The 60,820-nt window shown below is 43.1% G+C and overlaps 1 long non-coding RNA gene across 2 annotated transcripts; it reads right to left on the reverse strand.

Annotated features, from left to right (window-relative positions):
* Nucleotides 1–18,256: 18,256 nt before the first annotated feature.
* Nucleotides 18,257–49,678, reverse strand: LOC134361760 (uncharacterized). Of its 2 annotated transcripts, XR_010021475.1 has the most exons (4): nt 49,474–49,678; nt 42,208–42,518; nt 31,577–31,735; nt 18,257–20,727 (listed from the first exon to the last, which is right to left on the reverse strand). It is a non-coding gene; the product is annotated as an uncharacterized LOC134361760 (long non-coding RNA). The 2 variants fall into 2 exon arrangements; XR_010021476.1 differs by lacking the exon at nt 31,577–31,735.
* Nucleotides 49,679–60,820: the final 11,142 nt, after the last annotated feature.

Genomic DNA, 60,820 nt, shown 5'->3' on the forward strand with positions numbered 1-60,820 from the left:
GGCTGATTGTGGGACACAGTCCATTGGTCACTTTAGGAGCCTAATTTGCCTCTGGCCCCTGAGGGGTGTGAGACTGCTGTTACCTCCTAGAGTGGGGGGCCCAGGAAGCAAGCAGGGTACATGGCAGGGGCCAGAGTCTACAGCGGAGCGTAGAGTTTCTACAAGTTTCTCTAGTGGAAAAGGGAAAGCTTAACAATTAGAGAATGCTCAGGGTTCCCCGCAACATCATGAGGCAAGAGGGCCCAACTCCATTTTCCTCACACGGGGGAATACAGCAAACCTTGCTTATAGCCTTCCGCCCTCTGCCAGTAAGGCCAGGAGCAGGGGTCGGAGCAGACGTGGAGGGGCCCCGGGGTGTTCCACGGAAGGCGAGGACGCCAGGGTCTCGGGAGTGGTGGGTCTGCGTGGGCAGCCGATGCTGGAGCATGAGGAGTGCGGGAGGCTGAAGAGCGCTTCTGGGGCTGAGCGATCACAGGAACCTGGACAGAGCCAACCAGTGCATGGCGGGCGGGGCGGGCCGTGGGACAGGGACACGGGCAGGGTACGAAGGCCGCGCCGTGTCAGGTGTCCGAGGACCGGCTGCAGGAGGAGGATGGAGGGGCTGCGCGGGGTGCAGTGGGAGGGCGGCTCCTTTCCTTTTGACTGGGACTGGTTGGGTTTGCAGATATTTAAGGACCAGTGAGAAAGCCCAGTGCTTGGAGGAAAGTGGCTCCTCTCTGGAAGGAGAGGACAGTGGAGGGTAAAGGAGGCCGACAGATGGGGTAGGAGGAAGATGGGCTATATCCATCTGGAGGCTTCTATTTTGTCTGTAGAGTGGGATGCCCACTCGTCTGCTGGAAGGGAGGGGAGGAGTGGGCACCTGAGACCGAGGGGACCAGAGAGACAGAAAGGGCCTAAGCAGTGGGCTGCGCTGCGCAGTCCTTCTCAAGCGCGTATGCACATTTCTTCTCTCGTCTATGGCTGGGTCTTGCCAGAAGGGTACAACTAAAGGAAAAAATGAGCCAGGGAGTTAGTTCTGTGCATGCCTGGCTGTTTCGAGAGGAAGTAAGGAAAGTCCAGTGCTGGGGTGGGGGAAGCCACGGCCACAGGGCCAGGAGGCTGGGGGCTCCTCGGGGCACTGGGGCCCAGAGGTCAAGCTCAGAGAGTGCTGCTGGTGACTTAGTGATGTGCAGTACTCTGGAACAACTGCTATTTCCCAGGCTCTGTAATAGAGTAAAAGAAGAACAGCCCAGGTAAAAGTTTAATAATGCTAAGGACACATCAATGGGGGACAGATTTACCATGAAGCCAGGAAACCCAAGCCTCAGGGCCCCTCCCTTGCAGGTCCTGGGAGGGGCTCTAGCAGTTTTTGCATTTATTTTGCATTTATGTACAACTGCAGGGTGCAAAACTAGGATCCACCCATGGGCCCCTGCCAAAAGCCTTGGAAGAGGACATGCAAGAGAGGAACCCCCACGTGAGCCTCCTGAGCATCACAGTGTCACCAGCCCTTCATGTCCTCCAACTACAATGAAAGCAAGGAATTGGTCTAGTGGCAAGAATGTGGCTTTTGGATTCAGTTAGAACAGGTGAGAGTTCTGCCATCTGCCTCTTACTGGTTAGACAACTACTACCTGATACTAGTGTATAACACTCTGTCTTGCTAGCAGACTCAGTCTAGAGTCTTGCTCTCCTTGAAAGGTTTGAAGAAGCCAGATACAATGAGTTGACCATCCACAAGGAAATAAATTCTTCCAACAACATGAGTGCGTCTGGAAGCAGATCCTCCATCTGAGAACTCAGCCCTGGTCAAGACCTTGAATGCAGTTTTACTGAGGACCCAATGAGGCTGTGTCCAGACATCTGCTCCACAGAAATAATAAATGTGTGTTGTTTTAAGCCACTAAGTGTGTGGCAATTTGCTATGCAGCATAAAAACCCAATATAACATAATGTAGACATAAGGATAATAGTATTTACTTTGCTGGGTTGATGTGAGGTGCTTCTATGGTTTGAATGAATATGTCCCTCCAAAATGCACATGCTGGAACCTAATACCCAGTGTGACAGTATTAAGAGGTGGAGCCTTTGGAGAAGTGATTAAGTCATGATGGCCCCACCCTCATAAACGAGTTAGCTCTCATAAAAGAGGTTGAAGGGAACACCCTTTTGTCCTGTTGCCCTTCTGCCACGTGAAGACACAGTTGCTGGCACCATCTTGAAGCCTTCATCAGACACCTGCCAGCACCTTGATCTTGGACTTTCATTCTCCAGCCCCTGTGAGAAATAAATTCCTATTCATTATGAATGACTCAGTCTCAGGTATTTTGTGATAGCAGCAGGAAGGGATGAAGACAGTGGCCAACACAACTCCAGGTACCCAGGGGATCCCTCCACCTCTGTCCTTCCAGAGGTTCTTACAGTCTTGGTAAGAAGTGGCTCATTCTAACTCAGGGATCACAGAAGCAATGGAGTAGTATTTCATCTAGATCTCGAATAATTAGTGGGATGCTGATTGATGCAAAATGAGGGAGAAAGGACCTCCACATGAAAGGGCTAGCAAAGCAAAGGTGAAGAGTCATAAAACTGAGGCACACGGTTGGTAACCACAGGACAGACTGTGTGGCCAGAGAGTAGGTGTCATTGGTAAGTGTCATGAGAAAACTGACGAGGTAATTTGGGACTAGGTCAAATAGACTTTTAAACATTAAGCTAAGGAAACTATAACATTTTAATCATCTGCACATTTCTTTTTCTGAATTGAGTTTGAAACGATGGGATTTACTCATGTTTAAATATCAATTTAGCAGTTACAGAGAACATTTTCATAAAAGCTTGTATCTGACACTTTTTACTCAGGTAAAAATTATATTTAAATGACAGCAAGAAATCAAAAGAAAAACTTTCTTACATGTCCATTTATCCATTGTGAGACTGTGTATGTATATCTGTGTGTGTGTGGTGTGTATTGTGTATATGGTGTGGGGGGGTGTTTGTGTGCGGTGTGCATATGAGTGGTGTCTGTTTGTGTCTATGTGTGGGGGTGTGAGGGTGGCATTTGAGTATGCATATGGTGTGTGTGTGTGTGTGTTTGCATGGGTGTATATGTATGTGGTGTGTGTCAGTGTGTGTGGTGTGTTCGGTGTCTGTGTCTGGATGTCTGTGTGTGGGGCATGTGTGTTGGTATTTGTGTATGTGTATGTGGTGTGTGTGTGTGTGGCGAACGTGTGTGGTGTTTGTGGTGTGTGTGCATGTACACGTGTGTGTGTGTGTGTGTGTGTGTGTGTGTGCGCGCGCGTGTGTGTATGCACTAGCTGTGGGAAGATGTCCTCACATCTCCCACTGCAGGGAGTGTGACTGAGCAAGTGGCCAGCTGCTGCTCTCTGAAACCCACTGCTGTGTTTGCACCAAGAACTGACTTTTCGAGATATGCTGCCTGCCCCTGAGCTAGCGCAGTGGGATCCTAAGGCAGGACCTTCTGGGGAGTCTGATGATTCAGCGATAGCCTTGTGGAACTTTCCTGAGTACTGCACAGCAGTCTGGAGGCTTCCATCTAAGCTTCCTCCCTCCCTCCCTCTTCCATCCTCACTTGTGGTCAGACTTGCCCTGTGATCTGATGGCTTTCCTCTCTTCCCAGTTCCCTCTGTGTTGCCTCTCATAGGCTTTTCCCATAATAAATTTTTTGCACTATTAATCCTGTCTTGGCATCTCCTTCTTGGAGGACTCAGAATAACACAAGAGGGGGCAGGAATGGTTTGAGAAAACAGGCACCGAGCTGAAGATTGGAACTGGCCGTCCACCTCCCAGCAGGTGAAGAGGCTGTCATCCTGGTTGGTAGCCGAGCACGGAGTCCCTGGCATATGGCAGAGGCTCAACTGCTTGGGATTTCGCCAGCAGTGAACTGGAAGATGGCCTGGTGAAGGGAAACGGTACAGCAAGTGCCATGGTGCAGGCATTTACAGAATGTGGTGGGAAGGTGCCCACATGACAGCAGAGACACCACAAAGCTGTTTTGATGCCCAGCAGAGGAAGAATGAGACTGTGGCCTGACATAGGGCTCTGTGTCCCCTGCAGAGGAACAACAGACACAGCCAGATGCAGGCTGGAGACCTGTTAGTCATGGAGCTGCAAAGAAGCTAAATGTTCAGCAAAGGCAGGTCGGTTATGCAAAGGTCAGGACCCTTTTGGGGAAAACCTGGGATCCTAAATAAGGGACAGGGACATATGGATGTTTTCCCCCTGAGGATTTTGACTGTATAGTCCCCCTGGACCCTGTGGGCTGTGGAGGTAGCCTGCCCCTCCCTAGTAAGGTCTAGTACTTCTTCCAAAAGGGCAGATGCTGCAGAGACCACCCCCCCCAAAAAATAAGGCAACAGGTGCCCCCTGGGGAGCCACCCCTCTGCCCCTCCTGGCTTCAGGGATGTGCATTAGCAGAGACTTTCCATGTCAGAAAGGAATAGGGAGGAATGGAGAATGACAGTGGAGCTGCCCTGTGCTGGACAGTACTGAGAGCAGAACTTAAATACCCACTCTATGACATTCTTGCTCCTGGAGGTGAAACTTTGAGCCAGTCAAAGCAGCTTGCTTACAAAACCAATGGCCTGCTCACCAGGACCCGCTCCAAGACAGTTGCCACCTCACGCTCACCTCCTTAAAACTACGACATCTTCACTTTGCCCAGTCTCATCCCGTTTCTTGCCTTGCAAGACCTTAAAATCATGCCATCCAGGCCATGACACCCTCCAAGTGCCCCTTCCTAAATGTCTTCATTTTGAGACACTTCTAAGACTCTAACAGTGTAGTACTCTCCCTCACTGCTGCAGGTCTAATATTCTTAGCTTTGCTTGATCAACAGGCTTTTCTGGTGGTCTCTTTGGAAAGACAATCATCAACACAACATAGACATGGATAGTAGTAATACCAAATACATTTAACATGTCAGACTTCCTCACTATGTTGCTGACCTGGTTTTTCACTTTATTCACTTATGATGTGTCTAACCTGAGTCATTTCCAACCATCCCCTTTCTCAACAGAGAAAAATGTAAAAAATGTTTAAGAAACAAGTATCAGGACCATGTGCCTTGTGGTGCCAGCATGTGGCGCAGCAAGTAGGCCTCACTACTGCCACCTGATTCCATCCCCAGCCCCGCCGAGTGCACGCTGATCAGAGAGTCGTCCAGCCAGAGAGGCCCATGATCCTCGGAGACTACCCACCCTGCAGTGCCAGTGTGCAACCCAGCAGGTAGGCCTTGCCACCACCGCCCAACTCCATCCCCAGCCCGGCCGGGTGTGTGCTGACCAGAGAGGCACCTCCCCTGAGAGGCCCAAGATCTGAGGTAACCACACACCTGAGGCACTAGTGGGCAACTGAGCAGACACTGAGGCAGCCATATGAAATTGGCAGCCCCAGCAGCATCCTAGCCAGACAATAGTGTCAAACCAGTGAACCGTGAAATCCCCTGCCACAATGACTAAACATCAAAGGAAAGATACCAGAAATATGAAAAATCAAGGAAGTACACCACCAAAGGGTAATAACTCTCAAGCTCTAGATCCTATAGAACAAGAAGCCCTTGATATGTCTGACAAGGAATTTCAAGTGATAATTCTAAGGAAACTAAATGAGATACAAGAAAACTCACCTAGACAACACGATGAAATGAGGAAAAGTATACAGGACCTGAAAGAAGAAATGTACAAGGAAATCAATGCCCTAAAAAAGAATGTAGCAGAGCTTGCTGAGCTGAAGAATTCATTCAACCAAATAAAAAACACAACAGAGAGTTTAACCAGCAGGCTTGGAGAAGCAGAAGAGAGAACTTCTGACCTTGAAGATGGGCTGTTTGAAATAACACAGGCAGACAAAAAAAAAAAAAAAAAGAAAGAAAAAAGAATTTAAAACATTGAAGAAAATCTAAGAGATATCAGACAGCCTTACGTGCTCAAATATCTGAATCGTGGATATTCCAGAAGGGGAGGAAAAAGGAGATTGCGTTGAAAACATATTCAACAAAATAGTGGCAGAAAACTTCCCAGGTATAGGAAAAGACACAGATCTTCAGATTCAGGAAGCTCAAAGATCTCCAGACATATTCCACCCAAAAAGGTCTTCTCCAAGACATGTTATAGTCAAATTGGCAAACTTCAAAGACAAAGAGAGAATCTTAAAAGCTGCAAGAGAGAAGCGTCAAATCACCTATAAGGGAGCCCCATTCAGACTAACATCAGACTTTTCATCACAAACCCTAAAAGCCAGAAAGGAATGGGATTATATATTCAAAATACTAAAAGACAGAGATTGCCAGCCAAGAATACTCTATCCTGCAAGGCTATCCTTCTGAAATGAAGGGCAAATAGTATATTTCTCAGAAAAACAAAAACTGCAGGAGTTCACTACCACACGACCACCCTTACAGGAAATTTTCAAGGGAGTACTAGGTTTGGTACCTGAAAAATAACTACCACTGCCACAAAAATTCAAGAAAAATCAAAACTCACTAGTAAAATGAAAATGGCAACAATGAAGAGAAAAAAAAAAGTTTATCTACAACCCAAGGAACCAACAAATACAGAAGACAAACAGTAAATCAGAAAGGAACAAAAGACACTTAAGACATGCAAACAAAAATCAATAAAATGCTAGGAGTAAATCAACACTTTTCAATAACAACTCTTAATGTAAAAGGATTAAATTCTCCAATCAAAAGACACAGACTGGCTGACTGGATTAAAAAGGAGGACCCAACTATATGCTGCCTTCAAGAGACCCACCTCACCTATAAAGACACACATAGACTAAGAGTGAAAGCATGGAAAAAGATTTACCATGCAAACAGAAATGAAAAACGAGCTGGAGTAGCTATTCTTATATCTGACAAAATAGACTTTAAACTAAAAACCATAAAAAGAGATAATGAGGGCCACTACATAATGATAAAAGGATTGATCCATAAAGAAGACATAACAATCATAAATATATACACACCCAATGTTGGAGCAACCAGATTTATAAAACAAACTCTATTAGACCTAAAGAAGGAAATAGATACTAATACCATAATAGTAGGGGACCTGAACACCCCACTATCAACATTGGGCAGATCATCTAGGCAAAGAATCAGCAGAGAAACACAAGATCTAAACAACATACTAGAACAACTGGACTTGGCAGATATCTACAGAACATTCCATCCTACAACCTCAGAATATTCATTCTTCTCATCAGCACATGGATCATTCTCCAGGATAGATCACATGTTAGGTCACAAATCAGGTCTCAACAAATTCAAAAAAATTCGAATTATCCCATGTATTTTTTCAGACAACAATGGATTAAAATTAGAAATCACTAACAAACGAAATTCTGGAAACTATACAAACACATGGAAATTAAACAGCATTCTACTTAATGACATATGGGTCCAAGAAGAAATCAAACAGGAAATCAAAAAATTTCTTGAAACTAATGAAAAATATGATACATCATACCAAAACCTATGGGATACTGCAAAAGCAGTACTAAGGGGGAAATTTATCACATTAAAGGCTTACATCAGAAGAATGGAAGGATAGCAAGTGAACAACCTAATAATTCACCTTAAAGAACTAGAAAAACAAGAACAATTCAAACCCAAAATTAGCAGACAGAAAGAAATCATTAAGATCAGAGCAGAACTTAGTGAAATTGAAACCCCCCCAAAATACAAAAGATCAATGAATCAAAAAGTTGGTTTTTTGAAAAGATAAATAAAATTGACAAACCATTAGCATGGCTAACAAAAAAAAGGAGAGAGAAGATTCACGTAACAAAAATTAGAAATGAAAAAGGCAACATTACAACTGATACATCTGAAATACAAGGAAGCATTCGAGACTACTATAAACAACTATATGCCAACAAATTTGAAAATCTGGAGGAAATGGATAAATTTCTGGACACACACAAGCTACCAAAACTGAGCCAAGAAGATGTAGAAAATCTGAACAGACCAATAACAATGAAGGAGATTGAAGCTGTTATCAGAAGGCTCCCAACAAAGAAGAGCCCAGAACCAAATGGATTCACAGCAGAATTTTACCAAGCATGCAAAGAGAAATTGACACCAATTCTCTACAAACTATTCCAAAAGATTGAAACAGAGGCAATTCTCCCAAACTTATTCTATGAAGCAAATATCACCCTGATACCAAAACCAGATGAAGATACACCTAAAAAATAAAACTACAGGCCAATATCCTTGATGAATATAGATGCAAAAATCCTCAATAAAATACTAGCTAACAGAATACAGCAACACATATGCAAAATTATACACCACGATCAAGTGGGATTCATCCCAGGGATGCCAGGTTGTTTCAACATATGCAAATCAATAAATGTGACACACCATATCAATAAAATCAAACGCAGGGACCATATGATCATCTCTATAGATGCTGAAAAAGCATTTGATAAAATTCAACACTCACTCATGATAAAGACCCTCTATAAGTTAGGTATGGATGGAAAGTATTTTCAACATAATTAAAGCCAAATGTGATAAACCCACCGCCAATATCATCTTGAATGGGGAAAAGCTGAAAGCTTTTCCTTTAAGAACAGGAACTAGACAAGGATGCCCACCCTCACCACTCCTATTCAACATAGTGTTGGAAGTACTAGCCAGAGCAATCAGAGAAGAGAAGGAAATAAAGGGCATTCAGATTGGAAAAAGATGAAATCAAATTGTCCCTCTTTGCAGATGACATGATCCTATATATCAAACAGCCTAAAGCCTCTACCAAAAAACCTCCTAGAGTTGATAAATGATTTCAGCAAAGTAGCAGGATACAAAATCAACACACAAAAATCAGTAGCATTTCTTTTCTCCAATAGTGAACATGCAGAACGAGAAATCAAGAAAGCCTGCCCATTTACAATAGCCACCAAAAAAATAAAATACTTAGGAATTGAGTTAACCAAGGATGTGAAAAATCTCTGTAATGAGAACTACAAACCATTGCTGAGAGAAATTAAAGAGGACACAAGAAGATGAAAAGATATCCCATGCTCTTGGATTGGAATAATCAACATTGTGAAAATGTCCATACTACCCAAAGTGATATACAAATGCAATGCAATCCCCATCAAAATTCCAATGACATTTTTCTCAGAAATGGAAAGAACTCTCCAGACATTTATATAGAATAACAAAAGACCATGCATAGCCAAAGCAATTCTGAGCAAAGAAAAATAAAATAAAATAAAGCTGGAGGCATAACACTACCTAACTTTAAACTATACTACAAAGCTATAATAACCAAAACAGTATGGTACTGGCATAAAAACAGACACACTGGTCAATGGAATAGAATAGAGAATACAGCAGTCAACCCACACACCTACAGCCATCTGATCTTTGACAAAAGCACCAAGCCTATACACTGGGGAAGAGACTGCCTCTTCAGCAAATTGTGCTGGGATAACTGCATATCAATATGCAGGAGAATGAAACTAGACCCATACTTCTCACCATATTCCAAAATCAACTCAAAATGGATTAAAGAATTAAATATACACCCTGAAACAATAAAACTACTCAAAGAAAGCATAGGAGAAACACTTCAGGAAGTAGGACTTGGCACAGACTTCATGAATATGACCCCAAAAGCACGGGCAACCAAAGAAAAAAAACTAATGGGATTATATCAAACTAAAAAGCTTCTGCACAGCAAAAGAATCAATTAACAGAGTTAAAAGACAACCAACAGAGTGGGAGAAAATATTTGCAAAACATACAACTGACAAAGGATTAATATCCAGAATATAAAAGAACTCAAACAACTTTACAAGAAAAAAACAAACAACCCAATTAAAAAATGGGCAAAAGAGCTAAATAGGCATTTCTCAAAGGAAGATATATGAATGGCCAACAGACATATGAAAAAATGCTCAACATCACTCAGCATTCGGGAAATGCAAATCAAAACAACACTGAGATACCATCTCACCCCAGTTAGGATGGTTAATATCCAAAAGACTGTGAATGATAAATGCTGGTGAGGTTGCGGAGAAAAAGGAACTCTCTCATACATTGTTGGTGGGCCTGCAAAATGGTGCAGCCTCTATGGAAAATGGTATGGAGGTTCATCAAACAATTGCAGATAGATCTACCATATGACCCAGCGATCCCACTGCTGGGAATATACCCAGAGGAATGGAAATCATCAAGTCAAAGGTATACCTGTTCTCCGATGTTCATTGCAGCACTCTTTACAATAGCTAAGAGTTGGAATCAGCCCAAATGTCCATCATCAGATGAGTGGATCCAGAAAATGTGGTACATCTACACAATGGAATACTACTCAGCTATAAAAAAGAATGAAATACTGCCATTTGCAACGACACAGATGGACCTAGAGAGAATTATATTAAGTGAAACAAATCAGGTTCAGAAAGAGAATTATCACATGTGCTCACTTATTTGTGGGAGCTAAAAATAAATAAATAAATAAATAAATACACAAATAACCTGGGGGGGGGGGAGGGAAGAAGACAGAACAATTACAATTCCTTGAAGTTGATATGACAAGTGAACAGAAAGGACATTGTTGGGTGGGAGCGGGGAGAGGCAGGAGGGAGGGAGGTTTTGGTAATGGGCCACAATAATCAACCACATTGTATATTGACAAAATAAAATGAAACTAAAAAAAAAAAAAATCACATGAATGAAAAAAAAAAATTCAGTGGAAAAGCAAAAAAACAAAAAAAAAAAAAAGAAAGAAAGAAAGAAACAAGTATCAGTCTGAGAATGGAACCTAACTAGGAAACGTATAAATAAAGGCTCTTCACGTTCAGGTGGGGGAAATAGTCATTGCCTCATCTGAGGGAGGAAATAATGACTCTTCTCAGTGATTTTTATTCCTGTAGGAGTTCCTGGTTGACTCCACCCCGTTTATTTCATTTAAAATGCTGTATACTCTGTCTGCATTTATTCGATAGACTAAGATTTATCTCGGTCAGTTAATGGCTAACTTTTGGCTAGCCTTTCCAGGTTGTGAAACTGTTGCCAAATTTGTAATACATGTATGGGAGATAAGAAAAACAATGTCTAGCACTCCTGGACTATTTGGGCACTTAGAGGAAAGATCAAATTTTGATAGGAATGTCCTGTTAATGGATGAGACTTTGGCTCCATTAAGAAGTCTTCGTTGTCCACGTTGGCCATTTGGGAATCACTGTAATTACTCTGGCAAATGAGGCAAACCTATCAAAAGATTTATTTATTTGTTGTTGTTACTCATGTTCAGATTTTAAAATATTTTTATGGGTTTAAAAATATGTTCATAATATAATGCGAGTTAAAAGAAACAGACAAAACTTTTCACAAATACTGCATCTGTCTCAAATATAAATTTTGCATACATATATGCAAATTATGCACAATTCCACTCCCTGCACCACAGATACTCCCTTAAAATTGAGAGCAAATCAAGGGTTCACAAATCTGGCTTCTCCCTTACTGCTGGTTTCCATTATAATTTCCAGTCTTCTTGTCATTTCTAATAAGAAATGTGTCCTGAGCATTTGCCACCCACTGACTCCATTCCAGAGAGTTTGTAATTCAGTTATCTGGTCATAGCTCTCACTGCACTGAGATAGTAATTACAGTTCAAAAGAGCCAGTGATCGATGCAATGAGCAGCCCAGGTAGTAGTTGCTAACCCTTTGGCTTTGAATATTTGCCTCTTTCCTGCTGAGCCAAGACTTTCTGCCAAGTACTTTAATCCATAAATAAATGCTTAAATATATCCAGGGTGTTCCTATCTTAAAGCACTATTTTGATCATATCAAAATGTCCACTGACTACTTATAAAAGTCCAAAGTCCTTAAGCTGAAATTTTAGTTTTTCTAAAGTCAGATCCCTATTTATCCTTCCAGCCTTATCTTCTGCTGTTCTCTCCTGCAATCCATGAACTCCAGCCAAACTGCAGTAGTCAATACCCCTGCACCTGCTGGCATTTTTCTACCCTTCAGATGTTTGCTTATCTCTTTCAGTATTTCAGCACCATCCTCCCTGCCCTGAAAGGCTCAGTCCAGCGTAATGTTTAGGAAGAACCAACCCGAGGTGAGGTGAGAATAGGGAAGGGGGTGGTGGGTCCTGCAGTTCAGTTAGAGTGGGATGATTAACTTCAAATGTATCTCTCTTGAAGACCTCTTTCCCTACTTTCTTAGCCTCCTGGTTTCTTACTCTTTCTGTTAACAACTTTTTACTGTGATTTTAACGGTGGTCATGTGCACAACCTTTACAACTGTTTGGACGTGCTTAGGGAGAATGGCTGCCCCTCTGGCTTCCCTCGCTGGGAGCCCAGCTGCTGTGTTCAGCCTGCCCTCACCCCAGCCCCTGCCCCCCCTGCGTTCCCATGGGCTTCCTCTGTAACCAGGAATGTGGTACTGGGTCCTTCACACTTACGAATAGTCGTGGGTATTCGGGATCCCCTCTCATCTGTTCTTCGAGAGCTGGGATTCTGCCTTGGAAGCATCTCTACCCCATGTCTCCCAGCAGAGGGGCTTCCTTCGAATCAGTCAAAGGAAAGCAACAAAAGAGTAAAGCGTTTTTGCAATCTGAAGAATACATCTGTGATGAGAATCATTACTTGTGTGTGCATCACCTGCAGGATGCGTCTCACGCTGCTGCAGCAGAGCCACATAAACGGAGGATCAAATCGCTTTCCTGGCTCTTCACTCCCTCTCTCAATTTTCACCTGAGGCTGGAAGGAGGCAGTGTCCAGTCTGGGCCCTTTCTTCTACGAAGTGGTAGAAGTGGCCTGTAATTCATGCAGTAGGTTGTTTTGTCTGATAGTGCCAAATCATTGGTATGACTTGTTTGTTTTGTTTTGTTTTTTATTGAATTGGCTTAAGCAAGCAATAGTTCAGGTTTTTCAAAACAGCCTGAATCTGACCAAAGAAAAAAAAATCATAGAAAAACCAAGGAATGTCAGGTAACATATAAGGTTTTATCTCCAGCAGAAAGGCTTCCAAGATTTCAAGGCAACAGCACTGAAGTGGAAGCGGAGAAGTGTCAGCAACAACAAAGCCTTGTCCTCGTCTTAACCTTCAAGTTCTTGGACCTTTGTGAAAAGTCACTTGTTGTCTTTTCTTTGTATGCACAGTTGCTAGCAGGTCAGCTTCTCGTGACTCTTTTGCCCTCAAAGGATGCTTCAGTGGGCCACGTGATGATAATCAGGTCTTCCCAGAGAACAGGCCTTGACAACATTAAATGGTTTATTTGCTTCCTGCACCTGTTTTTGTTTCCTTCCAAAGCCCTGGAGAACCAAGGGCAGCCTTTCTGCTGCTCTGAGAAATTGCTCTGTCTAGATTGTTTGATCATACACCAGAATAGCTGCCAAATGGGAAATAATATGCCCAGATGTCCATCCAGGCAGCAAGAAGTTGGCCAGAACAGTACGTCCCCTGATTTAAAAGACCCCAAACCTCACATTAATCCTAACTGGTGTCCTCACTGCCACTGCTCAGAGCACAGAGTGTTGAGCAAACAGAAATCCTGCAGTTCACTGCTCTCATTTTTTCAGACTGAGATTCAGACCGTCTGAGACCCAGACAGGATATATGATGTTCTCGTCAATTAATAGCTTACTAGTGGCAGATCCAGTTCTAAAAGGAACCCGGGTAAACCCAGGTGTTCTACCTGCAAACTGTAACATAAAAAGGTGACCTCTATTCATTATAATACTCTGTGTATTTCAGAGCCTAGGATGAGGACATTTTATGTCAGAAACCATGACCCACTCCCCGCTGATTTCAATAGCGAACATGGAGAAGACTTGATCCAGCTAAATCTATTGTAGAAAAACACGTGGCATTTGCCAAATACAAGAAACAGGAGAATTTGAATACTCATTAAGTCAGACTCCAAATTTTTCACCCCAAGAAATAACTTGAAAATACTCACATTTCTCATAGTCATGTATCACAGAACTGTCTATTAAATTAACACCTTAAGTCTACTTGGCCATCTTTAAGGAGATTAATTATCTGAACAGGCACCCGTAATCAGTTGGATTTTCTTCCCCAAATGTATCTGTAAGCAGGCCATTTGGAGCTTAGTGTGCCTTTTGCCATAGGGAACATATAGACTGTAGAGGGAGATTTCTCAGCTGGCCGTCAAGGCCCATTTGACTACATGGTCATTAACTCTGGTCCTTACAGGCTGTCCTGAGTCCTCTGCGAACACCAGGAGGACAAGGCTGATTATTGGGGAATGGGCCAGACACACCTTGACAGCAGCTTCGTGGTACTCACGTCCTCGGAACTACATTCTCAACTGATCTGTGCATAAGTGTTTAAAATACACTTTATTTCATTTTTAGGTCTTGAAATGAGGGGTTGACATTTGCAGGAAGGCACACCATATGTGCCTTATCATGTCTGCTCAGTGGGGCAAACCCAGCCCCCCTGCACAGTGCCATCAACTTGGCGCCCTCCCGGGACACCTACGGACAGCATTCGGCCAGAGACCGCAAGCAGCAGGAGCAGCAACAGGAAGAGCCCACTTTTTGGCAGTGTCCCTAAATTCATCTCACCAAAAATTCTAGTTGGTTTGGCTCCAGTGTTGGCAGTGAATCTCACCAGGATGGGCACCATGTGTTCTTGCATTGCAGAAACCATCCCAGTTTCTAATATTTTACTTGTCTCTGTAATACATCAAAATGCCCCAGAAATTCCAATATTTTAGTGTACAAACTATGTTTATCAAACAACTTTTCACAGTAGGAAGCAACACAAAAATTCATTTTGAAAGACTGTGCCTCAAGTTTTGGTTGAAACTAATTCACTTCACCTCACATACCAACAAACGATAGGATGTAAGGTTTATTTCTGCTCCAGGAAACTCAGCCGGAGGGGCAGGGTATTGGTTCACCTCAGTCTGGGGGTCCATTTCAGAACGTGATCTCCCTGAGTCACTTAGTGGTTGGTGTCCTCGTTCTGCAGCAGAAGGGTTTTGGCCCCGCTCACAGCTAATCGGCATATTCCCGGGGTTTGTGGGAGGAACATGTGAAGCACGGGAACGTCACTCGCCTCGGAGCAGGTCTGTCAGAAGTGTGTGTCGCTCTCAGTCCCTGCCATTGGCTATGGCTAGATGTGTCCAGCATTTCAGGCTGGTCGTCCTGCCTCCAGCACTATTCTCAGTCCAGGAGGGGTAGGCAGTGGGGCTCCGAGGAGGATCTACAGTGCATAGTGAAAGTCAGTTTGCTCAGTCACTACCCCCCCAGGGTCATGTCCCAAGTGTCTGAGGCACTGTCATTATAAGGATTCGCCCTTAGGTTGAAAGCTTGAGCCCTGTGAAAAACTGAATGTCCCAGGGAGCTGCACATTTTACATTATGGACTATTAACTTCTCACTGTGTCCTGATGGAGATGGGCCAGGGCAGGTGAGTTTTCTAGAGAAGAGTGTAGAAGGATAGGTTTTTGTGGGAGTGCAGAGGGGAGGGAAGAACATCCAGGTGGAGACAATGTGGCCAAGAAATGCAAACAATTAAGGGGATTCACGTTTATGGAGGCCTTCTTCTATGCTAGGCACTACACAAAATGCTTCTGTATATTTTTGTCTGCTTTAATTCCCTCAGTGATCCTGGGGAGTAACTACAGGTGAGGAAAGCACCGGCCAAGGTGGATAAGTAACTTCCCCAGGATCGTACAGCTGGGACACACTGGGGCCATGGTCTGAACCCAAGTCTTCTTTTAAGACATGTAATGTGCCACCTCTAAACTGGCCTGGGCCTCTAAATCAATTCTGATAGCCTAACAACCCTATGACCAAACGTTATTGGTCCAGATGTTGAGATGACAGAGTTTAAAAAATTAGGATCCAGGAAAACAGTTTGTCACTTCCTCAAAAAATTAAACATAGAACTACCATATGATCCAGCAATTCCACTTCTAGGTATATACCTAAAAAATTGAAAGCAGGGACTCAGACAGATACTTGTACACCCATGTTCATAGCAGCATTATTCACAACAGCCAAAAAACAAAAACAACCCAAAAGCCCATTGACGGATGAATGGGTAAACAAAATGTGATTTCTACATACCATGGAATACTGTTCAGCCTAAAAAGAAATGAAATTCTGACACACACTACAACATGGATAAACCTTAAGGACATTATGCTAAATGAAATGAGCCAGATGCAAAAAGACAAATACTGTATGATTCCACGTATATGAGATACCTAGAATAATTGGATTCATAGAGACAGAATGTAGAGTGGTGGTTACCAGGGGCTGGGGGAGGAAGAAATGGGGAGCTGTTGTTTAATGGGTACAAACTTTCCATTTGGGATGATAAAAAAGTTCTGGAAATGGGTAGTGGTGATGGTTGCACAGCAAGCAGTGTAAATATACTTAATACCATCGAATTGTACACTTGAAAGTGGTCAAAGTGGTAAATTTCAAGTTTATATATGTTTTACAGCAATGAAAATTAGGATCCCGGCCTTCTGTTAATGAAGACAGTTGGTGCCACAGCTCCTCTCGGCATCATTGTGAACTCCAGGCACAGAGTTTTCAGACATAATCGTGGAACCATAAGCAACTCTTAGAGGCTCTGCCTAGCACACCAGTGCAGGTTGCTTGGCAGAGGGTTGCCCAGCCTATTTGGGCTGAACCCTTCCCAGAAGCCTAAAAACATACACATGACTGAGCTGTAGGGCATGTGCTCCCTCGCAAGTACCCTGAGCATTAGGTATTAATTAGGGAGGCATGAAATTACGGAAAGAAAAAAATCTGCAAAGATTCACCCATGAAGGGTAATTTATAATGTATAGAAGATAAGCTTTCTCTGCACGGGGCCCTGCAGGGCTGGGACACCACTGTCCTCTGATGGCCATTCCCTTCCCTGTATGTTTCCAGTCGTGGTGAGCCACAAAAGAGATTCTTGTAGGAGGTGAGGTGGGTGAGATGGAGCTGCAGCCATCCTGGAATTATTTAACCCATTTTAATTTGCCAAAAGATTCCAGAACCAAATGACTACTTCTTCCCACAATTGGAGCATATTACCCCTTTTCACCCCATGCACGTTCAAGAAATGAGCCATTTTCTAGCTCCTAACTGTCAAAACAAATTCCTACCAAACAGGGGGAAATAAGAGTCAATGGAAACAAAACTCATTCCAATTTTCATGCATCAAATATTAATTGAGCATCTATTATATGTCAGGCTCTATTTTAGCCAAGGGACTACAGCTGAGAACAAGCCAAACACAGTCCCTGCCTTCATGAAATGCTGCTCTCAGACAAGTAAACAAGATGTCACACAGAGAGAGGGCTTACAGAGCTGGGGAACATTTAGGAATTACAGGAAATTGCGGCCCAGTGTTGTAAAGGCTATGATGGGGAAAGTCTGGAAGGTGAGGGAGCAACTAGGATAGGATATCAGGATTCGATCAGAGAAGGGGATAGACAGAGAGACAGCAGGCAGGTAGGTGTGGGTAGGCGGGTGGGTGGCTGGGTGGATGGATGGATGGATACGTAGACAGGCAGGCAGATAGGTTTAGATAGATTTCTTACAGGGATTGGCCTTATGCAATTGTTGGGGCTGGGTAAGAAGCCTCTGAGATGCTGTACCTTCACGTCTGTGGCTGCAGCCTGAAGTCCACAGGGCAGGCAGTTGGGGAAGGAGAAAGGTGGCTGTGGAGTGGGCAGGTGAAGAACCAGCTGAAGCCCACCACAAACTGGACTGAACCCATGGGACAGACTGACGCCCATGTCTGTCTTATTGCCTCTGTCCTTGGTGTGAGTTCAGGTACAAGCCAGCGTCTTCTGGCCCTGGTGTTGGAGAAGCTGAAGGAGAATCCAGGGGAGGGTGGAGCACTGCGGGCCCAGCCCCGGCCTCATGCCAGCAAAGACAGCCAGCAGGTAAGGCCACACGCGTGGGCCCCAGGGTGGCTGCTACGCCACCTCCACCTGCCTCACCTCCCACAAGAACCCATTTCGTGGCTCATTGTGACCAGAAACATACAGAGAAGGAAATTCTGGGAAATGTTGGTCCCCCTTAGCCACGTTGACACATTCTAAAGCCCCCACAGATGATGAGCTAACTTGGACTTGAGAGTCAGAGGAGGTCTTCAGGGGAAAAGGACATCTTCGCAGAGGGTCGGAATCACTAAAAACAGATGCTGTCTGGGGAAGATTCCTTTTAAAAGAAAACGAGAATAAAAAGGGGAAAGATGTGTCCCCAAAGAATAAACTTGTTAAAAAAAACAAGAATACGACACTTTTATTTAGTAGCAATGTGAACTGAAACCAACACGCTGGCTGAGAAGCTACTTGCCAAGGTTGCACATGGTTTACAGCTTCCTCCCCGACCTCCATCTTTCCCACCTTCTCCAACCCTTCCCAACTCTCACTCTCCTCCTCACTTGCTGCTGAGATCCTGATCATACAGACAACTTAGCTTGTTTTTTAGACCCTACCCAGAAATAAAATCAGTCATGGATGAAAATCCCACAGTTTGGGGTCGCAGGTTAGCTCTCAAGTCTTCTCGGTTTGGCTTGCCAGAATGCCAGTGGTGTAAGAACCTCCCGACCCTCTTCTAAACCTGTACAAGGAGCAGGGAAATAAATACTATGTTTGCAATCCTGGGTCAGGGTTTGACTCAACAATCAAATACAATATGTCCTCAGATTCAATTTGTCTATTTACTGAGGGAAAACCAAACATGCTGGAAGGAAGGCAGGCTTCCTGTCTCCCCCAGCCCAGCACAACACCTTTTGAAAAGCAATCATTCTTAGGAAAGCCACCCCAACAAGGCTGCATCTCAGACTTACTCTTTGTAGCCTAACACTGGGACAACAGTAGTGGCCTAGGCATGGCAGGGAAGGAGGAAGGGAGGGGGCCACTGCTGAAGAAAAAGCAAGTGGTTCCAAACGTCATTGCAGAGTCCAGATGTCAGGGCCTCCCTCTCCATGGTGCAGCAGCAGATCCTCAGTTGCTCACTGTGTCAGGAGTGCCCAAGACCAACCTCAGATTCAATGACTCACTAGAGGGATTCCTAGAACTCAGAAAAGCTGTCATATACATGTTTGTTACAGTGAAAGAATACAGATTAAAATCAGAAAGGAGACAGGTGCACAGGGCAGAGCCCAGGGGAGCTCCAGTGGTGAGCTTCCTATTGTCTGCTCCCAGTGGATTAGTGCAGACTGTGCTGAACTCTCCCAGGAACTGTGTGTGACAGTAAGTACAAAGGATTGCCAGCCAGGGAAGCTCACCTAAGCCTTGGTATCCAGAGATTTCATTGAGGTCAGTCATGTAGATCATGCCCTCGTTACTGAACTTAGCTACTTGGATTCCAGCCTCTCCAGAGGTCAAACTGATACAGGGTGGCCTGAGGCCCCCCCCATAAATGACACTGTTAGCATAGACTGTCGAGTGTGGCCAAGGCTCCAGGGTAACAAAGGCACTCTTATTAGTCGGGATATTCCAAAGGCTCAGAGGTTATCTCCCAGGAACCAGTCAAATGCCAGACTTTCTCTGAAGTATACGGGGTTTGGACAACTCAAGCCTGCTGAGTCAGCTCTTCACTGCTCACCCACACTTGTTATTCCTTGGTTTTCCATTCTCTAGTTTCTAGTGTAGAGTCCGGAAGTGAAATCCCATGGTCTGGAGTGGGCAGCACAAGAGGTTTCCTGTGACTGACTAGCTGTGTGCCCTCAGGTTAAGGCCTGTAAGTTCTCATTGCCTTGGCTTTCTCTTTGTCAGGTGATGTTGGAAATGCCCACTCTGAATTTCCCGACAGGTATCATGAGAGTCAAACAGCACAGTGGTAACTACTGAGCATCACGTACTTGCTAAGTGTCAGGGCTAACAAGGTGTGGAAGCCAAGCGACCACCCCAGGGATTTCTGTCTTCCACAGCTATTCCCTTCCCCTGACGTTTACAAAAATGCTTACTATGTGCCACGCACCGTGTCTAGTGCTTGTGTGGATTCTCTCGTTCAATCCTTAAACAGTTCTCTGAGGAAGTACTATTATCATCCCCGTTTGAGAGGACTGAGGCTCAGTAAAGTCACCTATGGTCACACAGCTAGCTCAGTGACAGCTTTTAAACTACCAAGATAACCAGAGCTACGAAAGCAAAGCTGAGCTGATGCTCACTGGACAAGGCAAAGCTGCTTCAATCCCAGAGGTGTGTTCAGTGAGTCTCCCCAAGTTAAAAGAGAAAGGCTAGATCTAGGATAACAAGCAAAGGCTGTGCTCCAGTAAGGTGGGATTCTGCCAAGTATCATTTGGTTGAGGAGATGGCTGTAAAGTCTCCTTAGAGACTGGTCATTGCTCTGGTTTTTGCCACCAAATTGCTGTTGTCAGACAGGTACAGATGGGTTGCATAATTAAGGCTAGGAGGCTGAAGTCACACAGCAGACAAGTTTCAATGTACCTGAGGACTGGGAACATTCTGCAGCGGGCCTGTGGCTTCTGTGTCCAGGGCTGGAGTCTGGGCATCCCCATGTCTGACCTCTTTTCTCTGTGTCAACATCTCCCCACCAGCTACCAGCCCCTCCCCCTTGTGGCTAAGCAACCTTCAGGGAACTTGGACTGGTTTACAATGAGCATTTTGTTGGTTTCTAACAGCATCACTGTCTTCAAGGAAAACCTCGATTTTTAGCAGAGAGCTACAGAAGTAAACAGCACCATTTGGCAGTGATTTCTTCTATGGAGGTTCTCGCAGCAGCTTATCCTCCAGGATAAACCTGGAAGAGAAAACAATAGTTCATTTGCTACAAGTCATGGCAACACTCTGGTGAGAAAATCTGCGTAGGAGACTTCAGAAAAGATAGATGTCTCAAGGCAGCATCGAGAGGAAAGGTGGGAAACTTGACATTGAGGCAGCAGAGAGTGGAGCTGAAACTCGCAAGAACAGTGAGGGGAAGGATGCCCCGGAGAAGGCCAGCTCCTCTAAAGGGAGGATACCACACGGCTAGGAGCATCGGGAAGGTCTGAGGGATGCAGACTGGCACCCAGTGAAATAATCTGCTCGTGAGATGGGAGAGCGTGGAAGAGCCCCAAATGCCCAGGAAAAATAAGCATTGTTCAAAATGCAGTAAGCCACTCTGGGGCTTATCTGTAATGTTTTATAATTATTAATATTATTATTATTGAGGTTATTTAATCCCAGAAAAGATTGATGTGTTTTCAGAACATTACATTACATCCAAACATGGAAACTTAAACTATCTCCTCGCTGCACCACGCCCTCACCTCCACTCATAGAAACGTCCCAGAAGAGACCCTCTTTCCTAGTGCAAAAAAGGCTGAGGACTTGATTCTGTGCTATGTGAGTTTCTGACTAAAGCATGGCCTGTTTTTCCAGCCCCCACAATCTAGATCCTGGCCCTCTGGGAGCGTTTCTTTTTCTGTGGCAGCCTTGCTTCTCCTGCCAGCCAGGCAACGTCTCATCCAGTGATAAAAAACCCTGCAATACTGCAGTTCAAATTTGACGCAGACCACCTGGTGTTAGCACAGATGCCACAGGCCAAGGGCACAGTCCCTAGCAAGACTGCCCTCACCGCAGACAGCAGTTGCAAGTTTGGGGTCCCCAGACCAGCCACACTTCTGACCATCTGTCTACAAATTCAGGGTTCATAACACTCCTCCCATTTCAAAAATTCACAAGAATGACGCACAGAAATCAGGAAAGCGCTATACTTAGGATGACAGTTTTATTATAAAGGATCCAAATCAGAACCAGCCAAATGAAGGTGCACATGGTGAGGCCTGGGAGGGTCCTGCATGCAGAGCTCCCGTGCCCTCTCCCCATGAAACTAGAGCACATCACCTTCTCTAAGAAAATAATCTAAGTGATGCATTTTCAGAAATAATTCAGGCCCAGCCCAAAAGTTGTCTGACTGGTCCAGTCTATTCCTGGGAGGTCGCTGAATAGATAAAGTTGTCCTTGAGATGGTGATGAGTTATGAGCCCTTTATTGTCCTCTTCATTCCCTAGTGTTTCTCCTTTCACAGGGTTTCAGCTGGACTTTTTCATGGGCTTCTCCTGAGCCCTGAGACAAAGAAATTTCTTACAAGGGGGTAACAAATCAGGGTAATCTTAGATGTCATCCAGGAAGATTGTGCACCCCTTAGTACTCTTGACCAATGAGGAGGCAGGGGCAGGGACTTGCGCACTAGGGAATAAATCGCTTGCTACAGCCCTTTTCCGGGTGCCTGCCCTTCAGACACCCGAACCTTGCAAGGCCATAATTAAAGTCTTGCTTTGCTGTACCTCATGTCTCCATGTCCATCCTTTGGCCTTGGACAGGTGAGGGCATTTCTCATACCCTCCTCGCACATTGATGTGTTCATAAGTCCGGGGGGGCTTCAGAGTTTTTAACAGGGTTTCATGAGGTAGGTGTGATTGCTTGAATCACTGACAGCATCACTGAGCTCAATCTCCAGCTTCCTTCCCCAGAGGTTGGGAGGTCCTGATGAAATGACATGGCTCAAAGCCCCAACCCTCTAATCACATGGCTGGCTTTTCCACATGACTGGCCCCCATTCGAAGTCACCTGGTTAGCATAAGCTCAGTTGCAGTGCCAGGGCCCACCTTGAATAACAAAGACATTCCTATCACTCGGGAAATTCCAAGGGTTTAGAAGCTCTGTCCCAGGAACCTGGGACAAAAACAGACAAATTCTTTATTACTCAACACAATGACAACAACTGATATGTATTGAGAGTTTTCTACATGCTAAGCTCTGTGCTGAGCACATTATATATATTTCATTTGATTCTCAAAACAAACCTATGTGCTAGATACATTATCATCTCCATTGTACAGATGACTAAATGGAGAAGTGACTTGCTTGAATCAAGACAGCTGGTAGGTGGCGAAACAGGGATTTGAGCTCAAATCTCTGACAGGCGCTCCTTACCATGTCCCTCTAGAACCTACTATAAAAAGGGGAAACCAAGAGGGTAGCCATTTTTACAATAGAAGAACAATGTAGGGAAAAACAACCTAGGCTCTGCCCTTGAAAAAATTCAGTCTCTGGAGTCAGAAGAGCTGCTTTAAATCCCAGCCCTACCAATTACTAGTTGAGTGGTGTTGGAGGGAAAAAACAAACACACTAAACTCTGAAATGCAAAACCTTCATCAATTAAATGGAGACTCTACTAACACCGACCTTACAAGTCTGGTCTAAGGAATAAAGGAGATAATTATTTGATAGTGGGAAACACTGCACCAGCAGAAGACTTCCCGCCCCCACCTGTCTGTCCCTGGCCTTTCACCCTCAGCACTTATCCTTCCTCCACCGATCTACTACTAATTTTTTGTGCCCCACGTGATACCCTCCAGCCCTCTGATGGCCTTGGATCATACTACTATCCCCTTAGCTTGAATATTTTTACACTGTTCACCTGGACCTTGCTTCAGCTTCAGGAAGGACCAGCTACACAAAGCATTTATCAAGCACCTAATTGCACATTCCACTGCACTTGAATCATAGCTGAAGGGAGTCCAGGCCTGCGAGGGGCTGAGCAGCCGGGGTGGCAAGTGGGGAAGGCCTGGAGCACGGCCTCCGAAGAACCGAGTTCTGCTCCCAGTCCCAGCTCTTAGTCACTTTGTTGTCTTAGAAAAGATGCTTAACCTCCCTGAATCTTAGCCATCACCAATAATTCGTACCTGTCTTGCCAAGAGATCTGTACAAGAGAATGTGTGTGGAAGTTTTGGAGCCCAGCAATATGAACAGAGGACAATAAAGAGGAACTAATTATGCAAGACAGCGTTGAAGCAGACACAGGCCCCCACACACAGAGAGAGCTAGAAAAAGAGTGGAGCAAGCCCACAGCATAAGAGGCGTACGGAAAAATGGCACAAGGCACAGATAAAGAGATGTTTGAATCACAGAGCCAGGTTTACTTTGGAGGGCAGTTGGTGGGAGGCTGGAGAAGAGGCAAGAGACGTGTCCATCATTCACAAATGTGACTGGCAGCAGAAACGTATATACAGTTGTGGCCATATGGAAAAATCCAAATTTCTCCTTTTTAGGAGAAATGCCCGTAAGTGTGTGTTGCACATTACAACCATGTGATATCTTGGTGGTACTGATGCCTTCCATGACAGTGTCCAAGGAGTTCAGCGCTGATGATGGACATGGATGTGTGTGGCCGTAAGCAACTGGAAACTCCTCCACGTGAGGTAGGTGGAGAGAAATCCGACGCGCTGCCCCGGGAGTTCATTCTGATGAAGGCCACATGCCTCGCTTCAACAGCATAAAATCTCCAAATACTATTCAAAGAGATAAACGGTATGTCTTTCTACTTAAAAAAAAACATTGAGGGCTTTGGATGATATTTAAGTTGGTGCTAAAGGGTGAAGCAGAATGCCTCATTTAATGCCTTGGCTACTTTTGTCTGCTCATTTAACAGATGTTTATTCGGCATCTACTGTGTGTTGGGCACTGTTCTATGCCTTGGGATACCCCAGTGAGCTGACAAAACTCTCTGCCTCTGCCGAGCAGGTGGATCCTCATTGGGGGTGAGGCAGGGAGACAGACCGTATGCCATAAACCCAATCAATAAGGAAGTTATAGAAGAAACAAGAAAGTGATCAATGCTGCACAGAAAAGTAAAGAATAACTTGAATGGAATTAGAAGTGCACGGCGGGACCATTGTAATCTTCACTGCTGGGGTCATTCCCAGCACATTACATAACCTCACTGGGCCTCGCTCACTTTTTCATAAAAAGGAACTAATACCTGCCTGGTCGGGTCAGCCATGATGCACCGAGGCAGGGCTGTTGACATACTCAGAACAGCACCTGATTCAGAGTAACACCCACAGAGTCCTCACGGTGACTCTCATTCCCCGGGCTTCGTCCACTGGACTGCCCGTACATGTGGAAAGAGAGAGTAACTGTGCGATTTCTGGAACTCACACGCTCTCTCTTCCACCAGCACCACTGAGCCTAAACCTGTTCTAACAAGGAGTGAAGGACACGTTAATCCATGGTAATAGAAAAGGTTTTCAAAGCAGATACCCTTGAGACAGTAAACAGAGATTTCGGTCTCAGCTCTTTCCGTGGGGTGTCAGGTGTTGGGGGGCGTGGGTAAGGCTGGGAGGAGGAGGGGCAGGGAGGAAGTGAGGGGAGAAGGCAGGGGGACAGCAGGCCCGAGGCCAATGCAGACCGGGAGGGAAGAGGGAAGCAGGGGCCCAAAGCAGAGCTGGCTTCCTGGCTTCCTTTCCTAATGCCATGCCAGCTCGTGCTCGGACCAGCTTGAACAAAATACCTCACACGGGTCAAGTCCACCCACTCAACTTAGACTTCACGAACAGGACAGAACTGAGAGAACCTCAATGAGGGTCAAGGGCCTGCCTAGTCTCATGGACTACATGCAGAGGAGGAGAAACAGTGTGCACTGGAGATGGGAGCTACAGCCTGTGAGCAGAAATAATAAGGAATTGATTATTCTCACCCGGTCTGCATGATAGAAAACGATCGATTTATCAGTGGCCCCAACTACCTCTTGTCCAGGCCAGTTTATGTCTTACAAACCCCCACCTGTTGTGGGCTAGCATTGGCTGGAGTTCCAATAGGTACTTAGGCGCAACGCAGATGTGCTTTGTGTTGTTGTTGCTTTTTGCTAGCTGTTTACTTCTCACAAGTGCAACAGGGAACGAATCGATCAAGCGTGAGAACAGAAATATATTTCTATTTGTTTGTATGATAAATCATATAAATGCAGTCTAAAAAGACTATGCTTTTTATAGCTTGCCTTGGTAACTCCTGGGCCTGGGAAAAGGGATTGGATCTATCAGCTGCCCCATGAGAAGTTTCTCCTGATTGTGCAAGGTGCCAAGGAACTATTTGATGCAGACACTGACTCAAGGGTGGCATGCCTTGTCCTACCGATAGGTCACTGGTGAAGGTGGCACCTAAGTGGCAGCTCCATCTGGTTCCAGGAGCCTCATCAATTAGATCTTTAAGGCACTGAATGGCTCCCCACCTTTTCAAGTATGAGACACCATTGTAACATCAAAAAATGTCATAGGTCCCATTAACAGTACTTGTACAATTTATTTTTAAAATACTTATTGACATGAAACTACAATAAACTCGGTAGCATTTTCAAGTTAATCTTGTGTTTTATAAATGGCAACAGCGTGCTCATGCACTGTGTATGATCAGTCTACAGACAAGGCTTAGTGAGCATAGCAGTTTAATGAACCTTCCAGGGGTCTTCACACACAGAATTTGTTAAGAACACGTGGATTGCTTTAAAACACTATTGAAATGAACAAACCATTTGCCCACAGTTAAGTTAAACATAAACATATATGGAAAACTGAAATAATATTCATGTGTGGTTAGATTCTGGCCTTAACCTTGAACTGACCTTGAGCTTCCCTTTTTTTTGGCCTCCAACCTGAGCTGTCTCCTGCTATCTCCCACTGCTCGGCACATAAATGGATATAACTTCTGATGTGCTCATCGCAGTGTTCAGAGCACAGGTTTCTGCCCCAACTGAACAGAACAATGGTATTTCATTTTTCTTGCCCTGTCCCTGTGCCTACTAGTCTAAGCCCCTACACCCAGGACTTGCAGGGGGTGCCCCTCCCCTGAGGTCCCCGTTCAGAGAGTGCCCTCTGAGGACAGTCCCCTGTGGCAGGAGGGAGTGGTTTGTAAACTTCATGCTGTAGACTTCATGCTGCCTGGAAGATTCTCCTCCACTCTTCAACAGCATTTCCCTTGAGGCTTGTTTCCTGCTCTCACTGCAAATACCTGAAGCCTGAAGAAACGCCGGTCCTTGCTTATGAGCCCAACCCTGCCACAAAGCCAGGGTGTGGTTACCTAACGTGTGCCTCACTCCTGTGAAGGCAGATCTGAAAGGTGACCGTGGAGAGAAAGGGTCCTCACCGAGGGGAAGGGACAGGCCGGCAGGGAGAGCATGGCAGAGGTTCGGGCTGCTGTCAGTGTCTGTAGTGTTTCTGAGATGCCAGCCAAGGAAAATGAGAATTCTGATTAAAAGGGAGCTAGAAACTCTGGAGAACCATTTCAATACCAAACTGAGAGAGAAGCTGAGATAGAAGACAGGACACTCCAGACACTGTCGAGGGGTTTCGGCCAAGGAAACAGAGCAGCAGAGGAGTTTAGGATTTCTCCCTTCAGAGCTGCAAGTGCTAGAGGAAGAAGGAGATCTGGAGGCATCTGCCGACCAGAAAAAAGGCGCCCACCCTTGCTCCCTCTGAGCCCTGAGCTTGAGCTGTTGGCTCTGAGGCTCGAGGACGGAGCGGGAGGGAGTCCAGATCCAGGGGAACTGCTAGTGACAGGGCACGGGGAGGAGACTCCTGACCCATTTCACTTACTATAATAAATGTTTGGCCTAAGCAGCCTAATTAAAAGTGGAAAGAAGTTAAAAGTGGCAGCCGCTAGCTCTATGTACACATGCCAGCTCTGTCACTTACTGGCTGTCTGACCCAGGCCGGCACAAGCCTCCTGACGTCTCAACTCCTCGTCTATTAAGTGGTGGTCACGGTAGTGGCTTACAATGAATTCAGGATAAAGTTTAGAGTGATTTGGGGCTGCAGTTTAACAGGCTTGATTCCAAATGCAGCACAAAGTAGGTCTTCATTAAATATGAGCTCAGTGAATTACTGTCAATAATAAATTCTTCAGAAGAGGTAGCTGGAAGAAAGTGCTCATGACTGATACATTGTGTGCAGGGCGAGTTTTGCTAGGGCACGCCCATCCTTTGAGAGTGGTGATGGTGCTGAGTGCTAAACAGGGAGTATTTCAGGGGAGGAATGAATGCCTACTTCCGCAGAAGTGCAGAAGTGGCCCCGGCATCAGCGTACCTGAACTCTCCTCCCGATCCTGCTGTGAACTTGCTTCGTGGCACTAAACAAGCATACTGCAGACTCACTGGTCTTTTTGTTTATAAACTGAAGAAGTTGGGTCAGATTATATTTAAGGTTCATTTCTACCCAGACAGTGAATGATTCTGTAATGGTCTCTGGTACTTCTACAAGAAAACCCACCTGTACAGCAGGTCAAAAGTGCTTTTAAGGAAAAATTAGATATGTCTACCAATATATATGCCTAATTTTCACCAGGATGAAAACAATCCTCCTCCTCCTCGCTGCTGCTGTCACCTCCCGTTCACTGTGTGCTAGACTCTGCACAGAGCGTGACATATACCAATTTTATGCCATCCTCTCAACAATTCTTAGCATTTCACAAGACTCATTCAAAAAGGAGGAGATTTATGTTCCTAAATAAAGAATGGGATAATTATGGACTATGTGACTTAAAGCCACCATCTATTAGTAGTCTCCTACTTGCCAGTACTTTATATATATTTTTTTCTAATCCTCACAACAACCCTCAAAGTAGGTAGTACAGGTCCCTGATAGACACCTACTACAGCAGAGTCTGGGGCAAGTAGGTAGGAAACTAAGAATGAGGGGACGAAAGCAAGGGAAAGAAATAACATGTGTAGACAGAAGTTCACAATATTGAGCGGCCGTGTACCTACTGTATATAGACAATTACCTGTCACCTTTTATAGTTGCAGAGCCCGAGGCTCAGAGAGATTAAATAACTTGTCTGAGGCCATGCAGCTGTTCGTGTTGCAGCAAGAAGTTAACCCAGGACTGCGAGATGGCAAAGCCACGCTCTTCCCATACTACACTGTTGGATTGCTTTGTTCTCGAGTCAAGTGTAGACCCAGAAACTTTGAACATCATTTAGGTAGGTATGGATTGTAAGGGGACCTTCAAAGTTCCTTTAATCGGACTTCTTCTTAACAAATACGCATTTCTCCAACATGACAAATTAACAGATTAATATTACGTATAAGACTTGGCATTTCTGTAGACTATTCCACACATTTCTGCTCCTTAGTGCCTGTTTAAGTCTGAGACATATTAGTCTTTCAGGAAATATTTGAAGAGAGAAAGGCAGGAAGGGTGGGAAGGATGGCCTTGTGGGGTGTTTGGTAGGTTGGGGGATGCACAGTCTGCTAGCTGCAGAGATCACTTTGCATGGGAACATTCTCAGGGCTTCAGCGTGCTTCTATTGCCACCTAGCCACCATGGGGAGAAATGTCCCTCTCTGGGCAAGTCTGCCCTGCCCTGAGAGTTGTTTGCCCACCTACAGATGGGTATCTTTAGACCCACAGTCATAGACAGTCTTTCCTGCAATATATGCCTATGTGCTTTGTCTATTTTTATTAGCAGATTTCTTTAGCAGTTGTTTCCATGGCCTATTACATTTAAAGAGAAATTTTTAGAAAATTGCTATCACTGAGAATTGGCATCATTAAGTCTTCTCAGCCCAAAGGAAGGAGATTTATCACTTCTTTAGATCCTCTTTCCTGGTAAGAACAATACCTCATTTATCTCTGTGTCCCCGACACTACCATGTACGCTCCATACGCATATGTCTATATCCAACCCTGGTTTTAGGGTCCAGGTCAAATGCTCCTGGTCAAATGTTCCAGGGCTCCATGAAACTTGCAAAACAATAGCTTCCATTTATCCCACATTTAGCACGTGCCAGGGGCTTTGTGAGCATTGTTTCATGTAATTCCCATGACAATCCTACAAGGTAGTTATGATTATTTCCATTTTACGGTTAAGAAAACTGAGGCACAGTGAGGTCACACAGCTATGACCCTTGGCAAAGCTGGGATTCGAACCCAGTTGGCCTCTTCCCCAGGCCTGCATACAACACTCTTCTCATCAAATATCCCTTGATTTCCCAGCCAAAGCAATATCTCCATCCACTGAGAGCATTTTATTTGTCTCCTAATGCCATATTTTACTCCCCCCTTCAGCTTATACTACCTCTTTCTGTAAACCAGAAACTCAAACTCCATGAGGGACACTGTCCTCTGTTGTGTCATCTTCATATAAACAGATTCTCACATGTGGTGGTTATTCAATAAAGATGTGATCACTCATTTGTTCAAGTTGTGAAATTACAACTGCTTCAATTACCAAAAGGGTATTGGTTCTGAGATAGTATTTCCCAAGGTGGCACCTACGGATCCCTGGTGCCAGATGATAACCCACAGAACTTAGTTAGTTAGTTGCATACAAATGTGCTCTCATATGAGGAAGGATAGTCAATAGAATGTTGCCAAGGAAGGAAGGAACGCAAATGTGGGATTCATAATTGAGAGGGCACGGAGGGGAAGAAAGAGCTGCAGCCAGTCTGAAAGCAGACTCATCTGGGAACAGTAAGTCCTGGTTTACATTTCTGGTAAACCAATCGCAGGCTGGGAGCAAAGAGGTCAGTCTGCTCCATCCTTGAGCAGACCGAGTAGAGGCATGAGGGAAAACAATGTCACTGGTTTACTAGTTCTCAAGAAACCTCTCAAGTCTGGCTGTGGCCTAAGTGACAGGCTGTCCAGGGTCCTCCACCTTCCTGCATCAGATGCGTCAGTGGGGAGGCGAGCACCGTCTAACCGTGGACGCTGACAGGACGTGCAGAGGAAGGTGGGACCATTTCTCCAGTGTGGGAAAGGCAAAGAGAAAAGTGTAGGGCTCAGAGAAAGCAGTCCTGGCCCAGAAGGGCTTGAGTGAAGCGTGAGAAAGTGGGGTGTCCAAAAGCAGAGTCTGGGGCAAGTAGGTAGGAAATTAAGAATGAGGGGATGAAAGCAAGGGAAAGAAATAACAGGTGCAGACAGACGTTTACAATACTGAACGGCCATGCGGGACGGACACTGGCTATTGGCCAGCACAGAGCAGCTCAGGATTTTAACAGCCCTGTGCATGGGGCACACACTGCTTGAATGTCTGCATGGCTGTGGGAAAGACGGGACAGAGGCCCAAGTATTTGAGATCATAAGAGGACACAGAAGCCAGTCATGACAACAGGGCACTTGGCACAGCATTGAGGAGCTGCCCTTCAGATCAGATCAGGCTTCCCCATGGCTGTCACCACTGATGCCCCCTGCCGGGGAAGGTGGCCCTGGCACTGAACACCTGCCCAGCTGGCTGAGCGGTGGCCCAAATGTCCTGGGCAGGGTACCAGCTGGCCAGCTGGGCTGGAGCCCAGAGTGATGAGACTCGCAGCCTGGTCTTGGCAGTCCTGTGCCCTGTCATCAGGCCCACGGTCCACAAGTGGCTCTTCACCACATACCACAGAAAAAACAAAATCCCCGCCAGCTGAGAAGGAGCAGCCTCACTGGTTGCCTTTGGGTTTCATGAAATGTGCGATTCTGATCTCACTGCCCTCCCTAGAATTTCCATGAAGAGATCCAGAATTTCTGACTTTCCAAGAAGGAACCCGGCCCTGGTACCCTTGTAAAGGGGCAGCTGAGCTTTGTAAGTTCCAGGGCTCCACAGGCGATGGGTTCGTGCTGTTATGCCCAGGGCAATGACCAAGTAGTAGAGTAACCCCAGAGCCAGGTGTAGAACTTGCAGGTGGGAATCAACATGATCCCATGCAGGGCTCCAAGTATAGTAGAGACATGAGGACATATTTGAGTGTGGGCCTTGGGCCCTTATTATCCTGGTAGCTTGGGTCAAATACATCATCTTTCACTTTAGGGTAGATGTCTTCTTCCAAGTAGAGGGAAATCTTCTCCAACTCACCTCCTCTGTTCTGCAGGACCCTGGAGGGAGGCACTGTGATGGTGGTGGTAGTGTAGGAGCTGGAGATCTCCTCTGGCAGCAGGTGGGCCAGCATCTTGACCCACAGATGCTAGGACACTGGGATCGCTTTCAAAACTGTTCTTTTCTAGATTTTTTTTCCTAAAGGTTGCAAAGATGGAAAGAAGAGGAAATACTGAAAATAACTTTCTCCAATTAGTGATAGCCAAACTACATATGGGAAGACAGAAATAGTCTTAGATGGCCCAAAGCAACACTGTGATGCCAGGTGAACTCTCCAAACCTGGGAAATAATTAGAAACAGCTGCAAAGACTTACTTGGGACCTTATGGAAATAACCGTGGAATATGATATTCAGGGCATATGGGGGCCCCTGAGGAGGTGATTATGGTCTTACAACTTTTTGGAACCTACAGAAATTGAGAAATTGGACCATCACCCACTGCCAGCTCCAGCCCGGGGAGATCCGTGCACTGCAGGTTGGGCCCAGACTCACATCCAGAGAGGGAAGTGCAGTATGCTCTCTGGTTCTGACCCAGACAGAGGTGGCTGAAAACAAACCCTCCTTTGCTCCATGGCTGGCTCACTGGCACAATGAGACATCGGGCAAGGCCAGGCCTCATGAGAGAGAGAGAGAGCCTCTTGGAGCCAGAGATGTTTCTAGGAATGTTTTCCAGCCTTTTCTTGAGCCGTGAGTGTGGCAGCGCAGCACAGGGTGTAGGTGGAGACACTCTGGAAGCCGCATGGAAGCAGCAGCCAGCTCTACGTTCTAAAGAAGCAGTGGCTCCAGGACCTTGAGCATTCTGTCTGCAGGAGCGGGAGCCGTGTGGAGTTCACAGCATGGGGACAGAATTTTTTTAGAGGTATACCATGCATGGGGCAGAGGTGAATGGGAAACCTCTGTACCTTCCTCTCAATTTTGCTGTGAATCTGAAACTGGCCTGAAAAATAATGTCCATTAAAAATAAATATATAGGGCCGGCCCCGTGGCTCACTCGGGAGAGTGCAGCGCCGGTAGCGCCGAGGCAGCAGGTTCGGATCCTATATAGGGATGGCCGGTGCGCTCACTGGCTGAGCGTGGTGCGGACAACACCGAGGGTGCGATCCCCTTACCAGTCAAAAAATAAATAGATAAATATATAAATAATTTTTTTTTTAAAGAACCAACTCTTGTTAAAAGACTGTAGTTAAGCTTACAGAATGACTATTACTGCATTTTGGTTATTGTTATCTTCCCAGTCTCTCTCACTATATAGGATAGACAGCCAAGAAATTAACTTGGGAAAGGAAAGGGAAAGTTCTTGTTTGCATGTGCTGGTCAGACATTCTAGTATTACAAATGTCAGAATATAAGCTTTAAAATTATAGACCAGCAGTGGGGGCTGTGCTGTTGTTGGAAAACAAGTATTTTGTCTCTGCTTTTTACATAAGAGGTGGAAAGTAGAAACACGAGTAAGTTCAGAGCAGACTAAAGCAGTGTTTCTCACATCCAATAGGGTGTACAAATTACCTGGGATCTTGTTAAAATAAAGATTCTGATTCAGTAGATCAGGAACAGGTCCAGAAATTCTGCATTTCTACCAAGCTCCCAGGTGACATCCATGCTTCTGGTCCAAGGACCACACTCTGGTGGCAAGGGTGTGGGGCTACTGTGTCTATTGCTATAATTAATCTTCCTATTGGACTTGAGAACTTATTCATCTCTGTGTCTCCAGCACCTAGAAAGTGCCCAACATCAAGCAGAGTCAACCAGTAATTATGGAATGAATGAATCTTTGCCCTTCTTCTCTGGAAAATGGTAAGAACACCTTTCTCAGGTATAAATGGCATCCAAAAGTATTCACTCTCCTTGAGAGTTGAAAATATAAAACTTGCAAATCCACCAGCACAAAAGTGCTCACCATTCAGCCCATACCCACTGCTTTCTGTGAAAATGATAGAAGCAAAAAGAAAGAAAATAGCTTGGTGAGACTAGATGGTTAGAGGGGAGAACTCTAGAGAGCAAGTGAGGTTAGGGCTCAAGCTAGCAAATTGGCAAAAGGCATCCTTTTCTCAGGTGCCAGTTTTCAAAGTGTGCTTTGCAAACAAAGCCATGATGAATATCTTTAGGCACTGAATCCATGTGCATCAACACCATAATTTTCTTAAAATTGTTCACTTCTAAGGAGATCAATACGAGTGTGCACATTCTTTCAACAACATGCTGGGGCTTTTTTTTTTTAAAGCCCACTAAGCATTATTTAGTTCTTTAGGAGAATGTCCCTGTGTTTGCCTTTGGTATTTATTAGTTGAATATAGCCCAGATACTGTGAAGTTATAAGTTACCTTATATGGTTCTGTCCAGTAGAAGAGATTATCACAAAGGTTTTGGCCCTATTGTCCTGCACTATATAATGCAGTTTTCTACCTAACCTAGCAATCTGATTTGAACATCCTTTTTTTTCAAAATTCTCATAAATATCCAGTTCCTCAAAATGCCTTTTGAACCAGTTTTTTGTTGTTTTTCTTTTCTTTTTTGACAACTGCCTGGTAGAGGGATCAAACCCCAGACCTTAGTGTTATCAGCACCACGCTCTAACTGAGCTAACCAGCCAGCCCCTTAGTTGTATGATCTTACTGCATCCCTCATTAATGAATAAATATTTGATGTATGCCAGTTTTACACTTGTATGAATCACGTTTTTCAATTTTTGAAACTTATGCATTGACAGAATAAACTCCCAGAAGTAGAACTTGGCTCTGTACTTCACATGTCTTCAGACCGAGAGAAACTGTGCTCAAAAAACTATACTTCTTGACCGTGTCCAAGAACCCTCATCCACACCTGGAGCTAATTTAGATACCAACATCCTGGATTTTGACCGGATGAGATTTTTTAAAGACCTTGGCAGGGGGTGAGTGTATTTTGCATGTGGCAGGAATGTAAACAATTTGTGGTCAGTGGGCAAACTGGTAGCTTTTATAGTTGTCCACAAATTCTTTGAAACATCTCCCCTCTGTGGAGTTAATTCCCCTCCCTTTGAGTGCAGGCTGACCTTAGTGGCTAATTTCTAATAAACAGAATAATTGGCAGAGCGTGACTTCTAAGGGAGGTCATAGAAGACATCATGGCTTCTACTTTGCTCTTGGATCACTCACCTGAGGGAAGTCAGCTGCTATGCCTTAGTGACACTCAAGCAGCTCTATGGAGAGGCCCATATAGCAAAACTGAGGCTTCCTGCCAATAGCCATTGAGGAACCAAGGCTCCTTGCCAACAGCATCCTGGAAGCAGATCTTCCAGCCCCCGTCAAGCCTACAGATGACTGCAACCCCAGCTGACAGCTCCACTGCAATTTCCTGAAAGACCTTGAGCTAGAACATCCCAGCTAAGTTATTTTCAAATCCCACAAAAAACACAAAATGATACATGCTTATTGTTTTAAATCATTATGTTTTGGGTAACTTTTTACACAGAAATAGATAACAAATACAGATGGCTTATTAGGCACATATATTTTAAGGCTTTTCAGGTAGATTGCAAAGCTGCCTTCCTGAAATGTTGTGCCAATTTACACTACCACCAGTAGTTGCATGAGTGCTCATTTCCCCAATCCTCATTCTCCTTAAGTTCTACTATTTTTCTTTATCTTCCCTGATATGATTTTTAAAAATGGTATCTCGGGCTGGCCCCATGGCTCACTCGGGAGGGTGCTGCGCTGGGAGTGCCGAGGCTGCGGGTTTGGATCCTATATATGGATGGCCGGTGCGCTCACTGGCTGAGCGTGGTGCAGACCACACCGAGCCAAGGGTTGCGATCCTCTTACCGGTCAAAAAAAAAAAAAAAAATGGTATCTCATTGTTTTATTACTTTGATTTACATAATTTCAAGTTCGATGAGATTGATCTTTTTTCATATACTTATTATCTATATTGTGAATTTTTTTTTTTTTTTTTTTTTTTTTTTTTTTTTTTTTGTCATTTTTTCGTGACCGGCACTCAGCCAGTGAGTGCACCGGTCAGTACTATATAGGATCCGAACCCGCGGCAGGAGCGTCGCTGCGCTCCCAGCGCAGCACTCTACCAAGTGCGCCACGGGCTCGGCCCCTATATTGTGAATTTCTTAATCAGGTGCCTCCTTCACATATATATAATTGTACAGTAGTGTTAATTTTTTTTGTTCATTGATTCCTAAGGTCTCTTTGGTTCTAAGTATCTTAATTCTTTGTTATTATGTTGCAAGTATTTCTCCTAGTTTGCATGTATGTGTATATATGCCTCCTTGTGCAAGGACACGGAGATGCACTGCCTACAACACTTTCAATGAAGGACTTGTGCTAGATGTCTGCAGACAGCTTCCAGCTCTCTCTCTCACCTCAGCTCCAGAGAGCTGCCTTGCCCAAGTAAATGTTCTTCCTGGTGTGACCTATATCCATTGACCGATTGTGGTAGGGGATAAAGGTCCAGCCATTTCAGTGCAACATGGGACACTCTGGCAGGCCATTTATACTCCAGAGCTCTGCATAGGTTAGCACTGTTGGTTTGCAGTGTAATTCAACCTCTCCCCTAGAGAAACCTTGCTTCCTTCTCCTCCTTCCCACAGGTATTAATCTCTAATAAATTCGCTGCCCACCAAACTCCAGCTCAGGATCTGTTTCTGCAATATCCAACATCTTGGAACTTAATTGCTTAATTAGTAATTGACATGATACATATATACCTCTAAACATAAATACATTATCCTTGAAAATAGTGTATTTTGTTTTTCTCATAGGGAAAACTGGCTCTTTTATAGATTACTGGAATAAAAGATACAAAAAATTGAATACCATAAAAAAAGTCTTTCCCTAACAGCTACTATGCAAATTCATTATCTACATTATGTTTTTCCAGATAAAAGCTATATTTTTACCCTGGGATATATCCCCTTTATCTTGCTTTATTTTTCTTCATAGCACTTTATTTTAATATCTTTTATATATATCTCCCTCTCCAGCACCTAGAATGGAACATGACATATCCTAGGTGTTCAATAAACACTGGTTGAATGAATGGATGGGTAGACCAATAAATGAATTAGTGGCTTTTGGCCAAAGGCAAATAAAGCATTTCCAGATCAATAACATATTTGGCCTGCCTCTCCAGGAAAATGAAGCATAGTGCCAACTTGCCTCATACAGAAGTTGCCAAAAATTTTCATTGTACATGCACAGATGTATCCAGACTGTTCTGGAGACCATTTTCTCTGCTCTCTTCTTTTCCCTAGCCTTACCCTTCGGTTGCAGACTGCAGAACTGCATAGCTTCAAGAGAGCTCACAAGAAGTTGCATTCAGGTGACCAGGAAGAGTAACAGCTGTCTGGATGCCCTCATTTTGCAGATGCCTCTATATCTGTGCTGCTTAAAAGGATTTTAACTATTTTATGGTGAGACATGTACTCTCTTTTAGTTACAGCCCAAGTTTCTAGAATCCCAGATTAGCACCCTAAACCTCAAATCCACTAGACTGGCTCTACGCATCTGCTGATGCAGGATGCTTTCAGACCTTCATTACATATTGTTTGAGTTTGGATTTTCTCCAGTGTTAGCTCTTTGGACTGGAATGCGGTTGACTATATTTTTTGTCAGACTATTTAAAGACGAGCAAATAAACTTAGAGAGGGTAAGTTAAGGTGACACAGGAGACCTGAGATAGAGCTAGGACTTTTGCCATCGATCCTTGTCATCAAAAGCCATCATTAATCTTATGGTTGTTCTGTGACAGGATGGCAGAACAGCACAGGTCGATTTGAAATTCAGTACAAAGGGGGAAAAGTCACTCTCTCCAATTCTTTTGTAGAAAGAGCTGACCTAAGAATACAACTGAAGTGCACAGAACATCATAAAAGCACAGTCCATGTTCATATCTAAGTTCACCTGCAGCACGTTTGTCATTTTTAGCTACAATCAGAATGCCTGATGCTGTTTTTGTCCAATAGCTTTCCATCTAAAAGGAAAGGATGTTTGTTATGCTAAGTAATTAGCAGTGGAATATTTCTTAGCTTCTAAATGAAACATTTCCAGGCTAAGTAACTTGCAGGGAAAGAAATGTCCTCTTTTATTTTTTTCCTCAGAAGAAATTGATTAGACAGAACAACTACCGGAGGCCCCAAATGTTGAAATCAGCAGGAGACTGTAGTGGGGAACCCTGAGCATTTTCTGATTGTTAAACCTGCCCCCTTTTGCTGGAGAAATTGTTTTAGAAATTTTATGCTTGGCTGTCTTAATCGTGAACCCAGCTTGCTTCCTGCACCCATGAAATTAGGCTCCAGAGCTGACAAATGGACTATGTCCCATAATCAGCCAATACGAATTAGCTGGGCTACATCCCTCATTTACATAAAAGGACCTGAATGGGAACTTGGGCAAAAAGTTAGGGTGGGAATTTTGGCTATCAAGACTGCCTCTTTCCTTTGTTCAGGGAGACACTGGTCTAGGAGTCTTTACTCCCCAGTGCTCCCCTTGCTTGCAAGCAATGAAGCTCTGTAACATCAAAAAGAGCTGTAACAACCAAAAAGAGCTGTCAACTATTAAAAGAGCTATAAAACCAATGCTGGTCTTGGAGTCCTCTGTGCGAGCGCCTCACAACAAGATTTTTAAGTTGCATAGAATCAAATTTCTTAAAACATAATTCTACTTGTGTTGCTGAAAATAGAGCTGAGAAATCCATTAGCTCTTGGCATTTTTTAAATTTTTGTAATTATTGTTCTCTTCCCATTGTGAAGTATCTATTATGCGGATCCCGCTGGGAGCTGCTTTCCTCGTGACCAGCTCATCAGTCCAGTCAGGAGAGGGCTCCCTGGAGACCTCACTGGGAATCTACCTTTGTTCACATCAACTGTTGCTGCCCCATTGTAGCTATGCTTAACCTAAACATTTTAGGATTTTTTTGCCCTACAAAGACATCTCCAACAGGACAGCAGGTTTGGTGTCTTTTTCATCCTTTTTTTTTCCCCCAGAAACACGACCAGCCACATTTTTAGTCGACAAAAAGGAAATAAAGTTCTTTCCCCTGGTGGCAATTATTTTTTTTAATTGTTTATACATATTCATGGGGCACAGAGTTGATCGTCAGCATCTGTGCCCAAGAGATGTGGTGAGCGGATCAATATTATCAGCCTGCCTACTATAAATGTAATTATTCCCAAATCGTAATTATTCTCTGTCCCCCACCTAACCTCTCTCTAATCTCCCTCTCCCTCCCCCACCCCCAGGGCAATTATTTTCACTGGGTTTGTCATTTTAAGATAATTGATGTGGAAAAAAGAAAAGGATCTATTTCCCCCAAGGAAGGCAAGTAGAGGAAAAGAGGATAGAATGTAAAATCATAGCCATGAAGAACCTGAGCATTCACCCGTTGATAATCTCTACAATATAAACTAAGATTTAAAGGTGTCTCTCAGGTAAGAAACAGGAAAACAGTGGAGTGTACAACTGAGAACATGAGCTTTGCCACTGAAGGACTGCTACTGGCCACTGCAGGGGGTTATTGAAGACAGACAGATTTTCCAGAATTTTGACTTTTGATCAATACAGTGGACTGAGTAGACATGGAAGAAATTCATTGCCCTCCTCCCACCATCTTTCTCTAAACACACAAACATTGGGGATAAAATGTAACCTTCTAAAAATAAATTTAAATGCATTAGCCCAGCTTATAAGCTTTAGGAAAGGGGTCCCAATAAAAAGGAAAGCAAAGCCAGAGTGGCTATTAAGAGCTGAAGCAGCACGGCCCAAGGGTGTCATACCCAAACAAAGGCCTTACTGTCTGGGAGCTGGACTTTTAACACACATACAGAAACAGGAGAATTAGTCCCAGAGCTATGAAAAAGGAGGCTCTTGTATAACTTCAGGAGTCTCAAATTCCATCCCTTGCACAGACATGAGTTGAAAAACTCTTCCTACTTGCCCAGAGAAGAAACAAGAAGATTACTGTCTCCTCTGGTCCCTGGAAAAAAGAGTCACCCACAATGGATCAAAATGGAGATGTGAGGTCTGAATTTACAATTTGGGTATGGTTAGAAAAACCCAAAGCTCGGAAATTCATATAAAAATTCTTCCGGAATGGGTGAAACCACTAGAAATACTGCAGAGATACATGCAAAACTGCTCTATAGAGACATTTCTTCACCCCTCAGTATGAACTGAATTGTGTACCCCCAAAATACATAAGTTGAAGCCTTAGCCCCCAGTGCGACTGTATTTGGAGATAGGGCCTTAATGGAGGTAATTAAGGTTAATGAGGTCATAATGACTGGTATTCTTATAAGAAGAGGAAGAGACACCAGGATTGTGTATGCACCGAGGAAAGGTCATATGTGAGGACACAGCAAGAAGGCAGCCATCTGCCAGTCAAGGAGAGCAGGCTCAGGAGAGACCAGCCCTGGTCACACCTTGATCCTTGACTTCCAGCCTTCAGAACTGTGAGAAAATGTCTGTCGTTTAAGTCACTCAGTCTATGATATTTTGTTATGACAGCCCTAGAAAACTAAGACACCCCAGTATACATGGTACTCTTGGTATCCTCACTAAAGAAAAATTCACAAGAAAAATTTCTAGGTCTCACCAAGGAAGAGAGAATCACAGGAGTCATCAACAGGAGAATCTGCACTCCCCAAAACTAAAGGTAATGGTATAAGCCGAAAGAGCTTATAAAATACGTTTGTTTAAAATATTTAAAGAAATAAAAGAAGGTATAGAAAGCATAGGTCAAGTACAGGGTAATATGAGAAAAGAATACATGCTTTTGAAAGGGAAATTATAAATTGTGGAAATAAAATATAAAGTTATTGAAATTAAAAAGGCAGTGGATGGGAAAACAGCATATTAGACCTACCAGAGCAGAAAATTAGTTAATTAAAATGTAAATCTGAAAAAAAAAAACCTCTATAGCATAGGGATGAATATAGCAAAAGAGGCTAAGATACATGAAGGATGGAATGAGAAAACCCAAAATATGTGTAGCTACAATTAAAAAAGAAAACAGCAGAAAAAATAGAAGCGGGGGAGGCTGTATCTGAAACGTTAAAGGCCAAAAATTTTCCTGAATGGAAGAAGGAAACCGTCTTCAGATTAAAGGAACATATCAGGGCCTGAGCAGGAAAAACTTTTTAAAATCTCATTTAAACATATTGTAATGAAATAGTAAATCTTCAAAAACAAAGAAAAAAAGTCTTAAAAGCTACCAGGTTACTTGTGGAAGAAAGGCAATTAGATTGGAGAAGACTTCTCAACAACAGAAATCAAATGACAACAGAATGATATTTCAAAGTTCTGAGGACACTGTAACTGTCTCCCTAGAGCTCAAGATCCAGTGACACTGTCATTTAAGAGTTAGAGCAAAATAAAGATGTTTTCAGACAAGCAGGTTTACTATTCACAGACTTCCCTGAAACAACTGGTGAAAAATGTACTTTAGGAAGACTGAATTTGAGTGGTAAGCAAGAAGTCTACAGTAAATACATTGGTAAATCTAAATAAGCATTTACTATAAATAATGAAATACAGTAATGAGGTGGGGGTCAGGGGTAAAAACAAGATGAAATGAAATTGATAACACAGAAGATAGAATGTTGATTTTGAAGAGTTCTAAGGTCTTTGTATTATTAAAGCAATGGATAAAGATATTGACTTTACAATCTAAATATTTGCATTAAAAATTGATAATTTTGTAGGAGTAGACAAAGAAAAATAATGGAAAACCTGATCAAGTCAATGGAAGTCAGGAAGGGACTGGGAGGAAACATGGTGAATGGAAAACATAGAATAAGATGACAGGAAAAAATCTAACATATCAGTAAGCAGCCTACATGTAAACAAATAGATTACACTTATCTATTAAAATATGGAGACAGACTCCATTTACAAAATGCAGCTACATGTTGCTCTAACTCCTCCTGGCTTGCATTTTTACTGATGAGAAGTTATTTGACTATCAGTTTTGTCTTTGTTACTCTATATGTAATGTGTCTTTTTTCTCTGTCTGCATATAAGCTTTTTAATATTATTTGTTTTAAGCAATTTGATTATGAAGTTAATTTAAGGTGGCACTTATCCCCAAACTGATCTATGGATTTAACCCAATCTTAAAATTACATCAATAGATGTAAAGAACATAAAAGAACATAACTTTAATAGAATTTTCCAGGTATATTAATTTAAATAGAGGCATAAATGATTGAAATAATTCGTATAATGAAAAGAGAATTAGGGTAGAAAATACCCATGTGTACAACATGCAGAAGGTGTGGAAAGCTGAACAATCTGAGTTGCCCCCATCTTCATTATCCAAGCCTATCTAGAGTTTGGGGTATTTGCGGCTTAAGCCTGGGGCAAACTAGTAGCCAATTAGCAAGCTTCTGGTTCTCACACAAGTACAAGTTTTGTAAATTGTCCTGTGCATTCCAAAGTACTCTGTGGATTCTGGGGCAGGTAGTACATCACATCACTGTGCACACCTCCAGAATGGGCCTGCAGTTGTAGGTGGGGGTGGGGAGAGAGAGCTGGAGGGCAGAGAAAGAGGATTAATAAAGGTTTAATTCTCAGCACACTTAAAAAGAGAAATAGAGATATGGGGGGAAATCACTGAATCTACTTACTGTGACATGTGCTAATGCCATGGAAAGCAGCATTATTGGTTGTTGTTTTTAAGCACATGAGATCAGAACTAAACATAGTTAATTCCAAGAAATAAATGAAGGAAAATGCATATTCTCTTCAGCAAGACCAACTGTGACTCCATTTAGTTATTCCTTTTTCTTCACTCTGGATTTGGAGAGAAGCCAGGAATCTGACTCTGCTTTCCCTGGAACATCCAAGCTGAACAATGGGCCCACGCACCATCTCCTCCTGTCTGTGAGTATTCAAGGCACAGAAAGATTTGATCCCAGGAGACCTGGTGTTTCCAAGACTGTAAGACAGAAATAAGACACAGTGAGTCAGTCTCAGAAGAGGAAGAGGTTTTCATACCTGCTTGCATAGTGACAGAACAGAAGTGACTGAAGGAGTAGAGTGTGAGTCCCAGGAGAGGAGGGACCTACTACACTGCAGAACCCCACATGGGGACAGAACCTCAGGGGAATGGCCTGCATGATACACCTACGGGGTTGTGCCCTGGTGCCAGGATCCCAGCATCAGCAAGCCTGTCTGGGCCAGCTTGTCATGGAAGTAGTAGTGCCATCTATCTTTTAAGGACCACGAGAAATCAGGTCCAAGAACAGAAGGCCCTCTCCAAAAGTTCAGACTACATGAGACCCTGCGACCACTGCAGGATCCCAAGAGGGTGGAGAAAAAAGATCCACAATGATGATCAAGATTAAGTTTTCAACAAGGAAAACTTTCCTTTCTCTAGAGCAAGGAAATTTGGGGTTAATTTACTTTGATTTTTAAAAATGAAATAATCCATTGTGTCTTGGTCTGGAGGTTGGGACAGAACTAAGTCTATACACACTACACATACTTATAAAACAAGGCTATTTATACCAGTGCTTTTCAAGCTGTAGGTTGAGACCCTCTAGTATGTCATGGAATCAATTTAGTGGGTCTTGACCAGCCATTTTTCATTAAATAGAATAGAAAAGAAAATAAACTATCTGAGTGCTGCTTCAAGATTTTTTTTCTCGGTTACAGATAGGTATGTGTGTACAGAGTAGCAATGTAAATGTATTTCATATTCTGGGTCATAGCTGAAAAGTTTGAGAGGCACTAAATTAGATCCTACCGCTATGAGTGAATAATTTCCTTGTCACTAGCTAGAGGCAGCTCATTTCTATAGAAGGAAATACATAGGCTAATGATCTCCAACCTCGGATCCTTAAAAGGAGTATGGAGGATATAACAAACTATTTTCAATAATAATAACTACCATTTATTAAGTGTACCCCAAATAAGAAATATACAGCTTATGTCATCTCCATTATCTGGGTAAGTTAAGGTCATTCACACTCAATAAGTTGAAGGCTGAATTTTAAATCCAGGTTCTTCTGACTCTAAAACAATGCTTTTTCTGGAGACCACAGTGAACAACCCCACCTTTAAATAATTCATGAAGCTTATTAAAAATAATATATGCGCCTACAATAAGGCGGCCCAGCCAAAAAAAGAACAGGTTTGAAAATATTTTGTAATGCTGGCTAATTCATATGAGAAATCAAGTAATAAGAGGACACGTGTGAAATATTCTATAAACCACACAGTAAAATAAAAATATAAGGTTGTATTGAAGTCAGACAAGACTGTTTTGGTGCCTTTTCCTCAGATCTCTCAGATCCAATACATCATGCCACTACCAGAACAGACCAGTTAGGACTGGCTTAAGAGAGCGTGCTGGCAGCCTCTTCCTGGGAATTTCCACGGGCGCAGGAGCCCAGGTTCTGTCACCTTCTGCTGTTTCCTGTTCCCTCCATTGGCTTCTCTCCTGCTGCCCCATTTCCTTTTCATACAAGTACAGACCAGAGCTCCCTCCTCTTTCCCTGAGCATGTGCCCCTGTCAATTTACCAGGTTTCCCTCTTACAGCAGAAAAAGAAGAGAGTCAAACTGATGGCCTGTCTGTGCACATTTCTGTGTTAAGCCCAGGCTCCATTTCATACCCTTAACCTTGTTTCTCTTTTCCTTTTTTTTTTTTCTTTTCCACTTCAATTTTATTTCTCCTTGCTACAGTCTTTATATCTCAGTAAGACACCTTAAATCCTTTTTGGAACAAGAGAGAAATGGAAATAAATTTTTAAAACTCATACATAGAGGCAGTTTCATGTCCCAGGTTTTCAAAGTCAATACGGTCTTCCTTCCTGGGTTTAATATAGGCTTGATGGAACAGGTCTCTGGCATGGAAAATCACTGAGTCACCCTGGCTATTAACAGTCACGGATCCATTAGGAACATGTTTTATTTTCAACAACTTGCATCTTTTTTCTTTTGGACCCAGAAACAATTACAAGTCCAAGAACTGAATAGACATTCCCAATCTGAGACCTAATGCTCACCTGATTGATTCCAGAAACAACCTCATTCTCAGGGGAGGGGAGAGGGGTGGGGCTGGGGTTGTTGTTTTGTTTTGTCTTTTTACAATGTATTTTCAAAAATCCTGGGAACACCAATGAGATTCCTTCATCACGGTATTTTTATGTCTATTCTTTCTCTACTGTTTCTGAAGAGTTGCCTCCTTCATCTTTCTCCTTGGCTTTGAGCCAAAGGATGTTTATCAAAGGAAGAAGAAATCCATCACACATTTAAAAAGAAAGAGACTCCAGAAGTAAACTCCTTCCGCACTAACTGTGGACTCAACGTGGTCCTCAGTGAAGAAAACTGGACAACCCTGTCTAGCCTCCTATACGTGTCTCCCATACAAACTGCCCAAAGCCACTCCATTGTCCTGCTCACACACACCTGAGTCAATCTAAGAAGTCACAGATGCTTACTGAGTGCCTGCTAGGTGCTATGAAAGTGGGTTTTAAATTTCCATTTTCCAAGCAGGGGACTCCTTTCTAAAAGTGAAATATTATGCTGAATTTCAATATACAAATAATAAAGGTAAAGCTGGTTGCAGTGAAGTGAGGAAGATGGGGAGGGGGTGGATGGTGGGAGAGAAAGCCCCTCTCTCAGCTCCTGGGAGCACAGACTGAAAACCACTGCGCTCTGAGGCCAAAGTGCATCAGCATCCGTGAGGAATCCCCATCTGGTGGAACAAACACATGAACACATAAATACAACCCAGGGAGGCAGGCCTACGGGGGAATGGGCATTAGAGCTGCTAGAGAGGGTCACCTAAACCACTGCACATGTGAAGACACAGGGCAAGGGGCGGTGCATGCTGGGGAAATGACAGAGGTCAGGATGGAGAGTGGCAGACGGGATGGAGAGTGGCAGACGGGATGGAGAGTGGCAGACGGGATGGAGAGGTGGGGAGGGATCAGGGGACAAGAGAACTTGTATGCCATTCTAAGGACTTTAGATTTCATCCAAACTTACCCTGAAGGCTATAGAGGACATCAAGATCAAAGAAGAGGAGTGACATAAACAGGTTCACAGATTAACGGAGATAGGAGTTAGGGGCAGTGCAGAGGGAGGCAAAGGGACCAGTTATTGATCCATGAGGACCAGATTCAGGAGTCGGTGTATCAGTTCCTTTTCAGACCCACTGTGTCATTCTGTCCTGGTCTTTTTCAGACCCCATTAAGCTTCTTGTCCTGTGTCTGTCTCTTGCCTCTGTCTCTGTAACGCTTCCAAGAAATTCATTTTCCCCCCAGCTCCCCAACCTAGAAAACCGAGTAACAGGAATACCAATGGACTTCTTTCACTGCCATGTTTTTAGTCTATTCTTTTTCTCACTGGCTGAGAAGAATTGCTTAAACAATTTCCATATTACTTCTATCATAAAAACAATGAAAACTCCATTTATTTACTTATTTAGAAGACAGAGCCTGGTGCACAGTAATAGGAATTCAATAAATACTTGCGTGAATGAATGAATAAGTGAAAACTAGGGGATCTAGACAGTCCTTCAACTGTGAAATCATGTTTGTTAAGTTGACCCTTAAGTAGGGAGAAAACACTAGAGAGAGGCATGAATAACCCAGGATAAGTGACTGAGCTTTGAGCTGTTTTAACAAGACAAAGACTGGTTCAGTTTAACTCACCCTACTTGGATTTAGTCAGAAGACCTGCCTTTTCTGATGTTAGTGTGATTACACACTTGCTGTCTCATCTAAAGAAATTAAATTAACCTCTCTGGGCCTCAGTTTCCTCATCTGTAAAATCAGGAAAAATAAGACCTATCACCTTGCAGAATTGTTGTCAAGTTAGATCTGTCAATGGAACATAAGGAAATGACCCTGTACCTTGTTCCTGAGTGATAGGAATAGGAAAGAGAAGGCATCTCTGTGACTGGACTGTTCCATTCATTCATTCAGTATTTATTCCCACTTGGAGATTCACTTTCCAGAATTCTTGGGCAAACCTGAAGAGCTTTGTGCTCAGTTTCGACAAGTCGCCTGTTCACATGCAATGGGAAAGAACGTTGTAGAGGTCCTCCTGTGCCAGCCTATTCTTGTCCTGAGCCCATGAGGCCAGTTCAAGGCCATGGACAGACAAACATCTTGAATACTGCACAAGGATATTACACCTAAGGCAGCACTTTTCACATTGTAGACAATATGTACACAGTCATGTGCTACACAATGATGCTCACATGACAGACCACATGTAGGACAGTGGTCCCACAATGGAGCTGAAAATGTTCTATTGTCTATTAACTTCACAACCACTGTAACATCATAGCACAATGCATTACTCGTGTGTTTGTGTTGGTCTTTCAGGAGCTATTCCAGAAGGAGGCATTGTTATCATAGGAGATGACAGTTCTGTGCATGTTATTGCCTCTGAAGACCTTTCAGTTGGACAAGACATGGAGGTGGCAGACAGTGATACTGATAATCCTGACCTGTGTGGGTCTAGGCTCATGTGTGCTTTTGTCTTAGTTTTTAACAAAAAAGTTTAAAAAGTAAAAAAAAAAATTTTAATTTAAAAATAGAAAAAGCTTATAGGATAAGGATATAAAGAAAGAAAACACTTTTGTACAGCTGTACAATGTGTGTTTTAAGCTAAGTGTTATTACAAAAGAATCAAAAACCTAAAAAAATTTAAAATTTATAAAGTAAAAAAGTTACAGTAAGCTAAGGTTAATTTGCTATTGAAGAAAAAAATACTTTTTATAAGTTTAGTGTGGCCCAAGTGTACAGTTTGCATAATAAAGTCTACAGTTGTGCACAGTAGTGTCTCAGGCCTTCATTCACTCTCCACTCACCAACACGCCCACTGCAACATCCAGTCCTGCAAGCTCCATTCATGGTGAGTGTCCTATACAGCTGTACCACTTTTATCTTTTATGCTGTATTTTTACTGTATCTTTACTATGTTTAGATAAGTTTAGATACAAATACCATTGTCTTACTGTCAACCTAAGGAAGAAACTGAGACAAAAATATATAAAACAATGAATTTATGTAGGCCAAATTTTCGGATTACAACCTGGGAAACACAAATTTAAGTTGCCTTGAAAATATGCTCCAGAGGACAAGAGAGAAGTCAGTAATATTTAAAGGAAAAAAGGAGAGTCTTAAAGGGGCACTTCCAAAGTTGTTTTCCAAGAATTTACATTGGTTAATAAAAGTAACATAAGCTACTGATTGGCTATACATTGTTCTCTGTGTCATAAATTCCAGAAACATTGCATTGAAGAAAAGAGTGACGGTCACAATGGTAATATTTGGATAATTTACAACCTTCAGCTGCACCAGCTGGTCTGAAAACACTGCCTTTTTTTTTTTTTTTTTTTTTTCCACATGGGTAAGGGGGACATGACTGAAGTCCTATGTTTGTATCTCTCTAGGACCAATAAGTTTAGCAGACCTCACATTTTTTAGGTTGTTCTTTTCTTTTTTAGATTTTTCTTTCTCATTTCAACTGCCTACAGTATTCAGTGCAGTAACATGCTGTACAAGTCTCTAGCCTAGGAACCATAGGCTGTACCTCGTGTAGCCTAGGTGTGTAGCGGACTGTACCATCGCGGTCTGTGTAAGTACCCTCTGTGAGGTTCACACAACACACACAACAACGAAATCACCTAACGACACATTTCTCAGAACATATCCCCGTAGTTAATCAATGCATGACCATATTTACCATGATAATTTTCTGGCAGATGGAAGCAACGAATCCTGTATTACCAAAAATCAGCATATTATGATAACCTTCCCAGCAAGAAGAAATACAATTTCTTGAGGGAGATGTATCTTTCCTCACTAGCATAAAAGTACTACACCAGGCCACAATCGCCGGCCACCACCTGAGCCTAGGCCTCAGTGGCCGGTAGCAGGGACAGATGCAGTTGCCACAGCAGCACCCAGCACTGCCGCCTGCCTCCCCACACAGGAGGGCTGTCCTCAACACGACCACCACAGCGTCCACTACGAGGAAGCCAAGCAGACCCCCAGAGGACCGCCCCCGGGGCTGTCCAGAGGAGGTGGTGACACACTCAGAACATGGGGAAGATAATGCCCCACGGAGTATCAGGAGGGAGGAGCAGACAGATCAATTGCTTACTCACTTTCCCACCCTCACAGGGTGATCCAAGAGCAACAGTTCCATGCAGCCTCTCCAGAATGTTCCATACAACCTCTCCAGAATGTCCTGTGTATAGCTGCAGTCTTCCTTGTGAGGCTGTGGCCAACTTTGTATCACACCACGTTTCATCTGTTTTCCCTCCTTCCCCACCTCACCGCCTTCCCTTCCCCTCGATGCCCTGGCAGCGGCCACCTCCCACCAACACAGCACCTGGCACCAGGGAACCTGGGTCAACACCTGCAGGGCTGGGCCAGGCCTCCCTGGCCAGCCTGCCTGTTACCCACGTGCACATATAAACAGCAGACTCCAACGCACAAAAAGGCAAGCGGGTAGCGAGGAGACGCAAAGAGAAGGGACTTTGCCCCAGGCGCCACAGGTAAAACTTTCCTAAACGCCCATTTTGATATACTTTTCCCCCAAAGCCCTCCTCCCTACTACAGCTGCTCAAGTTTCCCTCCATCACCTCCAGCCCCTCAAATCCTCCCTTCTCAGCCTTTTCTCCTCTTAACCTTCCCTGCTCTGGCTCTCCCTTCAGGACACACAGTTCTCATCTGAATCACCCCTTCCCGCCCCACTCCGAGGAAGGCCTAGTGTGTAAGCAAACGAGGATCCCTCCTCGGGGGGCGACAGCGCTGCTGGAAGGAACAGTTGTATAATCGAACACGGTTGTTTCGGGCACCCAAGGGTCGGTCATTCACACCACTATGGCTGTTGCTGCTGTGAGAATCCATCCACACCCTCTCACCCAATTTGACCTTGAGAGCCCTGGCTGTGTTGGAAACAGGTTGGCAGTCTCCGGGAACAGCTGTGGGGACAGACGACGCACCCGCCGGCGCAGGAAGAGGGCAGCGGCGGAGCAGCGCACAGCCCGGGCCTCCCAGCTGCACGCAGCGCGCTGTGCTCCACTCCACCCCAGCCACAGGGTCACAGCACCTCGCTCCAGAGACTGGACTGAGTGACGCAGTGCCCGTCGGCGCGTGTCACTCCGGAGGTGGCCGGGGAGCGCCGCGCCTGAGTCACGCTGGGCTGGCCGTGACTCAGCGGCAGCGGCCCGGGCTGGCACGCACGCAGGCCGCGTGGGGCTGGACGGCTCCCGGGCATCGGCAGCGCCTCCCGACGACCTGCGGAAGACAGCGGCGTCCCCGCCAGCCTGCCCCTCCCAAGCCACCGCCCGGGCCTTCCTGCCCAAGCGCGAGTCCCCCCCCAACCCAGCCCGCCATAGAGACTAACCGGGCTCCCGCCGAGGCGGAGGGAGGGGGACCGTCGCCGTCCCCGCCGCCTCCCTCCCAGCCGCCGCCCCGGCCCTGGCCCGGCGACGCGTCCTCCGTGGAAGCACTTTCTCCTGGGTCTGCGGGGTCGCGCCGGCTCGCACGGCCACCACGCAGCAGCCCCGGTGGCTGAAGCGCTATCAGCACGCGGGGACCCAGCCTCCCTCCCGTCTCGGTGCGGTGGACCCACGGTTCCCGAGGCCGCCGGCGCCGCTCACTTACCGGGAGAGAGGCCTGGAATGCAGAGGCCGGCGCGGGGGCGCCCGAGCGCACAGCAGCGCCCGCTGCCACCTGCGGGACCTGCGGCAGCAAACCGCCCCGCCGCGCGGGCACGGGGGCGCTGGAGGCCCGGGGGGCACCCGGTATTCACCGGTCCCTTACTGAGAATAAACTAAACACAGATTCCAGACCTTCAGAAAGTTTGTGGGGAAACAGAATTAAAAGATAATATGACTCTTTCCATGAACTTTTTGAAGTAACCTCCTACAATTTATAGTCCACTGCGTGTAAGTAAACTCATGTGATTCTGGCTCTATAGAATCAATTCAGCCATTTTAGGAAAATTGCGTTATCTCCATGACATGCTGAGTTGACAAAAATCCAAGTAACCCTAGCTGAGGATACCTGAAATGAGCAGGCCCCATCTTTTAAATAATCTTATTTTGGGGTAGATAACATGTTCATATATTCAGATATCAAATCCATATGAAATGAAATACATTAAGAATCTTCCCTTCTACCCTGTCCCCATACCCTCCTGCCCCCATAAGTAACCACTTTTACTGCTTTCTTATACATCATTCCAGTGTATCGTCATGCAAACACAAACAAAAAATGAATACACTTATGTGGGAGTCGGAATAATGGCTACCTAAAGATGTCCATGTTCTAATGCCCAGAAACTGTGAATTTGTTACTTTGCATGACAAAAGGGATTTTGCAGGTATAATAAAATTGAGGATCTAGAGATGGGGAGATTATTCTGGATTATTCACGGGTAATCACAGGGGTTTTTATAAGGAGCAGTCAGAAGAAAAGGAGTCAAAGAAAAGATAGACTGGAAGAATGCTACATTGCTGGCTTTGAAGATGGAGGAAGGGGCTATGAGCCAAGGAATGCAGACAGCCTCTAAAAGCCAGAAAAAGGCAAGAAAACAGATGCTTTCCTGGAGTCGCCAGAAATGCAGTCCTAATGGCCCATTTTAGACTTCTGACCTCCAGAACTAGCAGAGAATAAATGTGTATTGTTATGAACCACTAAATATGTGGCAATTTGTTACAAAAACAACAGAAAACAAACACAACTTATTTCCACCCTTTTCTTAAACAAAAGTTACCATACCCTGTACAGGGTGTCCTAAAAGTCTTGGTGCAGTTTTAGGCATTAATAACTTCAGAATTATAAATGCTACAAACTTACAAACAACGTCCCTTGAAAGTTTTATTATTTAAATCTCTTTTACAGTTATTTAGTTATCTGAGTTTTAAATTATACATTTTATTTTAACTTTTGTTTCAATATCTCTTATTGAAGATGGAAAAGACTGATAAAACAAAAATATTAAAGTTAAAAGCTATTATTCCAAATTCACAAGGCTAAATAAGAAATGTATGAAATTAAAATTTCAAATCATGGTTTTTGTATGTTTATAGCATTATACTTCAGACATTTAAAAAGTTTAAGACTTTTGGTTCACAGTGTGCACTATTCAGTGCTTTGATTTTTGTCAGCAAACTATATCCTAGAGACCTTTCTGTATCTGTACATAAGAGCTTCCTAATTCCTTTTACAGCTAGCTGTACAGTGTCTTCTCACATTGGTGCACAATGATTTATTTAACTGGTCCCTATTAATAGATATTTGGGTTGTTTCTAATTATGAAGAGTGGTATAATGAATAATCTTGTACATATATCATTTTGTATGTGTACAGGTAGATCTATAAGTACATGATCAGAAATGGGTATGTTGGGTCAAAACACCACTTTTAGAAACAAGAAGAGCGTGTCATCGATGGTTGGTAGATTGTGGGCGGGGGGGTTGTTGGCAAAGATGGCTACAATAATTCCTGCCATCTGTGTGCACACCCCTTTGCCACTCCTGTCACCAAGAGGTAGGGTTTACTTTCCCACCCCTAGAATGTGGGCTGGCTGGTAATTTGCTTTGGCTGATAAAATGTGAAGTGATAATGTAGGACTTCGATGCTTGAGGCTCAAAAGGTCTTGCATCTCATCTCTCTCTCTGAACCCTGAGTCCTGCACGTGAAGAAGTGGGGACTAGCCACCATGAGAACGAGAGAGCTGTAGAGAGCCACAGCCAACAGCTGGCACAGGTGGGGAAGGCTGTCTTGGAACATGCAGCCCCAGTGGAGCTGGAAGGTGCCTGCAGCTGTGTGAGTGACCCCAGGAAAGACAGCGGGAGTTCAAGCTAAGCCCAGCCCAACCTCCACCTCGCAGACCTGCTGTCGCTTAAAGCTATTATGTTTTGAGGTGATTTATTAAGCAACAGTAGACAACTGATACCTCAGGGAAGTAGTTTCTCTTAATAAGATTTATGCTGAAAGGTTTCGTTAGTCACAAAAACTAAATAACCAACTTTTAGATAGTCTGTGGACTCTCAGAAGTTTTCTGAGCAAGCCTGATTCAGCTAGCCTTGTATTTAGTGGTGGGCGTTGTAACTCGTGATCTGCTTGCCCTCAACCCTGAGCATGCCGGAACACTGGCTGGCTCACCAAACCATCTCACTCGCAGAAAGAGATAGCAGCAGACTCGCTGTGTGTCAAAGGGGTGCTAGGTTAGGGGATTCCTCTTCATGAGGCATCAAATTTCACAGTTGGGCAGCTTCCATTGTTAAAGGGAAAGCTCCACTCCTGCATCATCCCTTCTGGCACGTGCTTAGGCTCTTCTCAGTTCAAGAAATCAGGAAAATGAAGTCTGATAGTAGCCTGGTTAACTTAATCTGGCCCCAAGGAAAGAATATATTTGATTTCAGTTTATGAACTAGCACATCAATGTTTTCAAGGTCAAGAATATCGATTTAATGTGCTGCAACTAGCATATTTTAAAATGATATTTGTATGCCTATGCTCATGTTTGTAGTATTATTCACAATAGCCAAAACCAGGAAGGAACCCACTGTCTATGGATGAATGAATGGATAAACAAAATGTGGTATATACTTACAATGGAATATCATTCGGCCTTAAAAAGGAAGGACGTTCTGACATGGAGAACCTTGAAGACATTACACTAAGTGAAATAAGCCAGTCACAAAAGGACAAATACTTTAGGACTCTCCTTATATGAGGAATCACAGAGTAGTCAGATTTTACAGAGACAGAAAGTAGAATGGTGGTTGCCAGTGGTGGGGCAGGGGGAAGTGGGAGTTATTGTTTACTGGATGCAGAGTTTCAGTTTGGGAAGATGAAAAATGTCTGGAGGCGGACAGTGGTGATGGTTTCACAGCAATGCGAGTGTACTTGATGCCACTGAACTGTACATTCAAAATCATTCAAATGGCAAGCTTATATTCTACCACCATAAAAACATAGTAGCGATAAAGTGAAATAGAATAGAATAAAATATACATTACATGGATGTGTTTACTGAGTGAAAATTCAGTGAGCTCTACACTTACAGTCACGTACCTTTGTAAAATAAAAGAATTGATGATTAAAAACTACAATAGAAGATAATCAGAATGCATTGCCCTTAATAAGGGTTAAGTGTTGTTTGATGAAACTTATGTTATAGTTAGGAGTGTGTGTGTGTATTGAATTATGATGTAAAATGTATTTCAGATTGTGTTTTTTAAAAAATTGAAGAAACACGGTACTGGGGCTAGTCTCCATTTCCCATTGTGTGGCTCCTTCCTTCTTGATTTGATATGCTTTTCCCAGTGGAAGTGATTTAATTTTGACTCATTCATTCAAGCAGAAAAACCCTTTCCCTGGGGTCCTCTCTTCATCATAATCATTTTTCTCCATCTGACTGCTCATGGTAACTAGATTTTTTATGCTAGGCTAATCAGCAAATTCATGTACAGACATTCTGTCTTCTTGCTCCATGGACTGTTCATGAAAGCATTAGCATATATCTTGATGAGAGATTATGTCACGGGCTTTATGCTTCAATTCAGAAAAACTACAGTTCCTTTAAATCATAGTGTTTGAATTTTAAAATACCTCAGTGGTTATGGTACTAAACCTTTTATGCTCATAGGAATCTTTTCTATGACATCCCAAACAGTAGGTTGTTCATCTTGTGCCTGAACACTTCTGATAACAATAAGGCATCTCAATTCATTGCCAGGTAGCCTTGCTTACTAGAAAGTGTGTAAGAGTAGCTACATGGAAGAACTGGATGGTAAATCACTCTGGAGCCTGCAGGGACATCTCTGATCAGCTAAGCCTTGGTCAAGCAAACAGGTGCCTAGAAAATATTCATGACTCACTTGTCAAAGGCATCCTTCGTGGGGCATGTGTATTGGTTTGAAAGAGCGCACTTTAATGTTTCATGTGTGTTAACAGAACCGAGCACTTAACACCAGGCACTTCTGAAATAGGAGAAGAGGCCTTTCTTTGGGTACTGTGAACAAAGGACCAGTGACTGCCCACTGTCATTCCATTCTACCCTCGTGGTTCTGGGATGAGATCCTCTCATGACCTGGGGGATCTTCGTCTTGGATGGATGTGGCCTCTGCTCCTCATACTCCTCATACAGAGGGGCCACCTCCGGGGGGTCAGGGGGTAGAAGGAGGGGGTGGAGGGGTCTGAGGTGCTCCAGCAATGCCTGTGATTGATGGGTGTGTTTAATTCTTGGGATAAATATTTGGAAGTCCACTTGCTGGTTATATAAGCCACATTCTCCAATATCAGTTTTATTTATAGTGAAAGTGTTATTTGGACACTCCTTTGCCTTATTTTTTATCTTGGAAAATGTTACTCAGCAGGCCGCCTCGACTGCCAACAACATGCACTTCTATACCCAAGTGGCTGACGAAAGTCGCATGACTGTGCAGTGTGAAACTGCAAGTTAGATTCCGACCCTCCGTGGCTATTCCTCCATCCTTTCCCTGGCGTCAGCCAGTTTCTGTTCCCATACTCCTCATTGGTTATCCAAATCTTCCCCAATCATCAAGCCCCAACCCAACCACTTTACTGCCAGCACACAACCTCATCCCCTCCAACCCCAAAGAGAAAAGTGAGGCCCTGGCAGAAAGAGCTCAGCTCTTTCCTTCCACTCTATGGAAGTCTAAAATTATTAGACTTAAAGGCAGGAGAAAAAATATCTTGTCATGTGATGATCTTCAGTTACCAGTACATTGTGCAAGAAAAATTAAATGAAACAGTAGACAAAATAAAAACTAGAACAGAGAAAGAAAAGAAACAAACAAAAAGAGTAGAAAGATTCCCCCAAAGATACAACTACTTAACAGCTCTCCTGTCACTTGTTCAGAGCACATCTATCTCTAGTCACTTGTTCACAGCACATCTATCTCCACCTGAAGCTCCCCTAGTCTCAGAGGATGAGGTGCCCTTCTTCAATAAAGCCAATTTCCTAAACTTATGCCTCTTCTACCAAGATTATACTTACAGTTTCCTAAATTTACTAATCTTGATATTTACATGCAGGTTTTTAACACTCTTTGCTCACCCCCTTCACATCCTCACTCACATTCATCCTCCATAATGTGCCTTGGGCTCCTATCACTGGCCTAAAATTATGCTTGCAAAGAGCACCAGTAATACCCCCGTTTTCAGATCTACTGAGTATGGTCCAGACATGGAACACTTGACTGCACTACTTTCTTCTCCTTGAATGTTTTCTTCTCTTGATAGGGTCCATGTTTTAAGCATATTTTTGTATTGGCACCAGGCATAGCTAGCCTGTCATGTTTAGTGCTCAATACTTTTCCAGCTTTGGATGTCTGTGTTAAAACTGAGGGTCCTAAGAGAGAAATAGTGACCTCCTAACCATCACCAAATTGTTGTATTTATAAAGTCAACCTTATAGGGAAAATTTGTACATACTTTTTCTAATTCTTCAGGGATCAAGGACTATTCTTTGAGTAGCTAGAACTCTGCCAAAAAATAACTGCTCTAGATCATGGCTATTTCTCATTCTATAAAAAACTAGTACACTCTGTTTCTTTGTAACATATTAATTTTCAATGAAGTGATTAAAAATCTTAATGATATTACTCTTCATTTGAGGCACATAGTGATGACAGCTGTATTAGATATGATTGAGGGATTAATCTGTCTTATGTAAATGAAAATCCCTATATAATACTCAGTTATAGGCACTAGATTTTAAAACACTGTCTATTAATCATTCAACTGTGTAAGTCCCAAGTGCTCTATGTACACTGAAATACTTCAAAAAAGTGGGGACTTTTGGAGCAATGGACCTACTATTTGTTGCCTATGTTCAGGACAGCAAGAGAGTGTTGTCAACCCTTGAAATAGGAGACAAAGCAAGAGTAAGTATGGGCTTATAAGATAAAACTATTTCTCTACTCATACCAAATGCATGGGTTATTTCCATATCAAACAGTTCTCCAGTTTTCTGTGGGCACCAAGTGGGCATCCTACAATCAATTAAATTCAGACACTATCTATCTGGAGTTAGCATCAGACCCCATGAGTTACAGGGCTCAGTCTCACAAGACTGTCCCCGCTTCAGACACCAATTGTAAGTCCCAGGTTCTACCTGTACTTCTGACTGCTGACTGTAAATCAGGGGTTCCCATGAATCCCTCCTCAGGTTCTATAATTTTTCTAGAATGTCACACAGAATTTAGGAAGACACTCAAAAATGTGAAGAATAATGATAAAAAACTGAAAGTTTTCCCCTAAGATTAGAAACAAGTATGTCTACTTTTGCCACTTCTATTCAGCATTATACTGGAAATTGTAGCCAGTGCAACTAGGTAAGAAAAAGAAATAAAAGGCATCCAGATTGTAAAGGAAGAAGTAAACTACCTCTACTTGCAGATGACATAATCTTATATATAGAAAATCTTAAATAATTGTGTTTTTTTAAAAAAAAAAGTACTATAAGTAATAAACAAATTCAGCAAAATTGCAGGATAAAAGATCAACACATAAAAATCAGTTGTACTTCCATACACTAGCAATGAACAATCTGAAAGACAACTAGGAAAACAATTCCACAATAACATCAAGAAGAATAAAATACTCAACTACAAATTTACCAAGGGGTGTGAGACTTGTACTCTGAAAACTACAAAACATTGATTAAAGGTATTAAAGAAGACCTAAACAAATGTAAAGACACCCCATATTTATCAATTGGGAGACTTAATATCTTTAAGATGGCAATATTCCCTAAAGTGATTTACAGATTCATTGCAATACTATCAAAATTCCTCTGCCTGTCTTTGCAGAAATGAAAAAGTTGGTCCTAAAATCCATATGTAATTGAAAGGGATCCAGAATAGGCAAAACAATCTTGCAAGAGAAGTTGAAAGATTCACACTTCCTGATTTCACTTCCTATGAAGCTACAGTAATCAAGACAGTGTGGTAGTGGCATAACAAAAGACATACAGACCAATGCAGTAAAATCAAGAGTCCAAAAATAAATCTATATGTCTGTGACCAATTGATTTTCAACAAGGGTGCAAAGGCCATTCAATGGGGAAAGAATAGTCTTTTCAACAGTTGGTGCTAGAACAACTGGATAACTACATGCAAAAGAATGAAGTTGGACACTTACCACATACCACCTACAAAAATTTTACTCAAAATGGATCAAAGACATAAATGTAAGAGTGAAGACTATAAAACTCTTAGAAGAAAACATAGGAATAAGTTTTCATGACCTTTGGTTTGGCAATGGATTCTTAGATATGACAGCAAAAGCAACAAAAAGTATATACTTACATCAAATTTCAAAATTTAAAAACTTTTGTGCATCAAAGAACAGTGTCAAGAAAGTGAAAAGGTAGCCCACAGAATGGAAGAAAAAACATGCAAATCCTATGTCTGATAGGGATCTAGTATCTAGAATATATGAAGAACTCTTAAAATGCAACAACAAAAAGATGAACAACTCCATTAAAAAATGGGCAAAAGGTGAATAGAAATTTTTCAAAGAAGATATACAAATGGCCAATAAGCACATGAAAAGATGTGTAATATGATTAACTGTCAAGGAAATGCAAGGCAAAACCACAGTGCGATATCACTTCACACCTACTAGGATGGTTATATTAATAAAATAAACAAAAAATAGAGAAAATTTCAAGTGTCAAGGATATGGAGAAACTAAAATCCTCATACATTGCTGATGAGAACGTAAAAAGATGCAGTCACTGTGGGAAACAGTTTGTCATTACTCAAAAAAATTAAATGTAGAATTATCATGTGACCCAGCAATTTCACTCCTAGGTGTGTATACCCAAAAGAATTGAAAGCATATGTTCACACAAAAACTTGTTGGTTAGAGCATGGTGCTAACACCAAGATCCAGGGTTCAATTCCTATACCACCCAGCTGCCAAAAAAAAAAAAAATTGTACACAAATGTTCATAACAGTATTCATAATAGCTAAAAAGGGCAAACAACCCAAACGTCCACCAACTGATGAATAGATACATAAAATGTGGCACATCAACAATAAAATGTAGTCATAAGGAGGAATAAAGCACTATACATCCTACAACTTGGGTGCACTTTGAAAACATTATGCTAAGTGAAAGAAGCCAAACACAAAAGGCCACGTATTGTATAATTCCATTTGCAAGAGATATCCAAAATAGGCAAATCCACAGAAATAAAAAGCAGATTAATGGTTGCCAGGGGCTGAAGGAGGGGGAGTGGAGAATGACTGCCTAGTAGATATGGGGCTTCCTTTGTGTAGTAAAGGTAACTAGATAGTGGAACTAGATAGTGGTGATGGTTGTATGACATTGTGAATATGCTAAAGGCCACTAAATTGTATAAAGTGATTAAAATGAAAATTTTTATGTGATGTGAATTTTACCTCAATTGGAAAAAAAAAGTGAGTAAACCTGGAAACTATAATTAGGGAATGTACCAACTTTGGGACCTAATACTCATAAATAGTCATTTTGATTTTTGGTTTTAGTGGTTTTGTTTCAAAATTGTTGTGTAAATCAAAAAATTAAAAACATGAACAATGGAAACTATTTCTTCTGTGTGAGACAAGGCAAGGCAAACTACAGTGTGCCACCTGTTTTTGTACAGTCCACACACACAAAAAAAGAAAATGGTTTTTACATTATTTGCAAACTATGCATTTGACAAGGGATCAATATCCAGAATATACTCAAACAACGGTAGGAAAACAAGTAACCCAATTAAAAAATGGGCAAAGGAGCTGAATAGACATTTCTCATGTGAAGATATACAAATGGCCAACAGACACATGAAAAAATGCTCAACATCACTCAGCATCAGAGAAATGCAAATCAAAACCACACTGAGATATCATCTCACCCCAGTTAGATTGTTTCTTATCAAAAAAACAGAATAAGAAATGCTGTCAAAGATGTGGAGAAAGGGAAACACTTCTACACTGTTGGTGGGACTGTAAATTACTGCAGCCATTATGGAAAACAGTATGGCTAGAACTGCCATACAACTCGACAATCCCATTGCTGGGCACATACCCAAAGGAATGGAAATCATGTCGAAGGGACACCTGCACGCCTGTGTTTATCACAGCTCTGTTTACAATAGCCAAGATATGAAGCCAACCTAAATGTCCATTGAAGGATGACCGGATTAAAAAAATGTGGTATATATACTCAATGGAATACTTTTCTGCCATAAAAAAGAATGAAATTCTGCCATTCACAGCAACTTGGATGAACTTAGAGAAAATTATGTTAAGTGAAATAAGCCAGGCACAGAAAGAGAAATACCACATCTTCACTCATAAGTGGAAGCTGAAGAAAGAAAGGAAAGAAAGCAAGGAAGGAAGGAAAGAAAGAAACGAGAAAGAAAGAATCAAATAATACATTAAACTTGCAAAAAAAAAAAAAAGAACAGAGCTGTGGTTATTAGAGGTGGGAAAGAAGGAGGGGGAGGACGGTTGGCAAGAAACTAGTTAAGGGTCACAAGGATTGATTGGGTTTTGTAAGCAAAAGTATACTAATCATCCTGATTTGATCACGACATATTGTACACATGTATTAATATTCAATTCTGTACCCCGCAAATATACATAATCAATAAAAACAATAACAAAAGATTTCCTGACATATGAAAATTACATAAAATTCAGATTTCAGTGTCCATAAATAAAGGTCTATTAGAACACAGTCACACTCATTTGTTTATGTTCTGTCAGTGACTGTTTTTGCACTACAATGGTAGAGTTGAATAGCTGCAACAAAGACAATATGGGATGTTCTTATCATGTTGCGCTGCTGCTTGGCACACTGCAAATTGCCCTGACAGTTATAACTCAATAGCATTTCAAGCCCCATGCATATTGCAGTACCATGACTTCTTTTATTACCAATGTATGCTCATCACATGAAAATAAGGAAAGAGGAGAAAAGCAGACTTTGAATATTGCTCTTTCAAAGCACAGTGGAGTGTAGATTATTTTGTTTTGAATTAGAAAACAAAGCACTGTTTATTATGCAATGAGACTGTACCCTTTGCTAAATATATATAAAATATGGAGATATATATATATATATAATCTACAGATATATACGTCCGTATTACCAGACTAAGCACTTACAATAGTCACAACTTAAAGGAAAGCAACAGTGAGGAAAATTAGAAAATTTAAAATGGAATATTTAATCACAGATGAATTTCA

This window comes from Cynocephalus volans, chromosome 13, assembly GCF_027409185.1.
Source record: "Cynocephalus volans isolate mCynVol1 chromosome 13, mCynVol1.pri, whole genome shotgun sequence".
In the NCBI taxonomy this organism is placed as follows: Eukaryota; Metazoa; Chordata; class Mammalia; order Dermoptera; family Cynocephalidae; genus Cynocephalus; species Cynocephalus volans.